This window comes from Anopheles marshallii, chromosome 2 (genome assembly GCF_943734725.1).
Source record: "Anopheles marshallii chromosome 2, idAnoMarsDA_429_01, whole genome shotgun sequence".
In the NCBI taxonomy this organism is placed as follows: Eukaryota; Metazoa; Arthropoda; class Insecta; order Diptera; family Culicidae; genus Anopheles; species Anopheles marshallii.
The window spans coordinates 2,268,549-2,340,637 of NC_071326.1; the positions used below are offsets into that span (position 1 = coordinate 2,268,549).

General features: G+C 38.5%; 6 protein-coding genes across 6 annotated transcripts in view; 3 read left to right on the plus strand and 3 right to left on the minus strand.

The window, feature by feature from the left end:
• Window positions 1-3,555: 3,555 nt before the first annotated feature.
• LOC128710494 (broad-complex core protein-like) lies at window positions 3,556-16,700 on the plus strand. Its single transcript, XM_053805549.1, has 7 exons — window positions 3,556-3,744; window positions 3,820-4,008; window positions 4,090-4,585; window positions 4,683-5,088; window positions 5,178-5,329; window positions 5,991-6,041; window positions 16,171-16,700. Exons 1-7 carry the CDS (start codon window positions 3,559-3,561, stop codon window positions 16,698-16,700), a joined length of 2,010 nt encoding a protein of 669 aa, XP_053661524.1. The 5' UTR covers window positions 3,556-3,558.
• A 13,666-nt stretch (window positions 16,701-30,366) lies between these two features.
• On the plus strand, window positions 30,367-32,790 carry LOC128709461 (broad-complex core protein-like). The gene is made up of 2 exons (XM_053804458.1): window positions 30,367-30,376; window positions 32,333-32,790. The coding sequence occupies exons 1-2, from the start codon at window positions 30,367-30,369 to the stop codon at window positions 32,788-32,790; spliced, it is 468 nt and encodes a 155-aa protein (XP_053660433.1).
• An 8,476-nt stretch (window positions 32,791-41,266) lies between these two features.
• On the plus strand, window positions 41,267-42,877 carry LOC128709466 (zinc finger protein 184-like). The gene is made up of 3 exons (XM_053804465.1): window positions 41,267-41,416; window positions 41,490-42,595; window positions 42,679-42,877. Exons 1-3 carry the CDS (start codon window positions 41,267-41,269, stop codon window positions 42,875-42,877), a joined length of 1,455 nt encoding a protein of 484 aa, XP_053660440.1.
• Window positions 42,878-46,915: 4,038 nt separating this feature from the next.
• Window positions 46,916-51,296, minus strand: LOC128709403 (RAC serine/threonine-protein kinase). Its single transcript, XM_053804400.1, has 5 exons — window positions 50,649-51,296; window positions 50,375-50,572; window positions 50,108-50,259; window positions 47,091-47,709; window positions 46,916-46,996 (listed from the first exon to the last, which is right to left on the minus strand). Exons 1-5 carry the CDS (start codon window positions 51,294-51,296, stop codon window positions 46,916-46,918), a joined length of 1,698 nt encoding a protein of 565 aa, XP_053660375.1.
• A 17,479-nt stretch (window positions 51,297-68,775) lies between these two features.
• LOC128710336 (uncharacterized) lies at window positions 68,776-69,856 on the minus strand. Its single transcript, XM_053805387.1, has 3 exons — window positions 69,755-69,856; window positions 69,407-69,607; window positions 68,776-68,975 (listed from the first exon to the last, which is right to left on the minus strand). The coding sequence occupies exons 1-3, from the start codon at window positions 69,854-69,856 to the stop codon at window positions 68,889-68,891; spliced, it is 390 nt and encodes a 129-aa protein (XP_053661362.1). The 3' UTR covers window positions 68,776-68,888.
• Window positions 69,857-72,072: 2,216 nt separating this feature from the next.
• Window positions 72,073-72,089, minus strand: part of LOC128709468 (junctophilin-1-like) — a 5,812-nt gene continuing 5,795 nt past the window's right edge. Inside the window, exon 7 of the mRNA XM_053804467.1 lies at window positions 72,073-72,089. This exon is cut by the window's right edge and continues 19 nt beyond it. Within this exon, the coding sequence (XP_053660442.1) occupies window positions 72,073-72,089 (17 nt within the window).

Here is a 72,089-nt window from a genome sequence, read left to right on the forward strand (position 1 = left end):
CAATAAAACATTAAATTTCATTCACACGTCAACTCCAAGGGAATATATGTATCTACCAGTATTGTCCATATATATGTAATGGCTTTCGTTACTTACTTTTATCATGATATCAGATAAAATGCAATTCCTGACTACCGATAATGTAGACACAAAGTTAAATCACAACTAAAATTTCGACAATCAAATCCTTAGATGTAAAAAAAACATCGAGTACAAAACCCAAAACATACAGATTGTAAAATATTTAAAACCCTTACTATGCGTTGTAGTACATTAGCGGAAGCGTACAAATTTTCCAGAAGCCCCTGTGGCGATCCGACCACAACAACTACAACACACGGCATCAGAGCCAACAGCAACAACACAGCGTCTTCGCAGGAAATTCACCAGCGCATCAATAGCCATCCGAGCAGCAACTCGCTGAATTCTGTTCCCCATTCTGCAAGGCGTCAGCGCAAGCAGTTGTACATTGGCTACACTCATGCGACCATTTCGGTACACTCTAGCGTACAGAGAAGGTCAAAGCGGCACTTTTCTGGTAGCCCTTTGCTGGTAAAATTTATACACTGTTACCTCCTAAACAGCATTTTTTCGGAGCACCCCCAAACGGCGAGGCCCTAGGCGGATGCCTACTCTGCCCGTTGTTAGATCCGCCACTGGCTAAACTTAGTACATTGTGCCTACTTCGTTGTATGACCGAACTTGTTTACGTTTGCTATTTGATGTATCTGATAGACTCACCAACCACTTCTCCAAATACGCCAAACATTTTGCTTGATTCCCAATGCGCGTTACGTTTGCACCGTATGTGCGAGTGTGTGGCTGATTATTTTTAACAGAGACATGCCTCCATGGGCATTAGATTTCCAACTTTTAAATACGCTGATCGTTCACATTCTCCCCACCACCCCCTCCCCCCTCTTTAGCTTTGGTTACCAATTTGTATATTTTGTTTTTCGGTCATCAAAGCATTAAGTGCCCCTTTTAGTTCCCGGCAGTGGTTTTAAACGAAGCGTCAACAAATTTGTAGCTATGGTCCTCAAACTCTTGGCGGCCTTAGGTTAGCGTTACTGATCATTAGGTTTCGTTCGATAATAATGTCGTTGTTAGTTAAGTCGAGTTTGTCAACAACTAGCTTTCGGGTTCTTTCCTCTTGCGCACGTGCTGCGACAGTTCAATATTGCTCAAACCGATTGCCAATCGTTGGAAACCTAAATTCTATTTCGGACTAAGTCATGAACTCGTTTCATACGGAATCAGTGACTAGCGCGCACCGCGTCGAGCAGTAGAGTCAAGTGAATATATAAGGAAAATACTGTAAGATAGTATTTATTGTATTTTTGGAGCGGCCCGGTCTTCACACGACAGGATACGTCCAAAACCCCATCCAGGCCAATCCTCCGAGCAAGGCTGACTATCCGGCTACGGGTAAATAAATCCAAAGAAAGCCAGAAATCGCACGTCAGGGCCTCTTGAGGTTGTTGTGCCGAATAATTAATATCGTGACATGCGTTTCTAGACCGATTAAAATAGGTGCAGTGCATTGAAAAATCGCATTGCGGACAGAAATGATGTGGTAAGGTGTCCTCTAGCACACATCGTAAATTATACGCATGGCTCATCGATGTACCTGAGATTATATATACACGTCTGCTTTGCACCGATAGTGTGATACAGCGCATAGCCGAAGGTTTACCTACCTCGCGAGTTAGAGAACATAATACGCATACACGCACACACGCATGAAATGAAATATTATGTGCCGTGAAAGCTCTACAACGGTTTCCGCTCCGTGTTTCGTTCTGTTTATTGTGAGAGTATTTTAAACGGTTGCATTTATCGGTTGATTTATGATGCAGGGTTTAACCATACACTTCATGATGCAATCACACACAGAAACAGTGAAAACGAAGCAAATCTGCGGTATCATTTCTTAGAAAGCACTCATCGTTAAAATTTACTAATTTGTCACCCCTGTTTTTTTTTAATTCTAGACAAATCAGTGTGTTTGTGCGGGTATCATTGATCATTGTGTCTTTGTTCAAGAATATTGTAGATACAAATCGCTGATTTTGTTGAATTGTTAAAAGTGGTTGAGTGAAAATTGATCATGAACTTTAATATGAATCTACTTAGATGCCTTGCGGTCTCAAAGGAGCTTAATGTGCCTCGATGTAAGCGATGTAACTAGCGATGTAACTTTTATTGAAGGATAACGGCCAAGCCGTATTTCTTATATCTAAAGATAACTTATTCTAAGATACAATTCACATTCGTTTGAAGAAATTTCCTTCTCCAAACAGTGAAAGGTCACCTTATCCCGGCCGTGTTGTACTCGGCCGTGTTGCTGCGTAATATTCCGTGATCCAATAGAGTGGTTCTTTTTCTTGTGAGGGTCTGGATCGTGATTTGGGTTGTTTCATCTTTCTTCTTCGGCCAGGTTTTGGCAAGTCATTTGGCAAGTCCCTTTAGCAGATCCCGAATTGTTGTATCAGGGTATCTTCCTATACTTCGAACTACGTCCAACTAGGAGCCTCGACTTCCATGCAAAGTCATAAAAGATGATCCATTCCATCGCAATCCATCCAAAAGATAAGATTGCGTTGGAGCGGCCCGGTGGTATGAAGGTAGCGGCGCCGGTCTTCACTCGAACGTACCGAACCAAAATCCCATCCGGACCAGCTACGGATATATAAAGTGACAGAAAGCCAGAATTGGGAGGCCTAGACCTCCTTGAGGTTGTTGCGCCGAAAAAACAAGCCAAGCAAAAGATTGCGACGGGCTCCGCTAAATATACCGAGCATGGTTGGCGTAATTTTAAGAATGCTTTGGATAATGTGTTGTACACGCCGAAACCAATGCCGGGCTCTGTGGAGGATCCGTCAGCATAAAACTGGTGTTTATTTACTTGGCCACAGTTTTCCAGAATCATCATTTTTGTTTTTAGGCAGGCAGTTAGAACATTGTGCTTCTTCACTTATAATTACACACAAAACACATTCAATGTGTAATTATTCAATGACAGCACGTCAAAAGAGTATTTGCATAAAAAAAATCCCATTATACGTTTCCTTCCTGGTGGTAGGAAAAAAAATTCTCAAAAAATTTAAATATTTTTAGATGATCAAGTTTTTGCTCAAGCCTTGATTCACTAAAGAGTACCTGAGGTTTTGAGTTTTGAAGGAAACTTCATCCTCTGCTTAACGATAAGCTTACCTAATTCAATTAAAGAAACCGTCATAAGAGTAGTAAAGAGATATAAGCGATATAAGAGAAATATATTCATATTGAAACCCAATTTAATAATTTTTAAGCCGTAGCGTCCTCTCCTGTCTCGTGGCATTGTTGTCTAAAACATGTTACCACATTTTCAAGCATTGGCATATTAATTTATATGTAATTCCGTTCTTCTCCTCATTTCAGATTACTCATATCAGCTAGAAAACATTAAGCAAGTACTGTAGTGAGAAAAGTGATCCCGTAGGAAGCAGTAGCCGTACAAATACAATATCATAGATTACAGTGCAAAAACACCCGACAACAACAACTGCAACAACCATGGTGGACACGCAGCACTTCTGTCTGCGATGGAACAACTACCAGAGCAGTATCACGTCGGCCTTCGAAAACCTGCGCGATGATGAGGACTTCGTGGACGTGACACTTGCCTGTGATGGACGCAGTCTTAAAGCGCACCGTGTCGTGCTATCTGCGTGCAGTACATATTTCCGCGAGTTATTGAAGGTAGTGTACCTGATATTCTACTACTTGTTGGTTTCCTGCTCATGGCCAGTGTTACTTTTGCTTATTACATCACAGAGCACACCATGCAAACATCCCGTGATAGTGCTTCAGGATGTGGCATTCACCGATCTGCACGCGCTGGTCGAGTTCATCTACCACGGTGAGGTGAACGTGCATCAGCGATCATTGAGCTCTTTCCTGAAAACGGCGGAAATTTTAAGAGTGTCCGGTTTGACACAGCAACAAGCTGAAGAAACACATGGCGTAAGTGTTGTGAGGAGTCACATGTCTACCGTTATGTGACTGATTGGTAAATTGAACCATTTGTAACTTACTCCCGCATAGATGCATACATCGCTTGGTACCAACTTGCCATCGGGTGTCGTACATCATCCGATCTACCCGGAGAAGATGCTGGACGACTCGTTGTACGTGTCACAAGGTGTATCTCCTCCGCCACATCTTGCCAACCTGCACAACAGTTCCTCTCCAAACAGTGGCAGCGGTGGTGGCGGTGGTGGCGGAGGTTGTGGAGGCGGCAACAGTAACGGTGCACCAATGGTGAATCAGCTCCTAAAGCGAGCGGCTGCAGCTGCCGCCCTACGACGGGAACGGAACAACTCGGCCCATTCAGACGAGATGGCCCTCAAGCGGCACCGGATGTCAGTGGACAGCAATGGTCCGACGAATATGCGCGATCTGGATGTCATCTGCAGTACGCCCCAAACGACAGCTACCGATTTTTCCTCGAGCGCCTCCAAGCAGCACATCAATTTGCCATCACCCCAGGGAAAAGATCAAATGCGACAACAGGACAGCTTATCCGGTCATGCAAACAGTGGTCAGTAAAGGACCAAGAATGCAAGAAGGAAACCTTAAACAATGATTCATACTAATAGTTGTGAACATTCTTCTTTCCATTTTATGCGTCTCTATAGGCAATAATAGTAGTTTCTCCATCAACAGCTCGAGTAACTTAATAAAAAGTAGTATTAATAACAATAACAATAACATCAACAACAACAACAACTTGAACAACAACCTATTGCACAGCAAGGAAAACAGTAGCGGCGGCGGTGGCCCAGTCGGTGGTGGTCTTTGCGGTTCCGGTCACATGCCAACGTCACTCGGCACCTCGAACGGTAGTAATACTGGCAGCCTCTGCTCGGCGGAAAAGGAAAGTCTAGCATCCTCCCCATCGGAACGTTCCGCTGAGGACGTGAAGTCAGAACCACTCGAGTTGCTGTGCGGTACGGGCGGTGATCAGGAAAACAGCTCCGACTCGGTGACGGACGATCACGGCGACCTCGTCAAAGGTGGATTGGATGTGAAAGGTTCCCTGCGGTAAGTAGCAAAACTCCCGTGTAGTCTATCCCGATGATGGCTCATAGCAATACTTTGTGCGTTTGTTTTGTTTTTTTTTTTGCGATCAGATCACCAAATGATCATGAGCTTGATACCAACATTCATCACCATAGTGGGGCCCAGTTTCTTATGAATGCTAATGAAAACAAGCTATTTCCAACGCCACCTTCGTTTAACTTTTCCATGGCAGCACTAGCAGCAGACCCTTCGGCGCTGGCAGGTGAGTAAATCGCGATTGTTGCGGAATAGCCGTTGGTGGATTTTTCGAGTTCTAATTAAGTTGCAGTCATAAATGAAGGCTTATCGAGTTGAACCAGAATTGGTTGAAGTATATCTGAAACCCTTATAACTTTCGTTAGCTCGATTTATCAACACTTGTTGCTTTATACAGAATTAGAGAGATTCCAAATATATTTCATCAAATTGTAGTTTGATTGCAAAATAACCAAGAAAGAGCTTCAGTTTTGTCGCTAGAACTCGGTGGATTTTGTACTTCGAATGATAAAGCTGGAACCAAATCTGAACTCTATTTGAGTTAACCTGGAATGAAGGAAATGTCAATTTTTTCCCAATTTTAGGATCATAGTCAAAATGTAAGTAATTCCTTGCATAACTTACACATGACTGATAGAGTTAAATTGTATATAGTTGAGAACATTTAGAAAACATTTATAAACACAGAATCGATTATGTCTTGCAAAGGCTAAAGCTACATACTCTACCTTACCCAGAAAAAATGCAATAAAAAATGTCAGAAATTGTCTCACTTGACCTCAAACCCCCATTATATGGCTTTTCCCAGCAGAAGCAATTATATACTGTATTACTCTGTACTAATTTTGCGTTCATTTGGGTATTACTTGTTCCCCTTTTCGGCACAGGATTTAGCACACAAGCACTGCAAGCGGTGGAGTTGGCCGGTTCGCCACAGGGTAAGTTAGTTTGTATTTCATTTTTGTTCACACGATACTTTGTTCTGAATTCTGAATTTCTCAACGAGCCAACAAAATTTATACATACATCGACTACTATCTTTCATAAACTTTCTTATTTATACCTGTTTTATTTTATTTTTTTTACAAACGTTATATATTTTCCATTTTCCAATTGAAACCAAATCAAAACCAAAAACAAAACAAAAAAACAATTACTAACTCTATATCAACTTTTGCTTACGATGCGCAAAAACCGTGGGAAAATATGGAGTTTTTGTGCGGATTTTTAAAAATGCCAAACTAAAACCAAATTCATTCATCCACGCACTGTTTCAGATTATTTGAAACTTTCGACAACAACAACTACAACTACAGCAAAACAAAAAAAAGAAGTAAATGAAGAATCAAAAACACATTACATTGAATGAAAATTGTTAGCATTTTTTCTTTGTTTTCATATTTTGTGTATTTGTCAAAATAAAAGTTTGTTTTTCAAAACATATTAATGGTCAGAGATAAAAAAAAACAGTCCTTCGATAGTACTAAATTTTCTTCTACCGAAATCGTGTAATCTGTCCATGATCTGAAACACATCCTGAGCAAACAAAATTATTATCCAATTCCATATTTTCTTCCTACTTTCTTCTAAATACTAACAAGTAATTGCTTTTAACGTTATATACCTATGTGCCATTAAACTTACATAACTTGGAACTGTCTAATAAACAAAACTCAAACTATAAAAGAAAAACAGATGGCAAAATTTTCCGACGAAACAAACCAAACAAAAACAAATTTACAATAGTTTTTATTCGAAGTTAAAGTATTTTTATTGCTTTAAAAACTTCTACGGTAAAGCAATAATGAAGAAGGATTGAATGAAGAGGATTCTTTGAAGAAGATATGGTTTATCTTCTGCGTTTAAATTTTGAAATTTTCCTTTTTCAATTGTGTGCTTTGGTCCAAACTTTCAATTATAAACGATAAACAAAATTCACAGCTTTGATGAAAAGATGAAAGTGTACTTGCAAAATTTGCAAACACACTCAATCAAGCAGAGTTAAAGCAACTAACATACGAAATAGCCCTTAGTCGGTTAAAAATACAACAAAACATTTACATATCGTGAATCGCAAAACTAACGCATTACTATTAAAAGGACATATTATGCTACCATAAACGACAGCTAATGTGCCCGTTTGTGTGTGTGTTTTTGTATTTTATTTTCTTTTTCGTCCAAATCAACGACCCTTTTTTGTATTTGTATTCATGTTTGCTTTTCTTCATAAGTTGTGTGCTGTTTCGGAATTTTCGTTTTCGGGTTTGAACTAGTGTAAGAATGTATAACTGTTGTTTGGTATAAAATTACGTGTTTGGTCGTGTTTATACATCGTTGTTGTGTGTTTTAAGTTTAAAACAAAACAAAATATGCTAAAAGCCTCTAAATGTTCAATATTCATTCCATTCATTTTAATAATCAAACACAAAACTACAATGCTGCATTTGTTATATTTTATTTGACAAACAAAAACGTGAACGTGTTTTATTTGGACATTGAATGTTTTAAGTTTTGTCTTTACTTTAGAAGAAAATACTTTGTTTCAAACCGACTCACGAAACACATTTTGTGACGTTCTGTAAAACGGTACTATCTTACTGTATTACTGTTTGACTACTCCCTACAACACAACTACCTATACTTATCGCTACCAACTATAATGCTAAACCACTAAACCCTCAAATGCTACCACTAGTATTATTCCTATTACTGCAACTATTACTACTACAACTACTACTATTACTACTACTATTATTACTACCACTACTACTACCACCACTTCTTTTACTACTACTGTTATATCTTTTGCCACTTTTACCAATACGGCTGCCACTGTTACTATTACTTTTACCACCACTGTTTTTATCAATACTGCTATTTCCGTCAGTCTAAACAAACATGAAAAGTACTTTAATCTATTTTATACTTAACTTTTATCAACTGTTGGTGCCCGTTAGTTATAAAAAACGAAGAAGAACAAATGATGATTAAATCGAAGTACGATTTTTGTTTTTAAAAGCAACACAAAAACACGAATTACGAATTGGATTGTGCTTCTTGAAACTGAACGAACAAAAACGGACCAAACGAACACAAACAACCGAAACAACAAAAAATAGAAGTAAAAAGTAACATGAGCCAAAACATCTGCAGACAAAACTATGTACAAATTTTCTAGAGGGTTGGATAATGCATCTACGCTACATATACCATTAATGGTTATTATTATTGTAATTATTATTTCACATAATTTACGTTTAAGATATGGCTGTTCCTCGGACACGGAAATATTAACCTTAGTAACAAAGCAGGATACTATGAAAACAAGCAAAACAATACATTACTATAATCTTAAGCAGCAAAACACGTTAGTACAAATTTGGTAAATAATTATCGGATATTAAAACCTACCAAAAAACCCAAACCCCTGTACAAAGTAAGAAACAAAAGGTGCTAAATTATCCCGCAAATTAAACATATAATTGAACTGTACAAAGATAAGGGTGGAGACATTGGAAGATATTATGTATTAAGGTATTATTAAAAACAAAATGATGCATCAAATTGCTGGTATCGAAACAGTGTATGTACAATGGCACAACAAAATAGAACAAAATTATGTAAAACTGAAAAAAAATGTTCCCCAAATCAGTCGGTCAGCATAAACATGTCAAACGGTGGGAGTAAATTGTATTGAAATATGGAAGATTTAAATATGACTGTTTGATCACCAAACCTCATCCAAAACCCCACTAAAGGTCAAATCGTTTGTGTATGTACCTAAAACTTCTCATCAGCGTTACAACTGATATGAATGCTGACGTGACTGGAAAAGGAACCTGCAAAATGTGATACACACAATACTGGAAGTATAATGAATTATAAAACAAAATCAACCCATTGTGCAAACACAAACACACACAAACATACTTACTGTAAATATTAGTACGTAGTAGTTACACGATGCTGTTACACTTAAATAGCTTTTGGAGAAAGTCGCTTATATAATGGAGGAGAGTAAGCAAACGGTGGAGCGCGTACACTTACAAAGATTGAACCTTAAATCGAACCCAATCAAATGCAACAAAACAGAAACAAGCTTACCCCCAAAATAAGAAAAGTATTAAAATAGTTTCGATAACAAAAGACAACTATAAATGCTCCCTGTCCCTTTTCCTCCTGTGTGCTTTTGTGAAATTTAACATTTTCATTCAATTCCTTTCCGATATTCGCTATTTGCGCCTCTCAGGATCGGGCCAGTGTCGTCATACCTTCACCAGAAATGTTCTTTTTTGCATACAAGTCCCTCTTATCTCCTTCTGATTGGATTGTTATGGTATCAGTTTAAGAGAGCGATTGTATTTTAATAACATTGTTCTAATGGTATCCTTTGTGTCTTACATGCGTTTGAGCTTATTTATTGCTAGTTATGACCGTTTAGTATGCATTTTCGATGTGTATTTTGGTGATCTCGTTGATCCGGCGTGGCGGTCGAGACACATTTTTTTATACACAATACAGGGTTTAACAACAAACTTTGCGATGTGAATGACAGTTTGCCGGTCTTGAAATTCGAAGTATATCCTCCCACTCAAAATGGTTCGAATTGGTTTTAGCGATTACTTTAGCTTTTTCACTGACATTTTGGAAGGATCGGATTTTCATGTTCAAATTTTGATTCCATAATTTTTTATAGTTGACGTAACAAGGCGTTGAAAAAAAATTACAAAAAAAAGAAAAAAAAAAGAAAAAAAAGACACTAAAGTTTTGTAACAAATTCAATGGAAACAAACAAATCTAAAATATTGAAATATATTGTAGATTTCTCTAATCGATTTATTATTTTTAACTAAATTGTGAAAGTTTAAAATACGCAAGCAATACTTCTGAATACATAACTGGCAGACCTTTTCTTATTAAACCAACAAAAATGCAAGTGATTTTTATAAACTGTCCTCGAATACCAAGAACCGCTCAAGTACCGCTACTAAGTAAATTAACTCACATGTTCTTAAGAACTTCCAGTAGGCAATTTGTTTGATCCAACCAACCTTGTTTGAAAAAAAAACTATATAAACAATATGAATTTTGCTTTGGGCTACACTACAGCTTGGATCATTTGGAAGTGAGGCACTTTGTAACGCGTATATCTTTTCTACCATTATTTCAATGGAAACACAGTCTTGTAATGAATCAGAGGTAATAACAATGTATAGAAAAAAATTAAATTAAAATAATATTCGTCATTTTTGTGAAGAATTTTTCGGCTGCTGCTTCAGCCACTTTTTAGGCCAAAAAATTAATTCTAATTTTTCATTCATACGGTGTCCTTAGTTACCAGTCGCTTTTTCTTCAATTTCTGTTTCATTATGGCCCAATATCTTTCTATTGGACGGTACTAGGGGCAATTCCATGGATTCAGGTGTTCTGACATTAATTTTAGTTCATCGTCGTTGTACAACTGTATCACGTTTTTGCTATAACGGCAGCTGGCAAGTCGAAAAATCGGCTTTCACGTAGGAATCGTCGAACAGCTTCCGAGCCAGGTTTCAAACCACTATTGCTATTTGAGGTTGCGATTGGGTTGATTATTTGCTTGGAAACACTTAAATCCTTCTCGGAGTCGGATTCGTTGTACAGAAGAGCGATCAGCGTTAAGGATTTTGGTCAAATCATAGTCCGAGATCATATGAGTTGCCTTGAGTTTCTGAATAACTCTCTCTCTCTCGCACTTGACGATTACCGTTTCCACTCCGTCACTTAATTTGCTCCTTACGGACAGTCGTCTGAGTCTCCTTAGACGGTTTCATCACTCACGCAACAGTCGATTTAGGCAAACGTTACTGTTTTGCCAACTCCCGAGTTGACGTTGTTCAATACTGACTGTGCAAAATCAATTTTCGCTTCTTGGAAGTGTCTATTTCTGTCAACAAATGTCAGAACATTCCATTTCGAATACGCTACTTTAATGAAACAAAGCAACCCAATTCTAAACAAACCAAGCCTTAGCTGGGCTATAACTTAGTTCATTGTATAGAACTTAGGAAAATTGTATAGAAACTTTTTTTATTCAAAAGAACAGCCAGCCCACATTGCTTATAACTTAAGATAATTTCATCTAAGATGCAATTTACATTCATTGGAAGATATTTCCTTCTACAAACAGTGTAAGGTCACCTTATCCCGGGTGTACTCGGCCTAAAAGAAACTTTTCAACATATTGAACAGATCTTGAATTTTCGGAACACGGTGAATGTATTTCTCCTCTTTACGGGAACCTACATCTTTGTCACAATCCCTTCTGCGGACGTCTAGAGATCCCAATTTTCCCAATATTCCTTTTGTACAGAATCCCTATACTCTCATCGAATTGTCAGCCTTTCTCCAAATTCCTGATTTCGCGAACAGAAAGTGACCCTACTACTTCTCCATCGTTTGTTTTTATTCTAGATAACTTTTTTATACGGTAAAGTCATCACACGCAACGTACAAAAATGCAATATATTAGCCAACCCAATAAACAGTTCCCGGTGAAGGTACTACTACTCCGTTTTGCTAATTGAACCACCTTCATTTGGGGGAAATGGGATCAGCATAAGGAAAGGATTTAATTATCGCTACATGATTTTCTTTCACACCTTCCACTCCACAACTCCTTTTTGCTAACAAATTCCTCCGTATCAGCGAGTCGATGGTTTTGTTTTTTTTTTTCTTCCCTAATTTTTGAACTTTTGTTTGTCGAAGCGTTCGAAAACAAAACATCCACCCGAATCCCTTTCCGTTTTTTTAAATACTACGTGAACCTCTAATTATGTTGCACATCTCTTTATGGACTCTTCCGTCGTCAGGGCGCCTGACGACAAAATCGCTACAATCGAACTCGTACGCTGTCCATTCCGTCGAACTGCTAAATGCTACTATCACACCACCATCACCATCATCATCATATCCCATGCCATCAGTGTTAGGCGAAGATTTCCGGTGCGATCCGTGTAACAAAAACCTGTCATCGTTAACGCGCCTGAGACGCCACATACAGAACGTTCACATGCGCCCGACAAAAGAGCCGGTCTGCAATATATGCAAGCGTGTGTATAGTTCCTTGAATAGCCTCCGGAATCATAAAAGTATCTATCACAGAAACATGAAGTACGCCAAAGACGACAAGAAGCTCGTACAGCTCTCGATCGGAGGTGCTAGTGCCGGGGCGGCCGGTAACAGTGGTGTTAGCCCTCCTTCATCGATGTCCACCAATACCCCAATACCACCCACATCACAGTCGTCTTCCACTACGAATGCGACCGGGGGTGGTTCGCACCCGTCGGCCCACCACCATCCCGCTACCATGCCCGGCAGTCCGATTGCACCAAATCGTCCAGGTGGTTACTTTTAATCGTATAACGTGTGTAACGCATTTCGAAGGGTGGCACAGTAAATAGCACTGAACGTGTACCGTACCAGGGTAATACAACTAGGCATGGTACGTTTTGGGAGCGGGGGGTGGGTGTTTTTTAGTTATTCCTTGGCGGACGAAACTGAGAGAGAATGAAAACTGTCCCAAGAGTATGAAACATCACTAGAAGAAAACAATCGGAAAGGAGTTATACACAAGCATACAACTGCGTTCATTGATAATTCTTGGTCACAGTTCTGGACTAATGCTGCCCACATTCAACGCATGTTAACTATATGCACACTTTCGAAAATGAAGAAGAAAAAATAGAACAATAAGGAATCGTTTTCTATTTTGATTAAGAAAAGACAATTCATCATGATTCAAGTAACAGCCCAATACTTAAAGGATAATAAGGACTAGAAATAATATGAATATTTACGTTTAAGCATAGTAATGGTTGATACGTGTTATTGCATGAAAAGAAAATTTAACAGCTTTTTTCTTGTAGAAATTGGATATAGGAAATTTGGAAACAGAGATTAAAACATGAGAAAGTGATAGTGACAATTAGGCATAAAGTAACAAATAATACACGACAAATATAAAAAAAAAAAAACGCTGGTTGAAGTTAGACAAAAAGTAAAAAAGTTATCATCTTGCTTTCGCATCTTTCATCCAACAACAAAAGAGGTGCATTTTATTGAAGGCCGGATGTGTGTTTTCTTAAAAATCTTCGAATAGTTTCTTTCAATAACTAACTTTACTGCACCAAGAGCGAGAGAGAGACACACATACACACACACACATACACACTAGTAAAAAAACAAACAATAGGACAAATACTAATGAATTGTATCTTAAAACGACCATCCGGTCCGTCAGTCCGTCTGTGCCCCAAGCGGGCGTGAGAGCTCAGTAATTTGGCTTCTGTTTTATTTCACACAATTGGAAATAAGAAATCGAGGAGACACTATAGTGACTTTCTGCTACGATTAGACCACTATTAAATTAGTTCAGATTGAATTGCTTCCCCATGTTCGTGAAAACAAACATTCATCACAATTATAATCTATAAACCATAAGATCGAAAACACACAAACAAAAAATTCGGAAGATTAATCGATTGAAGCATAAAATCATGGCGTAACCAGTCTTGTTAATAAATTTTTCATATATTTTTTGTATTTGTTTCGTTAGTTATTTTACACCTACATGCTACCTGGGGTAAAAGGACTAAAGACGTGGAAAAATAAGCAAAACAAAATAAGCAATACGAAACGAATGGGAAATTTTTCTTGTACATTTCTGTTAAGTTAAGCGTCGTAAACAAACTATTGGCCGTTAGAATGTTTTATTTTATTTATTTACCCTCCTTTTTCCTGGTTCCCTGTTTTGATCCCACTCCAACATCCCTTTTCTCTCCCTCCTTGCCATGATCATTCATATAGTCACTCACATATGGTTGAGAAGAATACAACATGTGAATAATAGCGCTCGAAATTCCCGCATGCCAGAGGTATTGCACTATACTGAATTTGCAGAGGCATTTAGGAAATTGGCGATAACAATTTTTAGTATTACTCGGTGTGTTGCCAGATTTGATTTTGCATAACATTGTATTTCATTTTCATTCTCCGCAAAACACGCTCATCGTTGTTCGATTCGGCAAATATTTTCCCGCATTCCCTCTGTTTGTGTGCGTTCATGTGAATGTGTGTGTATGATTGCCACACTTCATAAATGCAAATGCGTGTCTCCTTGTCTGTTTTTTTTATAATTTCCATTGGCAGGTCTTTAAAATTCATGACATTTTAAGTACCCTTTCAAAATGAGAGAAAGATACAATAGGGAGGGGCACCCAGCACCAAAGAATAAAAAAGACAAAGGATACACATTAGGCATTGACAATATGCTCAAATACATCAACAATATGCCTCAAAATCTGCTAAATTACATAAAAACAGCTACAAACGAAGTCGTCTAATGCGTTTAATAATTTTGTTGAATGTAGCGTAAAAAAGAAAGGCAAACCCTTGCAAGAACTGATACCTAATTAGCAAACAACTATTGTTCCGTTTTGGTTCATACGCTCTTGTCCAGGTTTTTTGGACTTTTAAGGGCGTGCCACATGTCCTCGCGTGTATTGTAGTTCAACACAAACTCTTTTTCTAGCAATTAGTCCTGTACGTTCCTAATTAAATAAAAGGTAACTCTTTACCTTTTATATAAGCAATTATTCCAACTTGTTTTACTGTAAAGTAAAATGGGAAATTTTGATGCCAATATTTCAACAACACACCCCAAACATACTCTCATTGTTATATAGCTTTGATTAATCGTACTACTTGTCCCATTACTACCTCTCAATATTTGGAAAATCCCAATGCAACCAATTTTAAGCCACATTATGCCCCTAAAAAGTTCCATTCCATCCTGCCACCCCAAACCCTTCCATTATTCCTTATTTTTCCCCATGAGAATAGAGCAAAACAAGAAAAACAGTAAAAATTGGTTCATAACTCTACCTTTGCCGTCAATGTGTTCTATGTGTTTACTTCTTTTTTTTAATTATTATTACCCTTCTCACTATCACCCTATCCTGCCCTTTTTTTTGTTGTTCACTGATTACATGGATGCTGATAACTATTTGAAAAATGGAAAATATAATAGCAATATCATTATATGTTTACCCAAGCAACATCAATCTAAATGTCCTACAATACCCCCCTTTCTAATTGGCAACAAATTCACACACCATTCGGCCATGTACGATACGCATCTTATTTTAAACATATTTTTTCTGTTTTTTTCGGATTGTCTTTTTCGTCACCTTCCTGTATTTTTTGTTGTTGAACGTGTTTCCTTATCGCAGAGAAAAAAGAAAAGCAAAACGATCGATTAGCTTACCCAATCAGAAATTAAATTAAATCTAAAAAAACGGCCGAAATGAGCTTCTTTATGCGGGCCTACGTAGCAACAAAAAACGTCAACAAGAAAAACTCAAACTCAATGATTCGATGACGCATGATTCAAAATTTGTTTAAATTAAACCCTCAAAAAACAGTACAAAAGTCGATAGTTTGCTTGAAAGATAGAGTTCAGTAAGTGTATGCTCCCTTGTATATGATGAATATATTCATTCTTACCTTGTAACAACTGTAGGAAAATTCATTTTATTTGTGCACTAAAAATCAATACAAAAGTATCGATCAAACCAATGATCGTATCAAACATATGGCAAAAACAATCGAATTAGAACGCAATAAAATAAGCAAAAACAAAACAACAAAAGCCAACCCAAAAACAACGCAAAACAGTAAGTCACTATTGTCTCTCTTTTCTTTTTCCCGGTGCTGCTTATCGGTCGATTCTCACTCGATATATGCACGTACGTTCACGTTAAAATGCGCGCGGTTTGGACACACCCACGTTTCCCCGGGGGGGCGCCAACAACCAACCGACTATGGTGTAAAAATGTAATTGTGCGGTACGTCACTTGTACTCCTACTACTGCTACTACCAACACCATCACCACCACTACTACTACTACTACTTACACCCTGTGTGTCTCTCTCGCGCGTTGTGTGGTCACTTTCGCACTTTCGCACGTTCACGTACGGCACTTACACGTGGCGGTTGGTTGGATGTGGGACATACCTCCACCCCGGCAGGCATGAGCATGGCGGCAAGCATGGCGTCCCAGCGCTCCGCTTCCCCACCAGACGGTGGGCACGGTGGTCACGGGGGTCACGGTATCAATCGGCTCTCGTTGCCGCTGCCGCTGGCGGCCTGCCACAGATGCGACGTGTGCGGCAAGCTGCTGAGCACGAAGCTGACGCTCAAACGGCACAAGGAACAGCAGCATCTGCAGCCGCTAAACAATGCGGTCTGCAACCTGTGCCACAAGGTGTTCCGAACGTTAAACAGCTTGAACAATCACAAGAGCATTTATCATCGCCGGCAGAAGATCCTGCACCACCATCATCATGCACACCTGCATGGTCAGCACCCGTTCGCGGCGGTTGCTGCCGCGGTTGGGGCCGGGGGCGGTGCGGTCAGCCCCCTGCACCACGGTACAGCGGCGGCGGCCGCCGTTGCAGCCGCAACCGGTGCCGCCCACCACGAGCTGCTAAACAACAATGCTGGCAGTACCGACTGTGATATCAAGCATAGTGTCACGACCAAGCTCGAATACATGTAAATAGCTCCGCGGTCTCTTCCCATGTTAGTAGTCTGCTGAAAACCATAAATGATCCCGTCAACGCTTCCTACCACGTGCGACCGTGTCGCTTAGTATGAGAAGGCAAGCAAAAAGAAAAAAGAAAATTTTAAGAAAAATTACATCTTACAAAGAAGATGGGTCACCAGCTCATGTTTGAATGATTTATATGTGTATGTGTGTGTATTTAACGAAAATCCCTCAAAAAAATCGGATGCAAAAGATGTTCTTCTATATCTCTTTATCAGATCTATTTTTATCGAGGGAGTGACTCTATCGCTCTTACTCGTTTTCTGTCCCTTATTTGAAATGTGCTTAAATGCATTCAATCACTATATAAAGCCGAGATCTATAATGGTAGAATTAGTACAGCGTCCTCCGACCTTTTCCTGTCCTACTTATACCTTATACTTTCCAACTTCTAATATGCAAGTCAACCTGCACCAAGCGAAATCGATCCTAATCGGTTTGAGTGTAAGTAGATTCAGTAGATTCGATATTTCCGGCCAGGTTCAAAAACGCTTAAGGAATGCACATAAATCCACGTGATTTATATAACCCACGAATTCTTACAAAAGTAAAAAAAAACTTTTACGCCAATACGCATCCTAAAATCGCGATCAGAAATTACTCGCGACGGAGTGTCCATCTACGGTGTTATCATCCGCGACCACCAACCATTGTTACTTTACAGAAAAAAAAGCAATCTGCAAACAATGGAAGTGGTAGTGGAACTGTTCTAAAAGCTTGAAATTAGAGTTTGGTTATAGTATATACAACATTTGTTCGCATTTTCTATCGATATTGAGGAATCTATATGATTATTCGTTTAATCAATTCAATCTGAATTTACTGAATTTATTATATCTGTTTATTCTGCCTCATCATCATCATCATACTTCAGCAGCGTATTTTTTACATCCTCAAAACACATAGGAAATGTGTGTGAAAGAAGTTAGTGGGAAGGATCCGAGAACTGCTGATCGCTTTGCATGATTCTAGTAGAATATGCGTGCGTGGTCCCGCCTCTGTTTGTGGTTCAATTATTGATGATTTATTTATATTTATTGTGAAATTACAGTAAAACGTTCATTATCCAGGCAACTGCGAACTGGCCGCAAGCCGGTTAAACGATTTTCACACATAACAAACTCTTCAGCTTTGTACGTGCAATATTTTTACATGAAGGTGATAGGTCTACCCTAAAACAATTCATATACGAACAGTTGTTGTTTATTATTATTATGGAATATTTTTCGTTGAGTTTATCTTGAAAAACAATTTATTAAAAACTCTCGGGTCCGTATCGGGCAGATGTAACAAAACATCAAAACGATTCTACTTTTTTTAGCCCAATAATCTGCCGGATAATTCGCCCGCCGGTTTTCGCCACCACGGACAGTCGATGTTCTACTGTATATGGACACACATTGTAAAATGATGCGAATCTTATCTGTGGATGCAACCGAATTCGTTCGATCTAAATTCTTTATACCCCTGATCGGAGTCATTAATGCTTTCTTGAACCTTCCGACATCATCAAACGTACTGAGGCTTCTTGCGTCTACAAGGTCAGGTTGGAATGAAACATATGGGTCGGAACCAATGCTATTCCGGATTAACCCACGCAATGAGTCATTGCCCATCACTATTTTCAACCCATTCTATGTTATCCTTGTTATAGATTCGTCAAGCAAAACAATTTTGTTGTAGAAATAAAGTTAAAAATAATCTTTCGGTTCAAGTTTAAATTTCTAATGGTCGAAATTAGACGTAACGCATGCAAGAAAATGAGAGATAATAGATAGGTAAAACATGATCTGAAAAATACGCTTCTGTTTGATAAATGGTACTTATTACCCACAAAAAGTCTCTTCATTTAGATAAAAACTGTAATCTACTGCTAAAAACATGAATCTAAATAAGGTTGCCATTCCTAATAGTTCTGACCCGAGTCCCATTTCCCCACCTTCCTCGTTTCACCCTCCAGACGAGTTTTATCCGTTATATGTCGCTGCGCACACTTTTTTGGCGCAGTACGAAGCAATCTGTCGCTAATGTTTATTTTTAATAGTTCATTTATATACATACTTCATAATATTTTTTTGTTTTGTTGAAACTTCTACATACATTTATTACAGCGTTTCGTAGTAGTCTGTTAAGTTAAGCCATGTACATCTTATACATTATGTCTTTGCTATTAAATAATGCCACAAATCGATGACTAGCGATGAAACAGGAGGGAGAACGTAATCCTGTGTTACACGTTAGGACAGCAAAAAGGAAAAGTATCAAGCATCAGTAATGGATAATTTCCTACTACCCTTGCTCATTATGGTCTTGTGGTTTAGTTTGCGGATCGTTGCGGTTGGTCAATTGCGAAATTACATAAATTATTTTAATCTAGCGGAATTCTTCGGCTTGTTGTGTTAAAACGAAAAGGAAATGAAACCAAAGTTTGCATTTTCAGTATGAAAAAAGAAACAACAAACACACACGCACGCATTACTGTATATTTTTGACTGTACGTGAAATTAATGTGAAGACTGATTTTCATCTTTTTATTACCATTTTGGGTTAATACTTTTTTTATTATTGTCGTGGACATATGTGGGGCGCTTATATTCGATTAGTGTAAATTATATACCTTGTTCAGCTTACTGCCCCAGCAGTGAACGCTGCCGCAATGAAAATATTACCAGTCTCAACTGGAATGCGAGCGGCTATCAGAAATGCCACAACAAAACAGCTGCATTGTCTGACAGGGAAAGTGTAAACAGTAAATATGCGCAAAAAACTAAGACCGAACAGTAAGAAATTATTCATCCTTTTTGTTTAAATATATTTATCTGCACAAAGCACAATAACTCATACGACGACATAATCATTATTTACCGTTTAAAAAAGATTTGTTCTGTGTGTAATGCTTACAGACGGAGTTGAAAACTGGAGTTAGAAAACTTCTAATACACACTACACGTACACGCTATGCTACTGCTATATGAAACCAAGAATCTTTGTTGTGCGTAGTTAAATCTTAGAACACTTCTTTGTTCGACAGAGGGCCAAGAGTTGTTTGCGTTTTTGTTTTTTTTTTATAAATAATTATATAAAACTTTGTCAGTGCACATACCCCACTAAGTGGTTTGGGGGTTATGTTTCTTAGGGCAATAATATGAACTGCGTCATGCTGCCACTCTTCCATTATAATTATTATTACGATTATTACTAATTACTGCTACCCGTTTACTATAACCGATTTATAAAATGAACTACTAAAATCCCATGTTCAATGTTTAAGTTAGGTGCGTACTGCGCTGTATGTGTGGGCAAGTAGAATGCAAGAGAGAGGGAGAAGAGAGAGAGAGAAAGAGAAGGAGAAAGAGAGAAAGAAAATAGAACATGAAAGAAGAAGAAAATGGCGGAGTATATTACGGAACAGCATAATATATCCTGTTGGTTTTTAAATTTCCACAGGACGTTACAGACGATGAATGTTAAGTTTAAATGATAATAGTTTAACTTTTGTAATCATCGTAATAATCATCGTCATAACTTAAATAGTACTATTTTTGACAATTTTTTTGTTTCGCTTAAGTGGATATTCTATATTCAATTTGATGCATTAAATTTTCTTCTCATTTTAAGCAAAAAAAGTGCATCGACAAGCATAATGTAAAAGGTTTATATTGTGTGTCTGTGTATGTTTCTCAATTCGGGGGATTCATTTTTGCTGTTTTGTTCTGTCCGCAACATCATAGCGAAAGTTGTTGCAGTTGTCATGTTGATAAATCGTCATAGGATGGGCAACGTTCATCATGCGTTTGATGTCAAGAAAAATAACGAATGCAGTTTAAATAATTCACCACATCAACACACTAGTAACGTGAAAGTACTCGATCATAAATGAATAAACACACACTAGATCGAGCAGCAAGCATTTGTAATTGACATTTGCAAACATTGTAAAAAGTAAATAGCAAAACCGGGCAAAACAATACAGCCACTCAATAATGCAAAAAAGAAAAATATAGATAATTTTAAAAAAGGAAATCTTAGATTGCGGCCTGCAAAGTTACGAATACGACTGATTAGATTCTAAATCGAGTATAAATTATTGCGTGTACGTATGACACGGGAAATGGTTCGGACCGTAATTTGTATTTAGACACCAAAAAGTACTATTTGGAGAAACAAAAAGTAAAAGTTGCCATTTGTTTACAAAACTGAGCAGAATAAACATTATGGATGTGAAGCACGAATCTGTAACAAAGCTATAAACACGAAAAAAATTACAATCGTACATGAAGTAAAAGAATCATGAACTAATGGCACAAGCTTTTTTGAGAGGGTTGAAAAAGACAAATTATTATCGATTGAGACAAAAAAGTTACCAAAACTGATTTTAGTATTACATACAACAAGGCTATTTTGTTTTGGGCTCCACATAATGTTAAACAATGCTTTTTTCTGGTAATCGAAAAGAAAATGTGTACATGTGTAAAAACAAAGAGGAGAATCATTAGAATGAAGGAAAAAACAAAATATCCCAACCTTTGTGGCTCACTGTTGTATTTTATTGGGTATTGGAAAATGGTGGTAAAACAAAGCTGAGCTGTTTGTTTCATTGTGATTCACTTAGAACGGTATTTTTGTGAGGAATAGAGCACAAAACAATAACATGAAATATCCCCTCCTCCCAACGATAACGAGTAACAATAAGATGATATATTTGGGGGTATACAAACAAGCAATTTGGGTGTGAAATGGAGGAACTTTGCATTTGTACATTGTGGTGCGCGCGTGTGTGATTTATTTTGTAGACTTTTTGTAGCGTTAAGAAGCATTTACGTGTTCCGAAATTTTCCGACGTAAAAAACTGGCCTGTACAGTGGCTTCCCGAAGAGAACAGCAATAAATTAAAGCTGAAAAGTAACAAAACAATTTAGAAACCAAACAAAATTTAACACTCAAAAAATTATGAAAAAGTATACAAAATTCCAAACAAGTTGGTTAATAAGAAGCGTACAACATCTAACGAAAAAATATACAAAATTTAAACAAATCACCATGAAAATTAAGAACAAAGAAGAAAAACACAACCACACAAGAGAAAAAAAAACTATTTGTGATTGTCTAAAAGACTGAAATTTAATAATATTTTTGAATTGGCATCATTGCTCCCAACAGACCATTTATGCTAAGGAAATCAGAATGTGTAAACAAAAGTTTGTAACTCCACTCGCGAAAAACACATTGGAGATCGGGAGAAGCTTACAAGTGTAAATGCAAAATATAAGTCTGAATATTTTATTTTTTCGTTTCGAAAATAATTCGGCAAAATCGTGCGAATAAAGGAAAACCTTAAAATACACTAACGCCAACAAAAATTAATTAGAAAGTGAAAATGCGAGTAGGAAGGAAAGGAAAACCAAAATTAGCAAAATATTTGTTTTTAAATATAATTTTATAATCTGGCACATGTTTTTTTCGCGAGAGAAAAAGAGTTTATTTTGTTCTATTTATTACGTTCAAATCGAATGTTTATTTAATTTATTCTTCGCCCGGCAGAAAATAAGTGACGAAAGGACAGAAAGGGTGTAAAAAAATGCTGTTGTGCAAAATTCGTGAAACGAAAATTAAGAACTATTTTTCCTTTGTTTATATAAATTGCGCAAAAAAGCAAATCTACAAAACTCTGATACGAACGCTTCCCAAAACCTATTGCAAACGTCTAACAACACACTTCACCGACAACATAATGGCCCCTCGTATAGAAAAACTATAAGTATGATAACAGCAGAATAAAAAAAGAACACAAACTGGATATGAATTTAAAGCATACTGAGTAAGACAATTGAGTAAGGTACAAGCTACCCATATAAAGGTGATGCGATATAAAGTAATGTTTGTTTATTGCCAATTTTGTTCTTAAGTGAACCGCAAACAGTAAGACATTGATTAACGCAGAAAAACAACAATGCAAAGTTTAATTAGTGTGTGTTAAAACAGAAGATCAGAAAGCGAAAAATAACGTGTTCCAGTAAAACCGAAAATAGCATCGTACAGTAGGAAAACATGGTGGATTAGTGGAATGTAAAAGAATGAAGAAAAAATTCAAATCTAATAAAGCCAACATAAAGGGAAAAAAATAAAAGAAACATTACAACATTAGACAAAAATCTTACATGGTACTAATAAAACAGAACAAAACTCTCACCTAATGTAATAAACAAATAAAAAGAAACAGAAAACGAGAAGAAGAGAAAGGATAAAATACTACAAAACCAGATCGCATGAAATGTATAGAAAAATAGGGCTACAGGAAAACTTAAGTTTTACTTCTTCTCATAACATTTAAATAAAAATATGTTGACAAATGAAACTACAAAACAAGATAACTAAGGACACAAAGAGCAGATAGCAGAGAAGAAAGCAGAACGATTTTGTTTAATATAAAATAACACAAAACAAACGAAGCGTAGTGGAGAGTTAACAAAAAAAAAACTACGCGCATTGCGTAACACATACACAGATCAAAACACAGCTTGTAAAACACAGTTAAAACACAAATATCAGTAATTGAATAAAACAGTATCTACTATTTCGAAAAGCGTTATTCTTTACCATTGATGCGTCGATATATAGTATTGAAAAGCCAAAAACTCAAAGAAAACTGACTAGAAGTCCCAGAGCATTTCAAATTTATGAACAATGTCAAACCGGGGCCCTCCTCCCCTGTTTGTGGTACGCCAAAATTCGAGTTAAAGACGCGCAAGACGAAAATATTTTCGTTTTTTGTTCTATTTGTGTATGTTTTTTCGTTTCTTTAAATTATTTCGAATGGGAAAAGATTTCCTTTTACATCGCCTTTATTGTGATTACTACTACTACTACAACTACTACTACTACTACTACTTCAAACTACTACTTGTTGGTATGGTTTTTAAATATTGGTATGATTTTCGCATCATTTTAGCAACGATTTTTTAAATGTGTTCTCTTTTTCTTTATATATATATATATGGTACGATATATATATATACATGGTACGATATTATTGTGTTACTCCAGTTGAATGTTGTGTGGCTTTTACGTCAATGTCAAACAGTGTACCAGTAATTAGTGTTATTACAATTGCTTATACCTATTTTTATACGTGTATACATTTCATTTTTATGTGTTATTCCCCGTTTGCTTTTGATCTAAATGTATTTTTGTACCATCTACCGCACCAACCAACCATGAGGTGAAACGAATAAGTGTACGAATTATGGCAAAGCCTAGAGCGTAAAGAAAAGGTAATAAAAAAACAAAACCTAATTTGCCAATGCTCTGTACATGTATGTAGAAGCTTGGCAAGTTGGCAATACGGAAGACATACTAAATATAGCGAATTAATAGAAAAATCGTATCGTAGCTTCTTCGTTTCTGCTACGCGTTCTCTCTCATCGTTTGGCTCATCTACAGTGTGTACATCGAACGTTGCATCGAACTTAACAATGAGGGAACAGGGATTAAACAATGAGGGTCATTCCGTGTATCAGATTGATAATAATGCTTTCGTTAGGTCTTTTCACAATGGTCATCTACGGTCGCACCACTATGCACGTCTTTCGGACGTTGATGTAATCTCTCAAAATGCAGTTCTCCTCCTTTCTTATGTATAATGATATGTCACTATTGATATCTACTATCTGTACTCAGTTTTCTTTTCTTCACTCTTCTCTCTGTTGTATGTTTTTCCTTTCTCTCTCTTTCGCTCTCTTTCTCGCTCTGTTTATCTATTTCTTCTACATATAAACGGCCATCTTTGGCGAACACACCTTGGACACTACTGCAAACCAGCTGTAGAATCTTGTGCCGTAACGAGTACTACCATTCTTCGTATACCTACCAATAAGCCAGCAATAATTTTCCACCTTCTAGTGTTTTGCGCCCACCCCTACAACACCCCTATCCGTTCCTTTATTTGTTTCGCTCTGTATTCACGCGAATCTTCAAAATAAGTTTCACAAAGGTATCAAAAAACAGAGACATCAACAAATAACAACTACTACAACAGCAACAATGAGACAACTGCCAAGTTTGACAGCTAAAAAGGTGGGGTACCGCATAGACAGATTACTGTTGTTATAAGTAAATTCCTTTTCGGGTTGCCCACTGCCTACATGACTGAAACAGTTTGACACACTATATCTGTAGCTTGGCTATAAAACATCAAACTCTGTCTCTTTCTCTCCCTTCTATTGTGCCAAAAACACACACGCACAACCTGTTCACAATCAATACTTTCTCTGAACACCGATCTGTCTCTCTACTACTCATCATCATTACTGTCTACTCCGTTGGCTGTCTCTTCCAACTGAATGAATAAAAACCTTCTCAAAATTCATCGAAATTGCAAAAAAACGAAAATAATAAATTACAACCAGACTTTACAGAACAACAATATTACAAAACAAAACAAAAAAAAAACAAACAAACATCACCTTCAATTGCGTAGTTTTTTGGAATGTTTTTCGTGTGTCTTGTATATTGCAGGCTGCTCTCCTAAGAAACTGTTTTCATGTCAGCTGTGTGGCAAAGTGCTGTGTTCGAAAGCATCACTGAAACGGCATATCGCCGACAAACATGCGGAAAGGCAGGAAGAGTACCGTTGCATCATATGCGAGCGCGTCTACTGCTCGCGAAACTCATTGATGACACATATCTACACATACCACAAGTCCCGGCCCGGTGAGCTAGATATGAAGGATGTGAAGTTCTTCTAGAGCACGTCGACCGCTCCTCCGTCCATTCCCTACGCGGTACCTTTTGTACTATTACCACCACTACAGCCACTATTACTACCGCCATCACTACCTTTACTACAGTACACACCATAGCTATCATTCACACGTTCATCGCCACCTGTTGTCGCGCACGTGTGTGTCCCTTGGAACGGAATTCGTTGGTGTCCCTTTCCGATTTTCCTCCCCTATACCGACTTACCTGGTGGAGCCACAGTTTGAAGGTAACGTGCGAGAATGCTACGAGAGGAGCACACCTATACATTAGTAATGGAACAAGCACAGAAAACTTATGCGAAACATTAAGAATCTGACTGCGAGTGATTACTCTCAGTTGGTGCAATGTGCAAATCTGAGAATGGAAAAGATCGATACAAACGAAGGAAACCAGAAGTTCCCTATTTCCAGTGAATTTAAATATGACTCAGATGTCCACAATTTATGGGGTCCAAGATGCGTTAAACACGTAATGCTGTCAGTTAATTGGCCCAACAGACAAAACTCAACGACTCAACCCAACCAAGCTGCATACGTGAAACGTAGAGTGAGAGTGAGATCGCTGGACTGGTTGTATAGTGGTTGCGATGCGGTTGCATGCTGTGCACGCGATACGACTTGCATACAAAATTATGTTCACACTATCGCTCCCTCTCTCTCTCTCTCTCTCTCTATCTGGATCTCGCTCTGCTTCAAGTTCATGAATCTGGAATATAAGCAGTATCACATAGACACACACAAAGAACAGTGTACAAAACTTCCTGCTCAAGGATAATAAGTAAAGTTAGCGTTATTACTGCGGACCAAACACCAACGAACTCAAAGAAGATGCGTAAAAATAGAACAAAACAACTGCTGCTGCATCGACCATAGCGGAGAAGTCGGCTTGTTTAGTTCATCGGTAGCACAGCTACGCATCGAAAAAAGCGCCGACTGCTAAAGCGAAGAAAATTTTAAATAGAAGGATAAATGACAGATTGAGAGAGGAATATGCAATCAAAGAATCTGTGTGTGTGTGTGAATATGTTTGCGTACATACTCATGTGTGTGCCTATAGGAAACTCATGAGAATGAAATGAAAGACTTAGTGTGTGAAAGGTTAGCGTTTTATGTTACAATTTAAATTATATCTAGCATCTCTTTTAATTAGTTGCCCTGTCTCCCACTACCATAAATGCTACTCAAAATCATCTTTCTTTCTCTACTATCGATACAGAATAACACAACCCAACTATCTTTAATAGTTCTTTAGCAATACTTTTATCTCCAGTACTCTGATCTTTACACCTTCTACTTCACCACATTTGTGCCTTATCTATTGCTCTGCTATAGTTACCTATCATGATATATTATTCTCATTTTCAAACGCGTATGTAGCCTTCCACCAGTTTGGAATTAGAGCATATTTAAGTTGATTTATGAACAAACTAAATATGCAAACAGTTTCCATATTTTTTATGCAGCGTTTAGGCAAATGCTAAAACATTCCATTTGCAAGAACTTTAATAATTCACATAAGCGCCCGATTTTTATCAATATTCTCACACTATTAGCGATTTTATACTTCACATAGACTATACTTATTGTAAAAACGGTAGATTGTGTTAAAAGTTCGTTATTTAAACCATTTATCCTATCAACATCAGATCTCTCTCAGGTTGGTCGAGAGATAAGAGAATGAAAAGGAACGTATGCATAGCTTAAATAATCCAATGTAACATAAAAACCTTGCTACTGACACTATTTAATTTCACCCAATTTTGTCTCATTATTTTTATCGCCTTACTGTCTTTCAATCTCGCTATCTCTTGCCTTTCGCTTGCATCTTTTAAGTATTTCATTTAAAACGTTTTTCTTCACTATACCATTCTGATATAATTCAGCTTCACAAACCCATTTAGAGCGAGTTGTTCAATAGTAATATTGAACCCTTCGTAACGTACAACCGTATTTCCAAGCTCACCGATCCGTACCAAAACACTTATTAAAGCAGAAGCAAAAGTAAGCAGCATCCTTCTCAATGCATTCTCTCTTTCTCTCTCTCTCATACACACACACACACACACTAGAAGTGATAATGATCTTCCCTAATGGAGTTACTTAGCGGAACTTGATGATATTTAAATTCCATGACTGCTTCAAAAACATGCGGATCTTTGCGTCGTACTATCTTTGTTACAAATGTATCGTTTGTCTTATCGTGTACGCTCCTTAGCATTGCTGAGATATGATTTGTTAATTAAAATGTAATATATTTGGAGCACTCCATCAACACACACGCGAACAAAGAGAAGTGCTGTTGCGCCCAAGTCTGAGCAGTAGATTATTATAATAGTTTTGTAAGACGAAAGTACACGGTAATTACCTTTTACTATCATTATCGTCTAGAAATCTACCTCCCTGATTACATTATTTTTATCTCAACAAACTTGTTGCATCTGCACCTTTTTCAAACGAAAGGTGTAATCGTCAGTATGGCTCCGTCATCGCCTTTCGGCCCGTATATGATACATATAGTTTGGCACTTTCAGATTAGCAAATATTAGATATGTAGAAAATATATATATTTGCAAACATAGATTAGCAAAAACATTCATGGATCAATACAAGAACCGAAACTGATAATGGTAATCGATGTCTTTATAGTTACATTTTTTGCTTAATTCTTCCAATATACAATGAGAACTGAATTTGAGTAAACCCTCTTTAATCATCTTTTGCATAGCATCTACGTCATTTTTATATACTAACTTTATTAAAGATGAAGAAAAAAAATCTTCGTCTTTCCCAGTTATTTTTTCATCTTTGCATTTACCAGTTCTTTGTTTATTTTGCATTGCTGTCGCTGTTACTTAGTATCATCACATTAATAGCAATATGAAATAGCTACTAAAATAGTACACTCGTAAGTAGTCTCAAACCAGACGCAACACTCTGTTTGTACATACAATTTATAGTTGATAAAATTTAACATAACTCACAAAAACGAAACACATCCAACGCTTCTGGGAGGAAACAAAGGGAAAAGTACACCACAATAAATAGGAAATTAAAAGCAACACTCACAAGCAAGCAAAATCAAGCAAACATACGCCATATACAGTAATATAAAAATAATATACAATAGTTTTTATCTAGCGTATTATTTAGAAAAATAAATAAACTCCAGATTTTATCCAACCTATTTCATTACCTTTCTTCTTTTCTAAAAGCATGTTAGCTGAAAAACTGAATTAAAAAAAATGGTATTAAGGTCTTATAGAGACCAACCCACTGTTACATCTTAATCTTATGTAAATCATTTGATTTACTAACGAACAGGAAGTACATACAGCAACGAGATTAAAGTTAACGAGAGCAACTTTTCTACGGTACATTATTGCAGAATTCCACGGTAAGAACTTCCGACGCAAATTACGAATGGATTCGTCTTCTGTAACTAAACGCTGAAGATTGTATGATAGAACTTACATTCTTTTCTTCCCAAACCGATTGACCATTTATGTGTCTCTCTTGTCACAATTTGTTGCTCAAAGAACTTTTTTTCCATTGGCTTTCAAACGTCTTTAGTGAAATTACGTGTGTTGGAGTGTGTGATTTAAAGATTGTGTCCTTCAAAGTGTATTAGGTGGTGGCAGGGAGAGAGAAAAACAGAGAAAGAGAAAGATAGGGAGAGAGAGAGAGAGAGATGTGACGAGGAATTGAGAAAGAGAGAAAACGATATAGATTTAGTGATGGAGTGTGATTTTCCTCGGCGTCTCTAGTTTTGGTTGCGTTTCTATAAGACGATCGACACATGTTTATACCGTTACATCAAGAAAGGATGAAGATCAAACCATTCTGTGACAGGATTTGATTCCTAACCGTACACTAGACTCCCAAAGCTTTCGAGTACAGGATGCACTGTACTTTACATTTGTATGTATGTGTTTGTGTCACCTTGTCAGTGAGTTGCAAATTCAATTTATTTTCCTACTTCGATCATATCCTCGTTTTATGATACATGCTGTTATTTGCCATTTTTTTGCTCTCATCACTTCGTGCTGTTTATATTCAAGCAATATATAGCACATGATAAAATTGAATAATTGTAATAAATAACTTCATTTTAACTGTTAACAATAAATATTGTTAACTAAACTGACATTGTGAATGTAGAGCGCGAACAGCTGCAACGACCATCTTTATTGTTGTCTGCAGTGCATGATGGAGTGTTACTATTCTAAGATTGTTTTCTTAAACTTCGCTGTAGGTAGATGACGTTTACATTGCTTGCCGTTCTGTTAAGGTTATTTTCGAATAAAAACAATCATGGAGCAATACAAGAATCGAAAACTGATAATGGTAATAGCTGTCGTCATCATCGAGTAGTATGATGAAAACCTATTTTCTTCTGCCATTTTTTAGCCACCAATTTATTCATTTCTTCTTAGCTGCTGCCGGCCGCCTGCATGACGTCTCCATTTAGCTCTGTGTGTGTTTGTGTTTGCTTGTTTTTTTTTATTTGTTCGTGTATATGTCCGTTGCCTGCCATCCTCGCTCGCTATATGTGGTTATATATGTGTATTTGTATGTGTGTAAGTAATATAGTGCGTAAGTATATTTTTTACTAAATAAGTAAGTACTCTTTCATTCTCTCCCATTTTCATTTCGTGTCCCACCTAGACAGCTTTTCCTATTTTTTTGCCCCAAATTTTTTTTCATAACCAAGAAAACGTTTTCATCTGTATCTTTACGTGCTTCCATTTTTGTGGATACTTTTTTTTCGTGTTGTTGTTCCATATATTACGTGTAAGTGAATGAATGCTTTACCATGTTCTTGCATAGTGCATATACCAATGTTAATATATATAGTAGTGATGCTTACAGGTAATGCATCTCTTTTGATTTTATTGTGTATTGAAAAATATGTTGCCCGGTGGTGTATTGGTAGCGGTGCCGGTCGTCACACGACAGGACTGGTCCAATATCTCATCCGGACCAATCACTCGTACGCAGGACTTGCTATCCGGCTACGGGTAAATAAGATCAAAGAAAGCCAGAAATGGCAGACCTCTATACCTCTTGAGTTGGTCGTGCCGATGAAAAAAAATGTTGTCGTTAATTGTTTTACCAGTGCTTAGTGCATAAAGCGGACAAAGAATTGTCGGTTTTTTTTGTTAATATTCTATTTATATAATTTTCTATTTTCGAATGTTTCAATTAGTAAACATTTTTTTTTTTCAATTAGCTTTGTGTAGCCTGTCTAATCAAATCCTTGGAGAAACCATATCGACATAACATTTTAAATTATTGAGTATATGCAACGAATGAGAATTTACTGTAACGTATGCTATAAAAAACCTAACTGATTTAAACTACAAACAAAAATATAACTACAAAAAAATGACTAATTATGGTTCAGCTTCAGCCTTCAGCCTTGACGATTGCCTGATCTTCAATTTTTACATCAAAATGATTGGAGAAGACCACTCATGGTCCTTGAGGCATGACAAAAAAGAGCCATTGGTGGAATTTGAAAGCAATTGCGATGATTAGTGGTATTTTTTAAATCATTTATCTCAGGCCAGCACATCTCTTGGAGGTTCTTACCATAATGATCGAGATTAGGGCAGACCAAAAAATCACATCAACGACGATCCCGGATCGCTAGGGATCACAACCCTCATACAAGGGATCACTTTTTCCATATAACGATGATCCCGGATCGCTAGGGATCAAAACCCCCATACAAGGCATCACCTTTTCCATGCAACGATGATCCCGGATCGCAACGATGATCCCGGATCAAAAGCGCTATTCAACAGTGATTCTGGATCATTTGATCCCATATTATAGGATTCGATCAGATTTTTCAAGCCTGGATCGGATCGGATCAACCGTTCCACCTCTAACTTCTCATCACTACTATGAACACCGCTTCGGCCGGGAGTGCATTGATAGCGGCGACGGTCTTCACACGACAGGACCGGTCAAAAATCTTATCCGGACTAATCCCCCATAGCTAAGACTGACTACGAGGTAACATTAAGACTAGTAAGCCAGAAATGGCTGGCATGACCTAGAAGATAGTTACGCAAAGAAGAGAGAGAGAGACTATAAACTAATGTGTGAAATATATTATAAACTAAATACATCATTACGAGGCAAAGAACATTTGACAAAGTCTAAAATCAGGCCGGTTTTTTAAATGCATACGTTAATCTCTTGTTTTATATTCTTGAAGGAATTCGCAACAAAATTCTATAAATAGTATGAATGTCTATTTTTCACCTTAGTATAGGCTTCTATTACCGCAATAGTATAGTCAAAATTAATGAAGGCTTCTCTTACGCTATGTTTTGCATTGTAATGTCTAAGTTTCTTTTCCTGTTTTAGATTTTTTTTAACCTATACCCTTCTTGTAGGTACGATCGTGTACAAGTACAAGATTCGTATAGGCCATCCAATCGCTCAATGCTATACGCCACGCAAGCTGACAGTTGGAATTATTATCCTTTTTTACAATTCCTTTCGAAAAATTATCTTCTACCGTAATATTGTCCAACTATCTAAGCGCAACTATGAACTGAACTAGTTTTTCTCTATTGTTCGACAGGCACGATGGCTACTGTCGGTTCAGTTCTTTTTTTCCCTCTCCTCACTTACACTTAGATTTACTATATATACGCCTATCGTATTGAATCCCAATAAAAATATGTATCTACTTCTACATAAAATATTCGACTGGTCAGCTAACAATTGCTAATGTACTGTTTTCTATCCTTCTATTTCATCCCGTTTGTGTTTGCGCCCCCGCCCGTGTGTATGTGACCCATCCATCAGGACCACCAGGCCAAGCATCACCGTCCGCATCGTCATCTTCGTCGTCGGTGATTGCCGGTTCACCGTCACAGCTGATGCCACTCCGTATGCCTCCACCGACTAGTGGCGGAATTAACGAGCCACAGGAGTGTCCTTACTGCCGTCGTACCTTCTCTTGCTACTACTCCCTTAAGCGTCACTTCCAGGATAAGCACGAACAGTCCGATACGTTGTACGTGTGCGAGTTCTGTCACCGGCGGTACCGGACGAAAAACTCATTAACTACACACAAAAGCCTCCAGCATCGTGGATCAAGCGGCATGCTCAAACGGTTGCTGAAGACATCCGCCATCAAGACGGTCCTATCTGGGAACGGAAGCAATGTGGGGGCCGGTCTGCACGGTACGCACCCGCACGCTCATCCGCATCTGTTTGATTTTGCGTCCGAACTCGGCCAACCACCACCTGGAATTCAGTAAACAACGTGCAGATCCACGTCCGGATAGTTCGCTTCAAACGTAAAACGCAACGTTGCATCCTGCCAACGGGTCCAACATGGTATGGCACATCATCAGTAGGACGCGATCGTGTCCACAATGAACCCAAACGGATCATATCATCGAGACGGAATCGAGATATCAAATGCGTTATTTAACAAAGTGGAGAGTTTATATGGACGTTTCAACACTTAAGATCCCATTTCTGTTTGGTACATATCCGACGTAACCAAAGTACATATCAGGCATGCTAATATCACCCTACCATTAAAAGGTTTTTTTTTTAGCAAAACGAGCAACTAATTAAAACATATCCACCCAGTATTGAGTATCTGCAAAAAGGCAAACAATCACTCTTTTAGTGCTTGCTTCCAGTGCTTCTTCTTAAATGAAGACAACAAAGAGCAATATCTGCATGATTAAGCACGGCCTGAGGGAGTTCTTTTTGTGTTAATATTTTAATGTGAACCGTGCTGTGTAAAACGCGTGAAAGAAGAAAGTTCCAGTACATTAGGTGGAAGCATATTTTATTTTGATTTGTTTTCAATTGTGAAATTTATTTATATACGCAAATCGATAATCAAAACTATAAAAGTCCTTGGTAAATTGCAAATAGTGAAAAGCGTAACTTAATTACCGATTAAAAAGAATGTGTACAGTATACTGTGCGTAGAATTATTCACCTGTTTTATTTACTCCCTAACAGCAACAGTACGCAATGTGCAATAATTCTGGAACGTTGGAAATAGATTCGTTGCATACATCTTTCCACCAAAAACTGCGTGTTGTGAATTTTTAAAATACCTTTCACATGCTCTAGGAAACAAGCATGTTGATTCTGGTGCTTTTTTGTGTTTAGGATTTGTACCTCTAATGCCACCAATTCAATCATATTAGGTAAATTACACACATATCAAATGAGCAAGGATTTATTCATTTTAAACCCGGTGTCGATTCGAGTGTGTGTGTTTGTTTAACGCTATAAAAGGGCACATTAAATTGCAAAAAACTAACAGCGATGCTGTTTTGTTTTCTTCCCTATAGAACGTATTTTCAACCAAGATTGGACCTGTGTAAGAGCGTGGGTCACGTGCGTGTTACGGTTCGGCGGCTATACGAACCTTGCTGTCTGAAGTAAACGAAACATTTGAAGACATTCGATTCAATTTGCGTGTGGGTGGCCGTGTATTCGAAGGAAAAAAACGTAGTAGATAAATTTCCGACGTGTAAATTAAAGGGAGTATCAAGAAGACAAAACGAATAACTGTGATTTTATGAGAAGAAAAGAAAAATTTAAAATTATTTATTGAAATGAATTGCCTTTTTTGTTTTTTTTTTTTGCTATAACTTTCGATAAATTAGAATCAATACCAAAATTTGCGATGCGTGTATGTGCAAGTATGTGTGTGGTTGGGTTTTTTTTGTATAGTACAATTCAGATAACAAAAACTAAAACAAACAATTCCTAGCCTAAAACCGAAACAAATTCCCAACATGTAAGCCAAAATCCTTGTGTGACACGAAAAGAAGGAACAGGACAAAGCTTAAGATTAATACCAAATTTAAAAAGAACTGACTAGTAAAGCATCTTTTAATGAGTATCATTCGATACCATTTTGCAGAGTCCTTACTATTCATAGATATGTTAAATAGTTAAACTCCAAATCAGGTTTATTCATTATAGCTGGATAATAGAGGAGCGCAAAGATTGAATCGAGCATTCAATGTTACACTTAAAAAACAGCGCAAAAAACCAGTCAAGCACTTGCAAACTATAGAATTCTATGTTTTCGACGGCTGGACGTGATTTATTAACATTTTGCTTAAAATTGAAAAAAACTTTATTACAAAGCGATAAAAAGTATACAGAAGAGGAACAATTAAGTATCAGACATATAATTAGTAATAATTATAAATGTATCAAAATAGTCAGGCGAACGATTTTTAAATACAAAATCCATACACACACACACAAACACACACACGCAAACACACTGTATCGGTAAATTTGGAAAACAAAAATAATATTGCGCAGGTGTTAAATCAGGTTGCTGCTACTTACTTAAATGTGCTATCGTTTCTTTACAAGGGGCAGTAAAAACTTAGCAGGCTGCTCTAGAGAAGACTCACAGACGACAGGGATTTGATCACTCTCAAACATGCACTCCAAAAGAACGAAAATAACACAATAAGTAAAAACACTCACTTCTCGTGGTGTTGATATGAATATTAGCAATAGCTAGTAAACTAGAAACACTCATCCACACACTCGCGCGTGATGTGACTAGGCCAGTGAACATTTAGTGTACACAACTGTACATAATTATAAAACTAAGAGTTTGACTAATTGCAATCTACAAAAGAGAGCAAGAGACAAATGTAAAAGAATATTATAAATAAATTTTCAAAACATCTACAACACTATTGGATAACAATCCATGCAAACAAATTGTGAAATCCCGTTTGTGTGTGTGTGAATATGGGTATGTGTGTGTGTATGTGTGTAGGGTTGAGGGTGTATGAATTTAAATATATTTCTGTATACCAGACCGGCGGTGTCTACAAGATCCGTTACATTTATCTGTATAATTATCAAGTTTTTTTTAAACTCAAGAAGAGAAGAAGGTATAAACAAAATACAACACAAAAGAAAACATATCCTATGCTCAAATGGAAAAATAAAAGTAAAATTATTTTAAAAAAAACCATACACAAACACTATCACACAAACGGGGTCTTTGACTGGATCAGAGAAAAGGAGAAAAGATGTGAAGAAATAACAAAGGATAAATATAAAAAGTAAAAAAAATATATTCGCTGGGACAAGAAGGGCAAGAAGTATATAGTGCAGTATTAAGAGACTTGCTAGTGTTTTATAATTCTAAATGTACGATTTAATAACTATCCCAGCATCACTTTGTATAGGGTATCGGTATAAATCCTGAAGACAAAACAAAAAATGTTGTAAAATGTTCGAATTTATTACATTGAAATCGCATTAAACAAACGCTCACAGAAACACACTCACACATAGCACCAAACAATGCAAGACACGCAACATCGTAAACAAAATCAGGCAATTAGGGAAGAAATTTAAGGCATATATACTATTGAAGTAGAAAGCCAAATAGCCGAAACTTGATGGGCAGGGATTTCATAGTTACTAGACATACAATTAATAGATTATAGCATCAAAAAAAAAACAAGAAAGCCAAATGTAAAACATCGTATTTACAGTGAGCGTAATGAGTATATGTGTACGAGATGTTAAAACAAAAAACAACAACTACGGGAAAATACTTTATAAACTACACACATAACCTTACAATATTGCACAATGAGAGCCCAGAATCAGAACATACTGTCAAATGTTTCAACCTTCTTCCATTAACTTATTGTTTTGCAAGCGCATGTCAAAAAGCAAAAAATGGACAGTGTGTGTGTGTGTGAGAGTGAGAGAGAGAGAGAGAGAGAGAGAGAGAAAGAGAGAGGGAAAGTACACGATGAATAATGCAAGGAAACGTTTTGTTTCACTCGTTTGACAAATTTATATAATTCACACATATATATATACATATATATATTTTTTTTTTTTTCGAAAAGAAATTATTTCGTTTAATACCATTGTTCCTTATTAGAAGACTATCCGTCATCCCGAACTGAATGATGAAATACGACTACGTTAATGTGAGTCACGAACATTGCGCACATTGCGGTAGCATGGCCCACAAAGGCTCCTTCAACAAACGGTCAACACAAAATAACATTCCCGAATTACCAGTTCTACCTTTGCGCAACATGAAAACATTTTTTGTCTATTGTTTTCCTTTTCTGAATAAATCATCGCCAGCGAAACAAGTACAACCAGGCACAATACACAAACTCAACAACTATACAAATGAACTTGGTAGCAATCTAGCAGGCAGTAATACCTCTTGATAACTGCGTATCTGCTGACGGGGGTGTACGTGTTTTAGTATGCGAACCACAGACAAATGACAAATCATAAAGCAATCAAAATCAGGGAATGTAGTATGCTCTGCGTTCGTCTTCATACTAGAAGATGGCACAGGCGCTCTTTAATTATTTACCATATTAATTAACTTATCAGCTGTAGCTTTACATGAGTAAAGAAACTGACGTTGAAAAATTGATTATTAAAAACAGAACACAACATCACACCTACTTTCGCGAATCGTGCATGTTTTTCTTTTCCTTTTGTGTTCCGGTGTAGAGTGCAAATTGTAAACAATGTAAACCAACGGGCATCTCACAAGCATGCACCGAAAAGCCGACCAATAAAATGGACAGCACTTCGTCTGTCGAGAGTGTCGGAACACTCCTGCTTATATATGACAACAGACAGTCAATGCAAGCTCCATTAACAAATGCAGATCGATGGATACAGAGTAAAATGACAAAAATCTGTGGGAACCATTTTGACAGTTAGATGAACAATTATTTACGCGTATCATCCAATAAAGCAACATTGAGGAAGAAAGGTCAAATCGTATGGAAAACATATGCGATAAGCAAACTTTCTCCATATAATTTGATAATTATTGCTCAATGTTAAATGACTGTAGACCGCCGAGTAGGCGATCTTTAGCGTCCCGAACTTCAAATGACCCCGAGCGCAATCATTAACGGTTCTTACGGCATTCGATGTAGGGCTTTGTCGTCCAGGGGTGCCCGACGAAAGTTAGAGTGTAAAAAGTGCCTCTATTCGAGCGTGGTGAGAGATAAAAGAGGCCCTTTAAAGATCGGCAAGCCCCCTGTACTGTTAGGCTCCAACTACCATTCCGCTCATGGACACCAAGGAGTCGAATCCGATACTGTTAATACGTATTGCGCGAATTGCGTTACTCATTTTTTGTGAACACTTTTTAGGAAGAACTGCCTGGCCGAAGAACTGCCTGGTGTGCTTATAACTGTTGGTAATTTGATCTATGGTTCATTTCTCATTAGTTTGTAGACATTTTCTTCTGTAAGTGGCCACTTACCCTGGATATACTTGGCCTGAAACACTGTTTGATCTAAATGTCCAAATCAAGTTCAAAATAGTAGACTCGATCTGGGCTATGCCTCGACCTGTATCCTATACAGACGCATTACGATCAGAAAAAAAACATGTTTTACATAACAAATGATAAGAATAATACATTTCTACACGTCTCAGGTCTAATGTTTACAATACAAAGCGAAGAATATAAACATTAAGGTAAAAACAACCGCCTTCAAAATAATAAAGCGATGCAGAAAGTAGCGTGTGCTTTGGCAGATAATGATTAAATTCTCTGTTTCTTTGGCAGTAGAATTCGTTCTACTGGCTTTTGTGCCACTATATTTGGAACTTTGTATCTTGAATTTATGTAAAACAATAATTAAAGCGCCAGTAAATCCAAGTTCAAATGCAACCAAGCTGCCTTTTAACAGAGTACAACAAGCGCAAAGAAACAAGTAAAATCCCGTAAACCACTCTTCTGAGTAGAAGAAATAATATGCAAAAAAGTGAAAACAAAAGAAACTAGAAAACAAAGTTGGAAAAAGTAACAGAATGGTTGGGGATTGCGTGCAATATTTGGATCAATTCACAGATAACAATTGTTAAGTAATAACAAATGGAGACAATTTATTTACGTTTAGGTACATGCTCAGAACGAAAAAAAGGACAACAGCAACGCAGCACTATACAAAACAAATGGAACCAAACAAACAAAAAGTAGTGGAAAAAAATTCTTGTAAACCTGAACGAAATACCTCACGAGCTAACCTATTACTACTAGCATAATAATACAAAACAAAATGGACTCAACAAAAACAAAACAAATGAATGATAACATATTACAAACAATACAAATCAATTTGAAGCATACTCTCGAAAGTTGTAGAGTTTTTAAAATCAAACAAAACAGATTCACCTTTACTTTATTGAGTTGCACAAGGTGCGATTCTTTTAGTTCCCCTTAAAGAATTACATATTATGAGGAGGAAAGATGTTTATAAATAAAAACAAAACAATCACATACACACCAGGCAAACGATCTAAATGAGATGAGTATAAGAAACAGTGAACAGAATGCGAGTAACAGGTATGTAAGTATTCCTGGAATAAGAGAAGTACACATCCCAAACATAAACTCACTAATTCACACTAATTCAGTCAATATGAGCATATGCAGATATAAATATACGAGATCTAGTTTAAATGCAAAAATATGAAATATGAAGCACTACATACGCACATGTACTTAACGAGTGTGTGCATGGTGTGGGAGCGTGTTTGTATTATTTCATCTCTCTTATGTACGAAGTGCTGCTGGTGATAAAACTAGAAGAATACTTAGGATACTCTTTAGCTAGGGCTAGGTGGATGTGAAGAGAATGGCATGATGACAACACAACGAATTGTGTATCAAAATGTACGGCACGGTGCAAATGTTGTCAAATAAAACAAATACAGATGTAATACGAAAGACGATCCTAGTACGCAAAGGTCGGAGGTTCGTCAGTCAACGTGCGCGGGTTTCTCTGTTTCTCTGAACTCTAAATGAGTACCAAAAAGATACAGAAATACAGATGGAATACGAAAGACGATCCTAGTACACAAAGGTCGGAGGTTCGTCAGTCACCGTGCGCGAGTTTCTCTGTCTCTCTGAACTCTAAATGCGTACCAAACGCACCAAACCTACAACGGGAAAGTAAACTGGAACAATTTTCCTTGTCGTTGTTGTATCCGTAGATGTGTTTTCTGCATCAAAATTAGCATAAGTTTTAAGTGAGTTCGGTGGAGGGAGAGTGTTTATATATATAAGTACCAACAAACAAACATACAAAGAGTCGTAAACGAGCAACTAACGAGATATATTGTGCGAAAGTGCGAGAATCACGATAGAAAATGGGGTTTGTTTTAACTGCACAGCAGAAAACAGTCATTGTCCCCTTTAACAATGCAATCGGCAGAACATGAATGTCTTCGCCGAAAGAAGAAATAGTAGAACTAGGTTCAAGTTCGTACACCATCAACACCGGTGAACAAATTAACGGGAAGCAAAAACCAACAGACATACAAAAAACACAATGAATTTGAGTCAAAGACATCTTTTGTTGTCATTTGCTTCAGTAATGATATTCATACATTTTCATGATACATATAATAAACTCATCTAAGAAAATGTACAACATCTAATAAAGCGGATGAACAAGTAGTTTACTCTTATAACGGATCCGAAATCGGTAGTTTAGGCTTCTCTTTAAGCGTTTCTATTTTTACCTTTCTTTTTGCCTCAGGGCAACACGCGGTGCGATGTGGTATGTTAAATAGTAGCGGCGAGCTCGAACGTGGGAAGAAGCTGAGAAAGAGCTTGGTTACGCGAGTACGCCAACACTTTTATACGCACGCCAACGCTTTTATACGCACTGCAACGTGCACCCCCTAGCTGTACTATTCTAAGTATGCATGCTGTCCCTGTCTCCCAACTCCCCAAGGATGTTATTATTTTGCGCCAGGTGGCGTCCTGGTCACTACAGTAGTAACGAAATCGTTTCACGTACGCAGCCAATTGTCATGCTACTCACGAGATTGCTGTCACTTTAAATGAGGACACGTCACACAAAGATGCATAAATGGAATTGTGGTTTATTGAACGGCGTTCAGACTAAAGTATAAGACCCTTAATTAATAATAAAATACGTTTATTAAATTTTATCTTATCTTTCACCGCACTTCCCTTAAATCACCGTTTAAAACTACCATTGCAACAGGAACCAAAAGTTTAAAAAAAAACTTTCATTTTTATTTTGTTTCCCTTTATGCCTACGCTCAGCCTATAGTCTAATTTTTGGTATGTATTATTTATTAAGAAATCATATTCGTTAATCGGGTTTCATTATGAATTAAGGACTACTTAAATCACTTAAATTGCTACTTAAAGATTTTGCACCCATAATTGCTTATCAGGCAGTCCCTAAGATACGCTATTATAGCGGACCGCTATAACCCGGGAAAATTCCGCGTATCTCGAATTTCCACGTAAGTCCCATCCGGGAGTAAAATCGTTTATACTTCACAGTTAGATAGTTGAATACTTGCTCTGCACTTGATTTATTCAGCAAAACAGGCTACATTTTGATAGAATACATTAAAAAAAACTAAAAGCAAATGTTTTATATGGCAAAGAAAGCTATATTAGATAACTTTTTCACTTTTTTGCTTAGATTTTGTGCGATACACTAACTCAGCTGACAAATTTCCAAAAAGCGCGTATCTCCGAATCCGCGTATAAGAGGAACCGCGTATCTCGGGGACTGCCTGTATTTTGTTTCAATGATTGTTTACGTAGCAAGCAAGATAAACGTCAGTGACCAATTTGTTTACTGTCGGTACGGTATAAAGCCTTCTCTTGTGGCATTTACCAAATATTGTCCATGTGACTTGTTTTGAGTTTTGCTCGCTGAAATGATCAGGGGTCTGAGAGCTGTTGGACGAAAAAAATGTCTCATTTGCTTGAAACATGCATCAGCACTGGTGCCACTAAGTACGGAAGTCGACATCGATGGTATTGCAATGAACTGTGAAACGATGTACGGTAAATTCATTGGCATACAGGTGGGACATTCAACAAAGCGCTAAAGTTTGCAAGGTAATATATTAAACTTTTGTCCGATTACTACCATTTCAGTACGATATTGCGACACTCTCCAAGAAGCGCTTGCTAAACCTTTGTTTAACTTGCCTAATGCAACTAAATTCTAGCTATCTGTTTCAAAGGCAGGCAATAGAATCTGTAGAAAGTATTTTTGCTTCCTTTTTCAAATCTCAGGAACAATCTGCAATTGTTGCAGATGCTCTCACAATTCAGTACTTAATTTCACCAGATGAACAATCCATTTGCCATAGTGAAACTGGTAATTATCTAGAAGAAGAAAGTAGATTCGAGATGACAAACCGTGATCCCAATTCTACGCTAGTCTATCCACCCGACAAAGAAGTACAATTGCCTGATGAAGTCGAAACAGACACAGAAAAAACAGAAGAGTTCACTGCCGATGAGGAATTGGTCTCGATCGATCCAGACAGCACTGAGGATAATGCGCAAAACATCGAACAAATGGTGCCCAAAGTAACCCAACCATCATACGACAAATGTGTACATCTCAAAAGTGATTTACAGTTGTTTCGAAAACATGTCCAGCAAACTCATTGCCTGAAGAAGGACGACGATTTCTTTCATTGCACAGTGTGCTCGGGGCACTTTAAACCTATGCGTTCCTGCATTCGTCACGCACGCACTCATCAGGGCACGAAACGGTACGCGTGTCAATTTTGTCACAAATCCTTCTATTATTCACACCATCTGCAGGCTCACGAGCGAATACATACGCCCGATAAACCTTTTGTCTGCAGTCAATGCGCTAAAGAGTTCGTTTCGAAGGGACGTTTAAGTGCTCATGAAGAAACGCATAGCAAACGTGGATTCGAGTGTAAAGAGTGCCGAGGAAAGTTTAAAACACGTCAAAATTTGTACAAACACTATTTGATCAAACATGACCGACCGGTGGCAAAGTTTCCACCGCGCAAATGCGAGCATTGTGATAAACTAATGTTATCACAATCGGCCGTTACATACCACAAGCTGCATTCGTGTGTAATGAATCGACAGTATAGGCCACAAACCGTCCAGGGGGACTCCAGACATCTTAAAATTCCCACTAACAGAAAATATGTTTGTGTCGTTTGTAGGACACAATTTATCCAAAAAATTGAACTAGACCGACATAAGCTTATGTAAGTAACGTTTTAACATTTTTTCCATATTTCTTGTCAGCTCACTAACAGCAGTTATCACGTGTGCTTTTCATTTGATACAGACACGATGGAATTCTACCGTATCGGTGCGACGTGTGCGATCGAACTTTCCGCCAAAAAGGAACACTTACGACACATATGCGTACACACACTGATGAAAAACCGTACGAATGTACGCAATGTACAATTCGCTTTCGATCTGCCGCTTCCCGCCGATCACATTTCTTACGACACCATCTCAACATCGATAAAGATAGATAGTATCACTACCAATCCGATGCTTTGGATACTGACGATCTGAAAATCGAGTCTCTCTACGTGTCTACGTCAATTGGTTATTTGTCTATATGCGGCACGCTCTAAACTAGAGTCATCTCCACCCAAGATCTCATTCCCCCCAAGATCAGGTTGATAACACGCATACAAGGTAAACAAGGCGCTCGGATTTCTAATCCGACTGTCGTCTGAGATCTACAAACCTCTTTTCCTTAAATTTCTGTACTGTTATTGGATTCTCCTAGTATTGGAGCCTTTAACGTCACTTATCACCTTTTCGACTTTGACATCCCGAAACCTTTGCGGTGAACAAAATAGACTCTAATAACAATAACCGATACTTAGATACTTTTTTTCAAAAAGAACGAATAAGCCGTTTGCTCGATTTAGCAACTTACCGGATAAAAAATCAACACTACTACAAAACATAAGTTCGGATTTGGAGCACAAATTGTTGTTCATGTCTTCGATTTAGTCTTTTTTATTAAATTTATCTAGAACTTATGGATTTACTGTAACACTAGTGTGGCCTTGTTTATATTGGTAAGTGAGTGTATTATTACTTGGTCAAAACGACGCTATTAATGTGGCGTATCGATACTGCGTGGGAAAACGACAGGACGATCAACTCAATGAGTTTTCGCTCATATCTTGCAAGCTATTACCAAGGTATGCGCACAGTAAAATTTGGCCATGTTTTACTAGACACAATATTTGAATCTCTGGGGCGGCCCGGTGGCATGATGATAGCGGCGCCGGTCTTCACACGAACGGACCGGACCAATCCCCCGTACGCAGGACTCCAGATACGGGTAAATAAAGTCACAGAAAGCCAAAATAGGCAGGTCTAGACCTCGTTGAGGTTGTTGTGCCGATAAAGAAGAAAAATATTTGAATTTGAATAATCTGTGTAAACATTTTAATATATAATTTGCTGACACAAAACCATTGGTTTGGAAATCCAATCGTAAGAACAACAAATACGTTTAAACCATTGATACATAAATGGCACGTAAATGTGGAAAATCCGCCTTTGATGCATCACTCCTATGGTGCAGAGAAATAACTCGGAACCTCTCGTTTAACCGTATATGTAGCGTTTGAAATACTTCTGGGATCGGCTGTCAGCCGACCACAAAGATTTAAGCGGAACGACAACTTCAAATCCCGTTTAGTTTATCCTTATGTATAGAAATTACGTCACACTGCAAGTTTTGCTTTGGCTTAATTTTGCTGTGCGCATACCCTACCTTTTATCAATGTTTTCTTGTATGTCAGCGATTTGTTCTCTTTTTGACTCACCTGGATAAGAACGAATTGTGAATATTCCCGGCATTGAAAACTATTGCAGTATCTGTTTTACAGTTTCCATGTTTATACACTTTTACAAAAGCAGTTTTCTTTAACATGCACAAAGCACTTGCGTGCATCCTTTTTATAAAATATTGAAAATATTTTAAACTAATAGCACCTGTGTCCGCGTGGGAATATCGGACACTAATCGAACACAGGATGAAATATAGTTCCTACTTTATGTAGCAATTGTAACGCAATCTCCAATCTCAAGGGGTTGCGTAAAACAGAGGTAAACACTGTTTGCAACTTCCAAATTCCATTTAACACAAGGCATCATATTCAGTTACAAAATAAAAAAGTATCGTTAATGGTACATTTCAAAATATCCGTGTATGATTTCCCGGTATTTACACCTTCCTACCACTTTTTGAGTTCGTTTAGCATATCTTTGTCCCTTTACTACATCCGCGTGTTGCGCTTTTACTATTCAATATCTGGATTAGCTAAGGCAGTGATACTTCCTCTCAAAGTGCTATCTCATTGATTCTCATTAACGGCAGCCTGATGCACACTGCACCTGTTTGGCGCTGCTGTTACATCCTTAAATTATATTTTAAACGATGCGCTATCCGGCCTACACGTAAAAAAATGATGTGCACTAAGACAAATGATTGCTGATACTCAAATACCTACTCTATTCTGCATTACCTCCAATTATATTTAAGCTACAAACTGAAACAAACTTATATAGTTAGATAAAATGATTAGCTTAGAAAATCAGGTTAGAAAAAAACATGAAACAGTGGCCATGTGTTCGCCGAAGGATTTCCCGGACAGTAGCAACAGTTCGTCGATCTTTTCTAGCGCTGTAGTATTCTGGGAATCGCCCAAACATTTTCATTAAAATATTTTTGCATTTTAATGCTAAAGACCACGTGTACACACACGGATGCGCGATGAGTAGGTCAGTTAGAATCAATTAGAGGAGAAGAAAGGAAGGTACAGATAGGAAAAACTGGGCAGGAGAGGAAGAGGTAACTGTATTTGATGTCACCGGTCAGTATCAGTAATATTGCGGCCAATGCGGTATTCTGTTTTAATCCATTTTTGTTTCGTACCTTGCTGTCCATTTGGCTATTAACCATTGGTACTTGCCAATGATGAACAATTTGTGGTACTATTGTTTTTTGCCGCTACTTACATAAAACTATTATCAACTTCTTTCTATCACAGCCCGTTGCTTTCCATTTTGCATATGCACTTACAGACGCATATGCAATTACTCAACACGCGCCTTATACTTATTACCTACAAAACAACTCGTCATCCTTCAGCATTGCTGCTGGAAAATCTGCTAATATAGCTAATTTATGTCTAGCAGCCAAGCAGGCCCAACCGCTGACATTATACAATCTGCGCACAAGCGCTATCATCAAAATAGGACTACGTAAATGTTTTTAAATTATTAGGAAACTGCCTGCGAAAATTGTTTGTGTGTTTGTATACGCAACAAAATAAATCAAGAATGTAGCAACTCGAATGGCTCAGTCACTCCCATTTACCAGTTCTCAAATACCTAACATTCTATTCTCATCGCTTCAACCAGCACTAATTACACACACACCCTTAAACTTGCATATACATTCCTCCTCTCCGTATAACGAAACGCGCAAGGTTTCAACTCATACAATCAATAGTTTCATGTTACATGTTGTCTCTTTTCTCCCAGCAAAAAGAAGTTAGCTATTTGCGTTATGTTTGGATAGTTGTTCTGTGCCCGGTACGACGTGCGCCATAATTCATCGTGCTCTACCTAATACAGAGTGGATAGATGTCAGCTGAGTGGCAGCTATTGTTGCTGTTGCTAATATATTGTGATTTGAGATCAATATGATGTGTGTATGAGTGTGCGTGTTTTTATGGCAATAATTGGCACGATGGTATTATTTATATCATTCTCCCAAACTCTTTCACTCTCCATGGAAGATCGGGGTGTCAAATTTGTTTTCCTTTTTTACGGTAATGTTGATGATAAAGTTTGAGTTTGATGTATAAATAATGTATCATTGAATAAGAGTTTTGAAACTCGTCCATTATCTTGTCCTTGCCAGAAGCAGACGTTTCTTCGTGTCAACAATCTTTTTTGGGCTAACTGAAAATGCTTTAACAGGATCTGCGCTTTGCATTCTCGGGTTTTGTTGCTCCCGGATCACGGCCTGCAGACCGCCATTCGTTTTGTCAATTCTATCAAATCAATCATCGTCGAAAGGTTTGCACGATGGATTGTTGGATTCCGTATAAAAATGGGCTCTTAAATAAACAAAGCCAACTTTACAGCACTCACATACTAATTCGACTGGTGAGGTGGAAATGTCCCGTGCGCTGTCTGCATAGCAGGTTTGACACGATATTAGGCCCGTTCCTTGATTACTGCTGGCGGCAAAGATGCAGACAAAACAAGGCTATTGGAACGCAATTACGAACAAAATAGCCATATTCCTGCGATAATGCTTTATCCTTCTCTTGCCTATTCAAACGAAAGATGTTTACTCCTGTGTTATGTGTCCTCTCTGTATCTCGCCTGCTTTATCGCTCAACCGCTACCAGTTCGATAATGGACTCATATCTGGAGATATCCTATGAAAGCCTTACTGGTGTGTACCTTCCCATTAGCGGGCGCATTTTTTCACGCAACACTCGGTGCACCGGGTGTGTTTTGGCTTTCTTTCACTGCATCGGAGGATAGTTGTGCGAATGATTCATAAAGCTTGGCGTGTTCATGGTGGATGCCATATCCTGGTAGCTGAACTATAATGTTAGAGAAGCGAAATTAAGAATTACGATCAGTTATTTCCGAACAAACATAGATAAGAATAAATTCTTACACCATTTGTAAACTTACTTCCGAAAAGTGTGGTTCCTCCTGAATTGCGCCCAATGGTCCATTATTGTCCGAGGGCGTTAGCTCAACACTTTCACCGGTGAACTCTCGATCGAAATAGCGCGTATCCGTATCGCTTGTTACCTGTGGCTTGAACGGTGGCGTAATGCGTTTCGCCACCAAATCCGACCAATTGATGCTGACAAAGAATGGGTGGGCCATAATTTCCTTCGCGTCATCCGGTCCGCCACCGAGACGCAGTTTCGGATTTTTAACCAACAACCCACTGAGCAAACTGCGTGCATTAGGGCTAATGTTGCGCGGGAACTTTACCTCCTCCATCAGGATAAGTGTGAACAGAATGTCGTGATCGCGATTGTAGAACGGAAGTCGACCACAAATCATTTCGTACATTACAACACCCGTACCCCACCAATCAACCGCATGCCCATAATCGTTGTCCTCCAACACTTCCGGTGCAAGATACTCGGGCGTACCGCAGAACGTCTTCGTTGTCCGGCCGTAGGTGATGTCTTCTTTGCACAGACCGAAATCTGCTATCTTGATGTGTCCATCTTTATCCAGCAGTAAGTTTTCCAATTTCAAATCGCGATAAATAATGCCATGAGAGTGTAAATATCTGCAAATGTAGAATTATGAACATTAGAATATTCACACGTACGTTTCATCTACATGCATCGCACTATTGCGATGTTTAGTAATCAGTTGCACATGTATGATGCCATCCGAATTTCCGAAAGCTATCCATTGACGTCAATACCAGTTTGCATAATTTCCTTCTATATATATTGATCTCGGTATAGCCATACCAAATACCAAACCGAATACCAAATTGATATAGTTATTCCAAAGCCATGTTAAACCACAGCGTCACAGTAAACAAACGAACAATGCTAAACCACAGTGGAACCCGTTGGTCCCGTCTAAAGAGCGGCACCTTTATATGAATGAAACTTTGTGCTTGCGCTTCCTCAACGCGGTATCGTGTGTGTATTCGCAAAGTGGTGGTTGCCCGTTTTTAAAAAATTCTCTTTAGTGTGAAACATCATATAACAAACAAATCCAGCAAACCAACATATACGTTCCACCATATATTCCAGTAAATGAACGTAGCAATAACACGGCAAACTTCCATTGACCGTTTAATATGAAAAATATTATTCTTTCGGTCAAAGAGCGAGCAAACACCGATAATAAACACTGTTTTTGGCGGACTATAAAAGTTCTCCAACGTATAACTATGATTATAACTAATAAGAAGTTGAAGAATGTTGAAGTAGTAAAAAGGGTTGCGAGAGAATGTGAAAGATTTATCGCAGCAATCTAAATCAGCAACTTAATCAATAACAACACACAATGCGTGTAAAGTTATTCCAAACAATCTTATAAATCATATGTGTTTTCACTTTAGCTTTTCCTTTCTGGTTCGAACATCAATTCGCTCTGGCTATTAACTCATTTGTTCTGATGCATAACGCCGTATTTATTCTTACTGTCTCTTATAACAGCAACACAGCGAACATATCTTTTTTATGCGTCCTCGTGTGAACGGGCATGATACGTGACTACGACGTGCGGCGGAACATACTGCAGAGAACCCATTGACAGAAGGTATATTTTTATTGATGTTTACCTTGCGCTTCAAACCTCGTTCAACCACACAAGCAAAGCACCATCCATTGCAATAAATTTAACAAACTTACTTGCAGTTCAATGTGAGTGGTGTTAACAGCAATCCAGACACGCACGCAATGAAGTGAAACTATTTTCTACACTAACATTATGTTGTCCAATGTACCAAAAATATTTCTGCGATTCTTATGCCTTCCGAAGGCGCCTAAAGTCGTTTGCCTCAAGTGTTTTTCGTTAACTTTCCGATCATTACTATTTCGTTATTTCACGGGTTATCCTACACGACGGATGGGTTGTTGTTGTTGTTGAATTTTATTAGATTACGAAGTAATGTGACGAAACGATAAAGTGTACGCGTCCACCGTCAAACAATGCATGCACACGAATTATTGTGTAAGTGCAAGTAGGTGTTATAAAATTAGAAATACAATTAATAAAATCAACTAAAAAACATAGCCATCGAATGTGGCTAGGAACAAAAACAAGGTACAAATCTCGCGTCAACTGGCAGCTCTGTGAGTTGTTGCTATTTGGCTGATAAGCACAAACAGCAATTTCGATACCATATTGGCCACGGGAAGTTGGGCAAGACGTTTATTATTTTTACTTATCGGTACATGGATTGCAAATCCAAAGGCGCGACACTTATCATCATCGCTTGATCGAATTGGTGTATTTTCCCAACGGTTTGTCAATATGGATAATGGATAGTGTTGTTCTTAAAATTCACTGGAACAGTATTGCATAAGACGTTTCACATAAACAAATTGTTCTTTGCAGGTTGCCGATCGAATGGCGTCGATCGACCGTTGCAATTATTATATAAACCCTAAGTAGGTTGATATATGTATATTATGATTCCAACAATTCTTGGAATATCAGAAACAAGAAAAACCTACCATTTCTTGAAATTGAAATGAAACTGTTTTTCTGGCAGTAAAAACCTTCTATTGCTTTAACTGAACGGTTGCATTTGTTATACAGTTAGTTAATGTAACAATCTTTGTAAGAAATAGAATAAATATTTCATTAATTCAAAGCCCAATAGTTTAATGAATTACTATTACTCTGTACAATTACAATTTTATACATAAAAAAACATAAGCATGGCCTGGCCATTCTTCTTGAATAAAAAAAAAACTAAAACATAAAAACATCAGCCGAGCATACCCGTGATAAGGCAAAAGACAAGGAGGAAATGCCTTGAGGAATTTATACTCTCCACAGTCAATATATGACTGATAATACGTCTAGAGTCGTTATATTTTTTTTGTTCAACAAGAACGGCCTGTATTGCTGTTCAGAGGTGTTGTACTTATATTAAATAAATAAAATAAAAACATACTAACAAACAAACTATTCTCTTAATCGTAAAATATACTTACCCAAGGGCTGAAATAATTTCTGCTGCGTAAAATCGCGTGCGATCCTCGGGAAATATACGCTCTCGACTCAAATGGAAGAACAGTTCACCACCGTTGACGTACTGCATCACGAAGCACAAACGATCTACTGTTTGGAACGAGTATTTCAGCGACTGCGAAGAGCAAATCCGAAAAAAAACACGAAGAAAACATAGCAAACGAAGAAGAAAAATGTAACTGATTTGTAACGATGAGTATCCAAAGCTGCAGAAGTCGCCTAAAACTTACTATCAAAAACGGATGGTTTGTCGTTTTCAGCACTCGGCTTTCCGCCATCGTATGAGCCACCTCATCCTTCTGTATAATGACATCCTTTTTCAGTATTTTGATAGCGTACAGCTTGGCTGTGGTTTTCTCGCGACAGAGGATTACTTTACCAAAGGTGCCTTTGCCGAGAACCTTTAAGAATTCGAAGTTCTCGAGCGTCTGGAGGAAAAAAGATAAATGTTCATTTAAAAACAAAAATGTGTTGATGATCTATCTGCAGCGTACTAATACTTACCACCTTTCGCTTACCGCTTACTTTATCCATGGCCGTACCGTATATGGGCATCTTTTCCAGTTCGTCCTCTGCAATCGAACCCATTTCGCAGTCATCGTCGTCCGTTTCATTTGGCAGCGTCGCTTGGTAGACCTCCTCTTCGTTCAGCTTGTTCGCAACGCTGCGGATAGCGTCCACCCAATCCTTACGCTCAATTTCGTTTTCCACGTGAAACATCCGTTCGATCACCGTTGTCCATTGTAGACCACGTATGATGAATGTGTACGGACGGGGCCGATCGATTGACATGATCTGACAGTCGCGTACGGTGAACTTGTTCGACGGTTCAATCGAGGCCGGTGGTTCCGGTCGTACTTTGTAACCCTCCAGCGTGCCGTCGCTCTTAAGCACGAAATAACGTGATCGCCATGTTTTGATGTGTTCACCTCGCTTAAACAACCAACCTGACTTAACGACCGTCGACGTTGCATTGGCCGACGACGATGCGGACACTACGGTTTCGACCGACGATATCGACATTGTCGACTGTGTGTTTGTTCCGGACGATACGGACATGTTCGATGTCAGCGATGTTGTTGATGCCGCCGTTTTCAGTGATGGTGCGGATATCGTAATGGGTGGCGTACTTTGGGCAGTTTTGGAAGCCATACTGCAAGTTGTTTTTTAATATAAGTGTTGGAATACGCTGTTGTAGTCGTCAGATGTGTACAGCAAGTTTAAACACGTTCTCGTTGATGAAGTCGATGAAAACAGACCGTCTGTTCGTATAGAGTATATAATTCTATTTCCTTAAGACGCGATACGCATCTAACGCAGATGCAATATAAACTGCAATAGTTAGAAAAATAAAAAAGGTATTTAATGACAGATAGATGAGCACATAATTTCCTAAATAATAACGCCAAAAAATCTATCTCCAAAGGTTGATTAATCTCAACAATCTCAATTAATCCCAACAAAACAAATCACTTCTATTTGGTTGCCCCATTATATTCCCGAATTTTGTCACAAATATTTGAAAAACGCTCTTGAAAAATCATGCAGCAAAGCCCTTTGGCATCCACTGTACCACCATCGTTTCCATTGTTTTCCTTATCAAACAGTTTACCGATAAAGGCAATCATCACAAGACCAGGAATACAACACGGATCTTTCAACCGTTTCGTCTTATTTCCTAAATGGCGACAGCTGATGGTTGCTGTCCCACTGGGTACTTATTGTGTTAAAACGTGACGATGATAAGCCTCTGTACGGTTACCCCTACCTAATGACGTTCCATTCCTTGGCCTCTATTTCGCCTGGCTTCAAGCATATGGTTATTCATTTAGTTATTACATCAGTGATCATATGCTAATGATTGTAAGAAATTGCCCGTTGTGAATTGTGAATATACAAGACATCTTATCACATCACAAAATACAATTTCAAACTACCTGCTCAATTGCGAAATGTAGAAATACGCAATAGTTTTCCAGAAGAAGAAAAAATCTACATCTGCGAAAACTTTTTCCGTACGAATGACTCATTTCTATCTCTTCCTTCGACGATACTGTAGGAGAATGGCCCGTTCGAAATAAAACACTGCGCAATAACAGTTCTCACTCCCGCAACCATCGACACACACGCATGTGAATGGTTCGGTCCCACACACCTTGCCTTTTGCCCTTTGCATCAGTAAACCTCACCAGATTTTTGCACCACTGGATTTTCATACTTTGTTGCTGCCTCACCACCATCATCCACCAGTCTCCCCGATCCGGCTTATCATGATGGGGAGCAGAGTTGTTAGTGATCGTGCGCGTTCTACACCTGTTGTCTAGCATCATTATATTCGCTTTACTCTTGACATGCGGCTCTCGAACCTTTAGGAAAGAATATTTTTTATAGGTAATATGTCTTTTATTGAGATTTTCTTAAGAAAGTTCTACATTCTTTTGTTATAATCATTCGATCGATTTTGAACCACCTTGCCAAAAATAGAAATGCGTTACAATTAAAATGTATTTTACTATTTAACTCCAATTAACATAATAATTAAAGCTTGATTATGTTCAATCGCAAGAAAAATCAATGATTTCATTTTGAACTCTCAACGCCATCAGCCAAAACACACCCCATTATGCCGGGCATCTTCTTTTTCCATTCTTGACTTTCTTGTGACTTGCTGCCGGTTGTGACAAAAAAAAATAAAGCCAATAAAAATCAAGCCGAAAGCGTAAACATCGGCACGACAACGCGGCAGCGGCTTGCTAAGAAAGTATTTCAATATTCTCAGCATAGCAAAAACGAACTGATACCGTTTTTCAATTTTATCCTCTTCCGGGGAAACGGACGGACTGTGCTTTAACTTGCACACGGTACGGATGATGGGAATATCTAACGAGAGTAGGTTATTGGTTTCCTATGGATGAGCCATCTTGATATTTGAGTAAAAAACCTCAAAAATGGAGTTATTGCATACGAGATGAAAATCAGTTGGAATTTCATTGTGTTGATCAGTGCTGGTAATTATTGTAAGTAATGAGTTGAATACTATCTATTACATTTTTTGCAAATTATCGTTTCATCTTCAACTAATTTTAATGCTTTCCTAATGCCATGTTAGGTCATATTTCCCGTGTGCGTAAAATGTAAACAATTTTTTTTAACGAAAACAACTCAAAAAATATTATTTTAATGATCAGATGTTTATATTGTTTCAAATGAAGTTCAATTTCTAAACTTTTATCGATTTTTCTCGAATTGTATTTTCCCAAAAGTAATGTTTTGTGTCATTCTTTAAGTCAAAATGCTATGTCCTTTATGAATATGTACGTAATGATACAAACCGGTACCTAGATTATTTGGCTGATGCAGACTAAAAGCTTAAGCTTTCTAACATATAGTATGAACTGCGCTATATGTTGGCAACGAACGGATTCCATCGCAAAGGAAAGCCGACTCTTTGGTCACGATCGACACATTGATCTATTTTTTTGTTTTATTTCTTCATAATTGGAGAAATACTGCGCAATTAGGCTATGTTGCATCGATCGGAAGTGGTAGCATTCAAATGCCAGGTGCAATGTCTGGACTGTACAGCGGGTGGGATAGGACTTCCCATTTCAGCGTGTTTGAATTCCTTTTTCATCTGTGCCGCTACATGTGGTAGAGCATTCACATGCAGTAAAATGACTTTGCTTACCGACGAATTACGGTCGTTTTTATTTTAATGCTCGGCTTAAACGCATCAATTTTCATTGATAGACCACCGCTGTTATCGTTACTTTCGGTTGTAGCACCTCGTAGTACATAACTCCCATAACTGTATCACGTCACATATCACACTTAAAAAAACACACATTTTCAACTACCCATTGTGCCCCACTACAACATTTGTTTAAGAACATAGATCTTTGGGTCTCACATGAAATAATAATTTGGAAAATAGTTATTTTACTTAAACACAAATTAGTTATTCTGAGCGAATAATTTTCAAACTCTTGTTTTAATAAACCACTTACGAGAGAAAGCCAAATCACTCGCAACCAACAAAATGAATGGAGCCCTCCAATGGAGTGCATATGCTTTGCAACATGCAATATGCAACTACTAGCGTACAAGCGCCCGAGAGCGTTTCCTGCCAAAGATTGTAAAACTATGCGAATGCACTGCGTCTCTACCGTTAACACACAAGTACATAAACACGTACTCTATTTCCAAACCAAACCGAACTGAACCGAATATACGTTCATTCATTACACAGAAACGTAAAACACACGGATCTCCGACCTTTACTTCAGGCAGTCTGCCGCTCGGTATCACCGAAGCTTTATTCATGCGTCTAGGTCTCTCACTCGTTTCTCCAATGTGCAGTGTACGTAACAAATTTGCTTTGGATGTCATTTCTCATTATGAAAATATCCATCAGACCGATTCGAAGTGTCCGCTGAACGTATATAGCCCGAAACTGCGCCGGATGTTTGAGGTTTTATGGAAGGTTGAACTGACGATTGGCATATGCCGTGTTATAAGAAACACACCAAAAGGGGGGAAAGGGAATTAGCCAGCGGGTGATGCGGCTAAAACCGCAAAACTGTAACTTAAATCCAACAGGGTACTTAGGTTCCGGAACCACACCCAACGTGTATTCACTTGAAGAAACAGACGGACGCCTCTAGCACTTGATCTCCAAAAACCTTGACCTAACCTAACTCGGTTTGCATCGCGTATCGTAGAAACAGAGTAAAACAAAAATCTTCCCAACAGCCTCTCTCTCTCTCTCTCTCGTCACACATACAATCAGGTACAAATACATCTCCATTCAAGAACGATCCGACACGAACCGAACCGTTCCATTTACACAAAACGACGAAGGTAAGGGCATTCCGTGCGTCCGCCAATGCATTGCCGATGGCGTCGTACAATTCTGGACGTGCATCGTACATCGAGCGGCTGATCCCCGAGCAACGCAGGGCTCATCTGCACTGCAAACGTCCACAGGACACGCCACATAGAGAGGTTTAAACAAAAAACACATCTGTATATGCTATCGTATGTACTGAACATGAAACAAACCGATATATCATGCATTTGTAACCGTAATACCGTGCACGACCAATGGTGAACTAGACATACATTGTCATTTATAAACGTTTACTTGTAATGTTTTATTTGTATATCTTCCAAAAATATATTAAAATCAGTAAATAATGGATGCTATACTCAAATAAAAGATAATTCCTTCAAATGATTCTAACATCGAATTCATTTTTCGAAAATGTGGAGAATTTAAATTCATTTAATTTTTGAGAAAAAAAATACCCATGTGAAAGGAATAGATTATAAAATCCCGAAAGGATAGAACTATTTTCTCATGAGTCCACCCGGGACAGGTGTATCCTAATAGTGGGTGAAGGAAATGTTTCCCCACCACATAGCAATAAGCAAATTTGTGGAGATATTGAATATAGTTATAACATATACGGCCCGGTCCGATAGTAAAAAAAATCAGCCATGCGCATCACTGGACACAAAACTGAACACAAAACGGTTGGTTGCTTGCAGCGCGTCTAATTTTCTCGAACCCTTTTGTTGTTTTAAGCCACCATGGGAATTAAGCCATTCCTTCTCTATTATCCTTTTACATAGACCTGGTTCAAAGCAAAAAAAAATCAATTATGTCGAATTAAAGTTGAATTTTGATTCGACAACCAACTATTGTGTATCGCAACAAAAACAGCAAAACTATGTCAAGACTATGCACTGGTAAGAATTTAATTAATATACGAAAGCAGACTCGAACATGATGCATAGAAATACTTTCACAGTGTCAATTAAACATAACCAGTTCATTGAAACTTTCGTTTAGTAGGCATTTGTCATTGGCCTAGCATACTGAGTTATATATACCGTAACAGCATGTTGTCATCTACTAGATGGGTAACATGCATGTAATTCTACTCCAGCAAAACCAATCGAAGTTCAATTCTAACCAATTATCGTCCAATTTAGATGGTTAGTGGCACGTTGCTATCCAATTCATCCGAGATATCATTAATATGGACAATCGCGAATGGGATTTATTAAATTAGTTCAACTTTCCTTATCTCATTCACAACAGACATTCGTATAGGAAGAAAGATCCAAAACATCTTATATCTAAAAAGAAATACATCATTTAATGCCTTATTTCATTCTTCTTCTTTCTCTGCCCAACACAACCTCAAGATCGGACGATAGGAAGGATCGGATCGAGCGGGACTTGATGGTGGTGAGTCGAGGATTCGTGCGTCCGAAGCGTAACTGCTATAAACTTCGCCGCATTCATTAGAGTCGTATCTTGTGAACATTGCCATCGCCCATCCATGATTTGTTCTTGGTCCATGGAGAATTTGTGGAATATTGGAGTATGGCATATTAGAGCAACGAAGTTATACTAGTGGCTACTGAAAAATAATTTATAAAATTAATATCACAATATTTTTTACACCAGATACCACAGGCCAAATATCACAATTATTGGACTATATACTTACTTCCAAGTTGATCAAAACAATTGTTACCAGTCTGATCTGATGAACATTGGGACCGTTGGTGGTAGTTGGGAGCGTTTCGTAAACAGCGTTCCAATATCAAAAACTGCAGCGGCATTGGTAAATATTAGGCGCGTCGAAAACGTAAAATTGAAATCTTATCCGAAGCAACCCTCGCGAAAGAACAGTGGTCTTCGATACCACCAGCTTCAGCCAGTCAGCTCGTGTACTCCGATGATCTTTGTAGGGAGTATGCATGGGAAAGTTCTAGGAGGTTTTCCGGAAGACGGATATAATGCTCATACAACATTATGAACAGGTTTCTTCATCATTTTCGATGAATCTACAAAACTCACTGAACCTCCAAAACCCACTTTGATAGCTCGATACCCTGGAAACAAATGCGCCATAACATATCGGTGACATTATGGGACACAGGGCATACAAACATTACAGCTAAAGTACGCAGTAATTGGTAAAACGGACGCAAACACATGTCTCGCTACACTAGGCATGAATGGTGAAAGCCGATAGACCGCCTCGAAGGGAAGTAATACGATTTTATTACACTGTCAACACTATCCTTCATTAATACGTTGTGTCGTTTCTAGCTTCGTGTTTCGTTCCCTCGTATCTGGAACTTAAATGCATTTGCTACTTCAATGCAAAAATGTCACTAACCTTTCCTGCTTAAGTATTCTTTCAACAACCGGAGTATGACCTTGCATTGAGCGATTACATAACAAATAAGTCATATTAAAATTCTATGAAGAAATAAATTTAGACATCAACATTTTCCATTATCATTTCGCTTAGTGTCGTGGTCATCCGGCTATACGTGAAGCTAAGCGCAAAATCGATCGCTAAGGTTACTTCCGCGTATTCGCGCCCTTATCAAGGCATCTGATTTCATCCGAAAATGTAAATTTCAGTTTCTGACCAGAGAGTAAACTCGTGATGCACGGACGTTGTTTACGCCGAGAAGTACTCACGGCAAAACAAATAATCGGTACATGTGGCCACGCGCCAACAACTCTCCGCGCATGGAGCGATTGTTGTCAAGCATACGATGCAATTTCTACATTCTAGCGGGCAGTTTTACTTTGCCACAGCACAGGGTGCGCATGTTGGCCTAGGACCACCACACGCTTAAACACCGCTTTGCCATTGCGGTTGAAATCCGCATGCGCTTATCACGCTTCGCGTACCGCCCTCATGCACGTTGCCTAACCCTTCTCATCCTGGTCCTGGCGCACAAACAACTCGCGAATCAAAACAACACCGCGGCAGGTGGCGCCAAATTCAGATGTGTGCGCTATTCTCCCAGCCATCTCGATCGCTACCCCTGTTTCTTGAGTACTGAGTGTGTGAGTAACAGCTCTATTTTGCTATTTAATCACTAGTGGTGGCCTGGAAATACAACGACTATGGCGGGACGAATCATAAAAACGGTTAGTTTAGTAGTACATGCATAAGAGCTCATGGATGTATCGATCATGGACCATTGTCACATAAAATGAACATGATGAAATTGGAAAGAACCGAGATAATCAATAATGGCATGAAAAATTTACTGCACAATAACAGCGCCGAAAATTGTCGATTGCTTTAATAATTTAGTTTTAAAGACTGCATTTTGCATTAGTATCTTTTAAATTCCAACCATAGAAAAGGTAAGTAAAAATCATACTCAAATCCATCAAATCATACAAAAAAAACTGAATAATCCATCAACGCTATTCTAAGAGTTCATTTAACTGGAGTTAAACAAATAATAAATATTATATATAAACAGTTGCAATCCTTGCAATTGCGAATAAACAGTTGCAAACCGAATGGCGGGAAACATAGACGCGTATCATTCAATTGATATTGACCAGTTTCGTGAATATTTTACAGAACTATTATAAAAGCCTTGTACAGTATGTCAAAGCATCTTTGAACGATTTCGGGACGCGATCTGTCACTATTTATAGCTCGCGTAAACGTTGGCACGTTTTAAAATGGCAAAGAACGTCATCATTTTTGCGGAATTACAATTTGAGAAAAATCGATAAAAATTTAGAAATTTAACTTTAAATGCATTGACTGATTCAATATTGATTCAATAACTTGACTATGTCAGCTTAACTTGTATGGCGAGCTGTAAGCGGATAAGCCTGGAAACGTCAAAACGCATACAAAAAAAACTGGCTTAGAGTATGAGTCTGGCCAATAATAGTTTTCTTACTCAACTAGAGAATTTCATCATATCTTAATATCGTAATCGTTTGTATCCTAGACTGTCTCTACACAGTTAGCGATTGTCTGCGACTTTGTCAAACTCTCAATTCGGGAAAAATGCTAAGAAACTTTATCGGGCGATCATACGCCAATTGGCCAGAATCTTAGCGAGCGCCACCCATCACAAAAAATAGCTTTTATTTTAGACATTCACTATCAAATGCCACTCCGCATTAGACCCGGAGATTTACTGTTGAGGGTTCGTCAAAACAACAAAAAAATCTGTTCGCTGCTTCCAGGTATCATAAGGTACTTGATGGTACTGATCTTCGGGAAAATCTTATAACTCTTCTTCTGGGAATTTACCTGTTTACCAGATGCGACAAGCCTTGCCAACACTTTTACAATACAAAGTCCATCTTGTCCATCATACTTTTTCACTGTTTAGCCGATTGCTTCTGGACGGTGCTGTACTGGTACCCGCGTTGGTCTTCACATGACAAGACCGGTCCAAAATCTAAAGCTAATTATTTTTTTACATAACAAAAATAACAAAGTTCAACCGAGCATGCCCGGAATAAGGCAGTAGACAAAGAGTAAATGCCTTGAGGAATTTGTACTTTGTAATACGACTAAGAGCCGTTATAATTATAATAAATAAATAAATGAATAAAAATAACAAAGTTGCCACTCCATAGAACTACGCAAATTATACCTTGACAATAATGAATAATGATGAAAGAACAATGAAAAGAATTTTTATCATGTGGCAATAATGAAAACAAAATTATCATGTGACAATGATCACAGAAAAACCATGTTTGGTAAGTTAAGCTAAGAACAGAGAATAACACTGTCGAACTCTCAGAGAACAGAGAATGATGGTAAATTCAATCTAATCCATGCCTGTTGACAAGCTAACGTTGCTCGTCGTGACCGATAAACCGATACCTGTTGGTAGGCCAAAATTAGAACTGTGTCCTATTGCGGCGCAACGTTAAACATTCGCAGACGATGTATTCATAGACTGTCGACGATTTCGACCGTATATCATGACCTTTTTCCTCTCCACATCGGTGGCGGCGGCATTCCTTAATCTTCCCATCTTTGCTTTCTTTCTGCTTACAGCTGCACTCTTGCTCCGCTATTTTATTTAAGGCGGTACCGCGGTTGTTATTTCATCACAATCTTTAAGCCAAGCAACGTTTGTCACTAATGTAGCGCTTTGTCGCCGGATAACCCTCACCCCGGTGGGGAACTGGCTACGTGAACGGTTGTTATTTCCGAGGGGACATTGCATCGCTAGGACGGTTTGTAACATGAGGGCCTGTTCAATTGGTGCCTTTTTACCATTTTCTTTACGTTGTAGGAATAACGCTTTTGTATGTATTTTAGCTGCCGCCTTCAATCTCCCCGTGGAGTCAAATTGCCAATGTTTTGACAATCGTAAGCAAAAAAGCGGAACCAACATGTGAATTTTGAGGCTACATTTTTTGTTCTCAAAACAAATGTCAAAATTTGTGGCCAATCAGAGGTGTGAAACGAGTACCAACAGGGGTTTGCATACAATTTTGCCCATTGGGAGCGGCTCTCGGCTCAAGGTACTGCTGAACCTGTTTGAATTATCGCAGATAACAAGACCGCTTCGGCCGAATTGTTTTCGCCAATCGTCAATCGCGTTGTTACAGTGCCGCTGAGCGATTCTAGGAACGGGAGACGAAACATATTCTTAGAAATATCTACTGATATGATGTGATTCGAGTTAACTAACTCAATACTAAGATATCATTCATTCATTCGTTCTGATTCATTATGCACATCTCTAGTGCCAACTAACGAGTAATTCAACTTGTAATGTGTACTCCGGGGTGGATTCATGAATCCTCAAATCCGGATGCGATTTGGCTCGGTCCTGTCGAGGTAAGATACAGCGCAGCTAACGATACACCACCGGACCGTACCATTGAAAAACACAATAAAATTAAAAGAATGTTGGTTCGGTGCTCATCCTGTACTTTCGCACAAATTTCAAACTGTTTCTTTAAGATTTATTGCTGAACGCGCTCAACACGCTCAACACGCTCGACGCGTTTAATAGACTCAACGCGCTCGACGCGCATAATGCGCTCGAAACGCTAGACCCGCTCACGTGCCTGTTTGAGCTTCGAGCTACTTCGCGCTCAACGCTTACCTTGTTGAACGCGAGCGGTTCGCTCAGTTCGTTAAAATGAGCTACTTGGTCCAACACTACTCCGGATTACGCTAAAATTGAACCGTTCAACCGGAGAAGACTACGGATTTCTCTGGAGTACTCTTGAGTTCCTCCGGATTACTCTGGAGTTGACTCTGGATTTTTCTCCGGATTTTACTCCGCAGTGAAATGTAAACAATGTTGACCTAACCTAAACATCTAAAATATTTTAGGCATCAATTTCTAAAAAAAAAACTCGTGTTTCTTAGGCCTTCAAAACTGAAGTTAAATTTTTCATCAATTTTAGATCATTCTTTGCTACCCATTTTCAAGCTAAACTCGCTTATAGCTGCGCCTAATGGAGCTACTGAACCTACTTCGACCCGAACTCGTTGCACCCACGATTGATTGATGAAAGATACGGAATGCCTGAAAATAAACATTGTTAATGAAGAATCATATGTTGTATCGTGGCTGTATAGATTGAAGAAGGATCGGAGTTCGATGTTTTCAGCGGTTATAATGCAATAAGATGCCGTTAACTCTGTTACTCGTAAAACTTAAACCCAAGATCAAGAACTATTATTCTTGAGGCTATAATAATACCAAAAATGAACAAACCCAATTTATCCGATACAACCGTTTTTTCCGAGTTTATTTCCTTTTTTCCCAAAATTTAAAATACTCAATTCACTACTTCACTGATCATATGATGACAGATACTCGTAAAAGTGAATCGATATTAAATGTAGTGTTGTAAGCAATTCTGTAACTCGTTGAGCGAAAGTAGTTGACAGAAATAACAGAACGAGGACACTACACATTTGACAACAGCGAAGCAACCTGGCGGACGCGACGTGGTCTTGTTGATGTTTCTCACTCAAGTCGGTTGTATGGCGACCATGACAACCCAGACAGTCATCTCCTTTCACGCGTCGCGCTATGGTTCGTTGGTGGTATCTTTGCAGCAGGTTACCACCGTTTTGAGAGATCAAATGTTTCACTACGAAGGTGTCCTTTCGTAGTGCTTCGTCTAACAAAAAAAAACAATGTTTTATGTTTATAGAACAAATACATATCTAGTGCTGTTTGTTGAATTAAAAAAAAACAAACAACACAAAACATATCCCTGAGCTGTGGTTTTAACGGGTGATCTGTTTGGGGAGCGGTCATATCCCTAAACGTATAAATAAGTATGGGAACATATTAACGCTCTTGACCTCGTTAGGGTACATAGTAATTTGACAGGCAGATAGCCATTAACCCACGACTAGCCACAAACTACACTCTGCGCACCCTCTGATTTGATACAAAGTGTACCACAAAAAACACATTATACAGAAACAGGTATGCTTACATTGCGTCGTGTCCTTTCACAACCTGTGTGTATGTGTGTGTGTGAAAACGACGACCAACAACGAGGGTCCTGCGCATAACGGAAGCCGATTCTCGGTAATTAATAATTATACCTAAGCGTTCATTCCCATACATACACGTATACACAGGGCAGTCGTGATGGGTGTTTTTACATTTCTCACCTATTCGATTGCGTGAGATTGTTTCATTATGGGTAAACCGCCGGTACGAAAAATAAAAATTAATCACAAAATTAGACCGTCAGCAGCAGTCTTCATGTCACCCATTAAATGATTTTAAAAATAAATTTATATAATCACTTTACTTCAGCGATAAATTTGAAAAAATTTAAACAAGAATTTCACGCCAGACTTCAAGTCGTTGAATTAAAACACGGAAAACCTATCTGACCATAAACTCGAATCCCCAAAATGGTGCACAAACCACACTCATCTTTTTTTTCGTACTTCCTTTTGCATCTGGTCCCCTACCATCTTGCTTCTGCCTGAGTTCAATCATGTTTCTTTCTTCTGCACAAACGGTGTCTATTTACCTTTTGGTCGCGAAATATCATCGAGCCACTTTTGTGCATTTCGCGACGGACTGTTGAAGGGGCACCAGCAAAGCACGCGTACTTCCTCGAAACGCTCACCACCACCACTCAAATTTGTATCCGTGGATTGTAAAACCGCAGTGTCAGATTTCGTTTCAAGAGAACCGGCAACCCTTCTACGATGTATTTTCAAAACTTCACTGCACTTCACATATTACGTTTAAAATCACTGAATTACACACACACTGAAAGCAATTTTACTCGCTCTAAGGTGCTTTTTCTTTTTCTAAAAGTAGTCTGCTTTTATTCTTCTACGAGGCGTTCGGGTCCTATAAGTGACCTTTTGCAGCTACAGCTCGGAAGTCGGTAAAATGCGCCGTCACTGTAGGGAGAAGGAAACAATGTTAACCTGTCACTGCTTCTAACATTCGTCACGCACACGCACGAAAATCACTAATTGAAACAGCATACAACTGGGATGGCGTACGACGAATAATGACATCAAATGGACAGTGCAATCACCTTTAATATAAATCCTGTCAGATAACACTGGCGCAACGAAACGCGCCGTGTATAAATTCAGTCATTTTCCGAGTTATTACGTCTTTGATTATTGTCAGAGCAATCCGTATAAGCAACGCTATATTTCATATTAAGGGATTGTGTACTTGTTTTAAACATTCAAAATTGATTTTTCGACAGAGAATGTAACATATTTTGGGAATATTATTTTTAAATTGGAAACTGTAGTTTGACAAATAAGAAATGGAACTCCACGTACACAAATGCATGAAATGCCAAATTTATATAAGCAGAGGAGTCGAGAACCGCATAAATCGAAAACTTCGTAACTCAAAAAAGACTGCAACTCGAATATCGTGTAACTTGGAAGAAGACTGTAGTAGCATAGCCGTTGATTTTGCCAATTGGCTCATTCGTTCTCTCGTTTCCTGTCTATCACGCGTTGTTTCACTGGATGCTCTTCAGCTTGATCGTATTGCGGTCGTTTTCGTTTCCTGCAGGCACGGTCGTTCTGTATGGTTGTGGTTTTTTCTTCGCTTCTTCCATTGGTTGTCCATTTGCTCTGGTTTTTTGGTATGCACTTCTTATGTGGCTTATCTCTTTACTTTTTTCGTCTTTTTTGTCCAAATACACCAAACGAAACGCACCTCAGCAGCAGCAGCAGCAGCAACCGCCGCTAGACAGACTACGGCGATTGAATGATGAAACCGATAGCCAAGGAACTGTTTTGTCTCAGGTACTAGACCCAGACTGAACAACACACACACACACTCGTTCGAACCAGTGAGCCAGACAATACAGATGCACGCAACATTATTACATCCGCCGACAGACTGCGACACGCGCTCAGTGAAACTTCTGTCCATCTCCTTCCCTTTAAGCACTCTTATAGCTATCTCGCTTTTTAACCACGCATCCAACACGTCATGTACCATCGCATTTGCGACTAGCGCGAAAGGTACACCTCGTTGATCGCTATGACGATGATGTCTGGTACGATTGATCACACGCACACAAACGCGCTCAGTGTAAAAAGAGAACACGTCGGCTAATAACCAGAAAGAAACGGCCGGTTATGTGTTGTTTTACGATGTTTTCTAGTTATGTTGAGTTTCCACTTAAATAAAACCATGCTTCATAAAGCATGCAACAAAATAAGGTTGCACGCTCGTAAATTCTGTCGTTTGCTGTGGTTGACATACCAGCAGCACAGGAAGAATAAGGCTTAAATTTGCTATCCTTATCATGCACGACGCGTTTGCACGCACGTTAGATAGATTTTTTCTTCTTTCGCCCATTCATACCGCCCATAGTGTCTGTGTTGGTGAATGCGTATCGATTTCACGGTGAGAACATACGCCCGTTCCACTTATCTAGTCCGTATATCTGCACAATTCTCACATTCTCTGAAATTACCATGTTTTCTACAAAACTTATCTGCTTGGCGTTTATCGTAACGAGGTTTCCTAGCGTTTTTTGTTTGCAGATGCTGAAACTGGTCCAACCGAAAGACGGAGAAGGCATAAAAGCGATGCGCAACACACACAGGAAACGAAACGACCCAAGGCCAAACAAGAAAACTAAAAGCCTGAAAAACAATCCACGTACGGCGTTGTAAATTATAAACAAAAAGACACTTCCGAAACGTAAAAACATCTCAAGGACATGTGTACACGTATCAAGCCAGCATGCAGGCAATGTGCAAAACATAGGAATTGTACGAATAAAACAGCAAGCAAATTCCCCTACGAGCAAACTGTCGCGCGATAGCAATTTGATTAAGCACGTTCACTTTACCTTACTAAGAATCGAACTCAATCACGTATAATTTGCACCGTTCTATTGACACCGTCCAATCTTTGTGCATTATTTCGCGTGAAAGAACCGCATTAAAAATGATGATGTAGCAAAACAACAATTCGCATCCAGTCGCGTTAACCTTATGCCTGACAAATTGGAGCGTCCTGCTGGTATATAAAATAAGAACCATCATTCGCTGCTGTCAAATTTCGGTTCATTGGCCGCATTCTTCAGAGAAACGTATCTTACTGGTATAAACGGGCGGGAAGACATTTTTGCAATATACAAGATTTTGTTGTCCGCCCATAGTGTTTGCACCTAACCAGGACACAATTGTTGCACAAAGGGCTGCGACTGACCATGCAAAAAGACAACATAAAAACAAAAAATGGTTTGACTACATTTTTAGGCAAAAGATTTTTGGGTAAAAGATTTTTGTAGTCCTCCCCTATAGGGTTTGAAGCTACCCTGGACATATTTGTTGCACTATGGGCTCGAGTTGGTCATGGAAAGGTAAACATTTAAATTTTATGAGGTATGTTTTAATTTTTGTTTCCATGGCTGTAATAGTTAAAAACAATGGTGGTTATGAAAATTATGACAAAATAAGGAAATAATAAAAAAAAAACATAAAACTATCAACAAAAATATTTTACTCAAAAATCTTTTACCGATTTTTGTAGTCTCCCCCTATAGGGTATGAAGCTACCCTGGACAAAAATTTGACAGAACACTATGGGCTAAGCGTAGTCATAAAGGATAAAATAAAATAAAATAAATAAAATAAAAATGAAAGTTGTTGATAATTGTTTTTATTTTTTGGTTTTCGTTGCAATGATGGTTTTGACTATTTTCAGTTCAGTATTTTCAGCAAAATCGCGTATAGCGAGTATGGCGTACTGCGGAAATTTGCGGTATTTGGATAATCAGTCCTTGCAGCGGGGGTTTGATCCGGATGGGATTTTTTACCGGTCCTGTCGTGTGAAGACCGACACCGCTACCTGTACTCTCCTCTTAAAATTGGTCCAAAACTTCCCGATCATTCATTCATTATTCATGATTCATGACCAGCATAATTGCCGCGAAAATCTAATCGATCAAAAATTTCAACGTTTTTTGTTGACAAAACTGATCTAGACGAATGCCGGGGAACAGCATGAGATAACTTATAACATATTGCGAACTTATGCTTCAGGGTTGTTACTAGGGCACGTATAGAGCAAGCCGTAGACGCTCGATTTATTTTCTGCATAGGTAGACCTCATGATATCCTGTTATTTACCAACAAGTACAACGTGGACATCTAAGCGAATGACAGTCGATGGATGCTGATATTTCTCCAAACCCATCGCCAGTTCACGGCAAGTGACTCCACGGCTAACTATGCACCCGGAAGTTTGTTAACTATTCAACGACGAATGGCTTTAGTGTTGGTAAGTATTGCTACATAACCGTTCTTTGGCAAGGATAGTTGGATAGTCAGATGGAGCTACCTGTACTCTTCTCTTAAAATTGGTCCAAAGCTTCTCGATCGATCATTCATAACGCCTACATTCGAAGCAAAATTCAGATTATACTGTGATGCGTGCCACCCTGTAAATCATTGTACAGTTACAGTTTACGCACGATCGCACATCACTCTCTTCGATCACCACCAGCCCATGACGTCACATCCGCACAATAAAGCATAATAAAAACATAATAAAGAACCGTATACCAATATAAAACTACTCTTAACAAGTAGCTAGCGAATGAATAGCTATGTTCAGAATTGGCTCCAAGAATATGCGTTTGTTCCACGATGACAACGCTATTCAACACATTGTTTTAATGCATCCACCAAATAGTTTGGACCTGACATTGCGCCACCATTATCTTATATTATAAAAATCCTGAGTGATGGAAACCTATTTTTTCGAGTGTTTCGCCCAACCGAGTCTTCTAGGGATATATTTCTTAGGCTGGTAGATTTATTTTTCCTTAATTTAATAATATTATAAACCGGTAAATTCAGGCAACAAATGTGAGTTATCAGCAGAACGAAATAAAAGCTTCAAAACACACTATCAAGTACCAGAACAATGTCCTCACCATTCTCAAGATTTCACAGCTTAGAATACTTACAACCGTGTCCTGTTGTTTCCAATAACCCAACATTTTCGGCAGCTTCGGCTCATTCGCAAAGAAAAATCCCCACGACCGGTGGAAAAAATTCAACGTTCTTTTTCTGTTTATTAGAATCTTAAATGTTTGATCCTTAAGCAAATTTTAATAGTCCTGTCATTTGGAACAAAAAAACGAAAAGAAACTAATCTTGGATTCGGTTGTTGCATCATTTTCCCGTGCCCTTTTGTATGTGTTTGAGATGGGCGTTGTTTTGCTAAAAATTATGTTAACAAAGTTTTTTTTTCGTAAGATTTGGCTTCTGCTGCATTATGCTGCAAAGTTTCTTTTCTACCTCATGCGCACTCAAACGCCCGCCGACCGTTTTCACAAATTGCTTTATCTAATTTGTTTTTCCTTTTGATTTTTTTTGTATAGTTTTCCTACGTTTTTTGCTTACTCGCTCCATCTCTCTCTTTTCCTCTCCCTCTTTCTCTCATATCCATTCATCCATCCACAAAATCTCTTTCTTTCTTTTCATTCTTCTAAACCTCCCCTTACTGTTACTCGTTCGATGAAAATTGTTACTAGATCTAATTGTTTAAATTTTCGTCTTCTCTTATGTTGTTTATTTGTGTACTATTGTGAACTTGAAAAGGTTTGGTTCATTAATTTGTTTGCAAAGTTTGGTTGTTGTTTCTTTTATTTTTGTTTCTTTTTTATCCCTTTTTTCTCATATTCATTCTTTATGCACCAAACATACATCGCCCCATTGGCTCAACTAGCTGGATTTCGTTCTCGCTATTTTTCCTTTTCGCCAGCCTGATTTTCTACTTCCGCTGCTCAACTCTACATCGGTGTTACGTTTAATTATATGCTTCATTTGTTTGATTTTATAAATATATTTTACGTAGGTAAAGGATGGATCGTAATTGCGAAGGTTGATGATTGATGCACAAAGATAAACAATTTTATTGATTCCATCTTGATGCGGCTCGCTAATTGATTGCCTCACTTAAACATCTCGTTTAACATCACTTTGCTTGAAATATTCGTCATCCTCCTTTGCTTTTGCTACTTTAATGTACAACAACGATGGTTTCGCCTTTGGATTCGAAAGCCACATTCGACATTCCAAAAAAAACTGGTCAAAATTTGCAAGATGCAGCGGGCGGAAAATAGTTTCGTCTCTCTTCTCTGTTACTTCCGGATGTTGTGTATATTGTGGATGTTGGGTGTTTAGTTTATATTTCTATCCTGTGTGTGCGAGTATTAGCTTGATTTTATTGGGTTTTATTTGATTTGAAGGACATTTTTCAACTGCAGTTTTTTTTGTATTACTCGGTAGCGTACCCTGCTGCGACAAGAGTTATCCCATAATGTTCGTTTAAATAGTATCTTCATTTCTGCTTTCGGCTATTCTATAGTGCCACCTTTCTTAGAAACATGCTGAAATGCAAACATGGACTGAGCCAACGCTATGTGAGTATTTTAAAGAATAAAATAGCCAAGGCAATATTAACGATCAGCACTAACATAACTAGTTGCTGACGCGAGAACCAATCCTGCAAGAGAAACAGAAAAAAATGGAATTTTAGTGATGATTGCCATTAGATCGCGAAGACTTGTCAATATTGCGAACAATGTACAGTTGAATTTTGTTTTTTTGTTTTTTCGTTAGAACGGCCTGGTCGTATCGACTTATTTTACCACGTAGCCGGGCAGTCAGTCCATGCTACGGGGGATTGGCCCGGATGGGATTTTGGACAGGTCCATTCGTGTGAAGATCGGCGCCGCTACCATCATGCCACCGGGCCGCCCTAGTTGAGTTGTGTTGAGACTACTCAAAATAGATTTGGCACCGGTAGGTTTCGATCGATTACATGTTATAGGATCGATTCCATAGCCGTCGGAGTAAGACTCAAAAGTCAGGATGTGGAATTGCCAAATACGGACCCCTTTGGACCAAAAGTTGGAAGAGGTTTGAATTACTTACCCTCACTTGTGGACTGACAAGATACAACAGTGGATTAACTCGTAAGCGTTCCTGCTCATCTCTCAGTCGCCGAACCTCTTCGCGCCGAGCAGAACCAAGGATCGACACCTCCTCTCGGCTCATGACACCGGTTGAGAACGGTAGTTGTTGTACATCTGGTAATGATTTCTTCCTCTGTAGAGTTGCATTTACTGGAATACTCTGTACACAAGATGTCCGATAAAAAGAGATTGGTAAGAATTTGAAATGTCATGGAGTTTACGGAAGTAAAGCATTAGTTTTCCTTGTGGTAATTCACAACGGAATGTGCGAAATGGATAAAAACAAACACTGGAAGCGAATAACAACCTCCACCGGAGGAAAATCAATCCAGCTCTCGGAGGCTCGCCGGGCCAGTAAGGCCGGAGAGTACATAAGATCTTCATCATCCACCTCTTGTTGCCACTGCATCTTGCGATCGCGTTTGTTTGTCTTTTGCGTTGTTACCCTTCGTTACTCTTCCTCTCTACCTTTATCTTTCTCTCTCTCTTGATCAAACTCTCCAACTAAGAACTGTAATGCGGAACTTCCGCATGAATCCCTTAGGTAGATTGCTTGACGCACACGCTCTCACTGCTCTCCGGCCCACGTTAAACAACACCGTCTAGTTTACCCGCAACAGTTGACTACTAGTGGATCCCAAATCCACCCGTAATGTAACGCACCGCCGTTGTGAATCGTGTATGCGTTAAGCGAGTGTGCGTCGATTGGCAGTTTAACTGACACCGCGGGTTACGCGCACCAACGAAGAAGGTCCAGGGCCGTAAAACTATTTATAGCCAGTTGCACTAGTCCGCTGACACATGCACACGAACACGCAGCTGTAGCACGGATCCAGGGGCAGAAACCATATGCTACTAATGATGAGAGCCGCGTGGCCGCAAAACACTAACACTACAACTGTTCGGGCACGAGCTGCTTTGCCGGGACCGAGCCACACGATCGCGCGGTTGCCGATCGAACCCACCGTTATACGGTCAACAGTAATGCATTGCCTTCAAGCGTAGTAACACTAGCGTGGCCTGACCAGTGATACGCGACGAACAGTCACGAAACGAATCCCGCACAAACCGATGCGCTCGCTCTTGCACGCAGGATCTGCTCGACAATGAATGAACTGGTTACTGGCGCACAGGGACCCGTTTGTATGGCGATCGATGCTGGCGACACATTTCACCAAACCACCACCGAACGGTTCATCGGCGGAAGGTGCTACAGAGCATGTGAGAGCAGAGTGTGTGCAGGTTGTCGTTTGGTCAACTCACAAGAGAAATTATTAGTAAGCTTTTCGCACAATACGAGTATCGAACCCAAACACCCGTACCACAGAGAGCAGACAAACGTGAGATCAAATAGAAAACATTGGAATTGAGTTAAGATCGGAAATAGCAATTCCTCAAACCAAACGGCTAAACATGATTGTCGACCAAAAATCGACGCAAACTCCAAACAAAATTACAAAACTGCCAAGGAAACAAAGCGGCCAGGGAGGAGGGGTGGAAAAGGGTTCAGGGCGTGTCATAGAAGTCCCTCTGAATCGGACCGCATCAGATCCTTGCGTTTTCGTTCTGTCCAACGGCACGATACGGTCACTTTCGTCCCAGAGCTATTAAGTGCCTTCACGATTGTGCACGAATTCTTTTTACCGAATCGTTTTGTTGGGTTCTAAAAATGTGCTAAGTCTAGCCGAAGCTTCTTGTACCTGAGCGCGAATGCTATTTGTGGATATTCAATATAACTGGACGCGAGAGTAAGAAAGGGAGAGAGAGAGAGAAACAGAGAAAAAAGACACAGAGAGAGAGAAAATGAGAGGGAGAAGATGAAAATGGTAGTGATGATCGTCCATTATTTGTACTAATCGCATGCCTCTGCGATCTGCGATAAACTTTTCTTTTGCTAGCATAACACAACAACCAGGAATCGGTATTCCCTGGAATACCACAAGGAGTGGAATAGCTATGATCTAGTCTTGAGTTCTTGAGTTACGAAAGCGAAAGTCAATCCCATATGGTGGCTAATTAACCCAGTATCCACGCAAGTCAAAAACGATTACTAAAGTCGCACGGTATGGAGTTTAAGCTTTCTTTTCACGAAGCAATATCACTATACGCAACAGCAAATGTATTACAGAGCTGGCAGGGAATCTTAGTAGTATGAACTTGGAGAGTATTTTTTTTATAGTTTAAGTTTGTTACGAAGATTACCGATGTATGGCATCAACAGGTTCATCATCCGCTCTAGTCTCTGGTTCATCCATCATTTCTGCATGCCGTCACTGACACATACAAGCATGTCCACACGAGTTAGAAAACAAATGCTCGTTCGGAAAAAAACAACCGCGACAGACAACCACATCCGCACGTGCGCATTGTGTGAAACAATCGGCATGTTTGAGTGTACGCGTGTAGCGAAACACGAAACAATCAGCACCGTTCTGCCAGTAGCGCAAGATGGCTAAACTTCATCATCACAGGATCAACATACTAGCCGATTAAATTAAACCGAACCTCTACTTCTTTGCTTACGCAGCGAACGAAGATGCTTGCCAAACAAGATGTGCAAAATATACGGTTGAATAGAATCTTATTAGAGAAAGGTTAAAAAACAGGGAGAGAAACAATAATCATTCACGAGTTGAATGAAG

Bases quoted from the DNA above. Each gene is read 5' to 3' on its own strand.
- LOC128710494 (XM_053805549.1), top strand. From the start codon at position 3,559: ATGGTGGACACGCAGCACTTCTGTCTGCGATGGAACAACTACCAGAGC. The intron at 3,745-3,819 runs GTAGTGTACCTG...ATTACATCACAG, and splicing joins ATTTCCGCGAGTTATTGAAG to AGCACACCATGCAAACATCC. The intron at 4,009-4,089 runs GTAAGTGTTGTG...ACTCCCGCATAG, and splicing joins AAGCTGAAGAAACACATGGC to ATGCATACATCGCTTGGTAC.
- LOC128709466 (XM_053804465.1), top strand. From the start codon at position 41,267: ATGATCAGGGGTCTGAGAGCTGTTGGACGAAAAAAATGTCTCATTTGC. The intron at 41,417-41,489 runs GTGGGACATTCA...CTACCATTTCAG, and splicing joins GTAAATTCATTGGCATACAG to TACGATATTGCGACACTCTC. The intron at 42,596-42,678 runs GTAAGTAACGTT...CATTTGATACAG, and splicing joins CTAGACCGACATAAGCTTAT to ACACGATGGAATTCTACCGT.
- LOC128709403 (XM_053804400.1), bottom strand. From the start codon at position 51,296: ATGGCTTCCAAAACTGCCCAAAGTACGCCACCCATTACGATATCCGCA. The intron at 50,260-50,374 runs GTAAGTTTTAGG...TGCTCTTCGCAG, and splicing joins CAAACCATCCGTTTTTGATA to TCGCTGAAATACTCGTTCCA. The intron at 47,710-50,107 runs GTAAGTATATTT...CTACATTTGCAG, and splicing joins GAAATTATTTCAGCCCTTGG to ATATTTACACTCTCATGGCA.
- LOC128710336 (XM_053805387.1), bottom strand. From the start codon at position 69,856: ATGCAGTGGCAACAAGAGGTGGATGATGAAGATCTTATGTACTCTCCG. The intron at 69,608-69,754 runs GTTGTTATTCGC...TCTTGTGTACAG, and splicing joins TTGATTTTCCTCCGGTGGAG to AGTATTCCAGTAAATGCAAC. The intron at 68,976-69,406 runs GTAAGTAATTCA...TTTCTCTTGCAG, and splicing joins TTGTCAGTCCACAAGTGAGG to GATTGGTTCTCGCGTCAGCA.